Source organism: Hyla sarda, chromosome 5 (genome assembly GCF_029499605.1).
Source record: "Hyla sarda isolate aHylSar1 chromosome 5, aHylSar1.hap1, whole genome shotgun sequence".
Lineage (NCBI taxonomy): Eukaryota > Metazoa > Chordata > Amphibia > Anura > Hylidae > Hyla > Hyla sarda.
Genome location: NC_079193.1, coordinates 208,368,556 through 208,440,644, shown reverse-complemented (window position 1 = coordinate 208,440,644; position 72,089 = coordinate 208,368,556). Strand labels below are relative to the sequence as shown.

General features: G+C 43.3%; 1 protein-coding gene across 1 annotated transcript; it reads left to right on the top strand.

Moving 5' to 3' along the window:
- The first annotated feature begins 37,723 nt into the window (after positions 1-37,723).
- Positions 37,724-71,745, top strand: VPS4B (vacuolar protein sorting 4 homolog B). Its single transcript, XM_056521005.1, has 11 exons — positions 37,724-37,865; positions 47,495-47,606; positions 51,162-51,318; positions 59,063-59,121; positions 60,224-60,343; positions 60,494-60,650; positions 60,883-61,031; positions 61,162-61,243; positions 61,654-61,873; positions 63,052-63,192; positions 70,414-71,745. The coding sequence occupies exons 1-11, from the start codon at positions 37,839-37,841 to the stop codon at positions 70,513-70,515; spliced, it is 1,326 nt and encodes a 441-aa protein (XP_056376980.1). The 5' UTR covers positions 37,724-37,838; the 3' UTR covers positions 70,516-71,745.
- The last annotated feature ends 344 nt before the right edge of the window (positions 71,746-72,089 follow it).

Genomic DNA, 72,089 nt, shown 5'->3' with positions numbered 1-72,089 from the left:
AGTAGCATTCCCTATATGAGAGTCCTAATCTCGCTACCTGTATAAAAGACACTTGGGAACCAAAAATCTTTGTTGATTGCTCAAATACTTATATGTGAAATGTGGATCAATTCTGAGTTCAGCCAGGGCCTACGGAGGTGATCAGTGACTGAGAGACCAAAGGGGTACTCCGGTGAAAACCTTTTTTCTTTTAAATCAACTGGTGGCAGAAAGTTAAACATATTTGTAAATTACTTCTATTAAAAAATCGTAATCCTTCCTGTACTTATTAGCTGCTGAATACTACAGAGGAAATTCTTTTCTTTTTGGAATGCTCTCTGATGACATCACGAGCACAGTTCTCTGCTGACGTTATAATAATAATAATAACGCTTTATTTAATGTTGTCCTTAGTGGGATTTGAACCCAAGTCCCCAGCACTGCAAGGAAGCAGTGCTAACCACTGAGCCACCATGCTGCCCTTAGCATGCATCTGCTATGCATCTGCTATGCATGGTTGCTAAAATGGACAGAGATGCCAGCAGAGAGTACTGTGCTCGTGATGTCATCAGTGTTCCAAAAAGAAAGGAATTTCCTCTGTAGCATTCAGCAGCTAATAAGTACTGGAAGGATTAAGATTTTTTAATAGAAGTAATTTTCAAATATGTTTAACTTTCTGCCACCAGTTGATTTAAAAGAAAAAAGGTTTTCACCGGAGAACCCCTTTTAGGGCTTGCTGGGACTTGTAGTAGGACTGGACAATGTAATGCAGGCCCCGCTGAATTGAAATATGACAGGGACTGACTTGACTTGACTGAGCACAGAAAGTCCTTCTCAGGTCGGGTTATGGAACAAAATAGAAATAAGTCCACGTAGCACTGGTAAATGTCCATACAGGCTCTTTACTTAGAGTTGTGAAAAGAGAAAAAAATAAAGGGAGAGGACTGCGCCTTAGGGGTACTTAGCATGAAGACAGGAAGACAGGAGCGAACTGCAAGGCCCAGGGTCCAATAGGAGAGGATAGAATCTTCTCCCATGTAATCAGGAAGGAAACAGATAAAAACGGAACCTTGCCTAGGTGCTGTTCGCAAATCCAGGATAGCCACACACAAATGTGCAGAGGCACTATATTTATTAAAAGACTTCAAATGACGTGTTTCGGAGGGTATTCCCTCCTTCCTCAGATTGGCATACAGGTAGTGGCACCAGAGGTGCTTTATATACAAACATGAACACTCACTTAAGGTGGGTGGGACTAAACACACAGTTCATAATTAACACAATATAACATAAAAAACAAAATTAAATCATTGTCAAAAATCATATTTGTAGAGGGTGACATATAAGGATGGAATTAAAACAGTAAATTCTTGCAATTTGCAGAAGCAAAGCTGTGTAACCATAGGTCCAGGGATGTGGAAATTGTATCGCCCTACGCCTGGGACATGCAGTTCTGGGCGCCGGGCAGGTGAATTCTTCAGGCATTTAGCCCTGCTTCAAGCAAGCAGGGCTAAATGCCTAAAGAATTCATATATAACGGGGCAATCGGTTTTGCCCTGTAACTAAACTATAGACTGCAGCTGTGTGCTGCAGCCTATAGCGAGCCGCGCAGGATGACAACATTCCGGCATAGGCGCGTGCGATGACAAAAAAAAAAGAAAAAAGGGTTTCTAAATTATTTTATTTTTTTACGTTTACGCTTTTCCCCATACGGGATCATTAACATTATATTTTTATAGTTCGGACATTTACGCACATGGCGATACCAAATATGTTTGTTAAATTTTTTTTAACGCTTTTTTGGGATAAAATGAGGCCAATTAAATTTTTATTGGGGGGGGGGGAGGCTTTTGAAGCTTCTTTTTAACCTTTTTTATTTTTTTACTCTTTTTATTTTTACACTTTTTATGTCCCTATAGGGGACTATTTATAGCAATCAATAGATTGCAGATACTGAACAGAGCTTTGCATAGGCATGGCACTGATCAGTATTATTGGCGATCTTCTTCTCTAGTCTGCTAGATGTCAGAACAGAAATTAAGACCCGGGGATGACAGCCGGAGCAGGTAAGGGGACCTTCAGCTGCCATGTTGGAAGATCGGACCTCCGCGGCAATCTGATCGTCCATTCAAATTACCGCATTGGCGCAGATTCCATGATCTGTATTGATCATAGCATCTGAGGGGTAAATGATGTGCATGGGCGTACATTTAAATCCTGTGTCGTTAAGGGATTAAAGTAGTACAATAAAAGGAAAACTATATAAATTGGGTATTGTTTTAATGTCATTGACCTAGAGAAAAAAAAAATTATGGATAATATTTACCATAAAGTGCACTGCATAAATGAATTTATGAATTTCCACCCACAAATATTAATTTTGTGGTTTCATGATACACCTTATGGTAAAATAATGTCATTACAAAGTACATGCAAATGTCATTACATGCCTAAAGAATTCATATATAACGGGGCAATCGGTTTTGCCCTGTAACTAAACTATAGACTGCAGCTGTGTGCTGCAGCCTATAGCGAGCCACGCAGGATGACAACATTCCGGCGTAGGCGCGTGCGATGACATCACTCATCGCACGCCCCCCCGTCCGGACCAAAGATGCGGTCCAGCAATTACAGTGAACGCCGAGCCCCTGAGCCTGCCGGAGCACACATGGGGGCGGAGGACAGGTAGCAGGGGATCAGGATAAGGGTACAGAAGAGGACGGTTGGGCTGAAATATAATGACACGGGGGCATCAGAGAATGGTGCATGGGGCATCAGAGGGAAGGGGGGAATATAACGGCGCAGGGGGCATCGGGGGGGGGATATAATGACACATGGGTCATCGGGGGGGATATAATGACAGGGGTCATCAGGGGGGATATAATGACAGGGGTCATCGGGGGGGATATGATGACATGGGTCATCACAGGGGGATATAATGACAGGGGTCAATGGGGGGGATATAATGGCGCAGGGGGCATCAGAGGGAGGGGAATATAATGACACAGGGGTCATCAAGGGGGGATATAATGGCGCAGGGGCATCAGAGGGGGGGAATATAATGGCACAGGGGGCATCAGAGGGGGTAATATAATGGCACAGGGGGCCCTACTTGATCCCTTCCTGATAAAGGGACATACCTACCTGAAGGGGGGGACTACCTACTTAAAGGAATACTGTAGTGCAAAACAACTTATCCCCATAAGTGATAGATTGCGGGGGTCTGACCGCTGGGACAACCCCCCCCCATCTCTTGTATGAGGCCCCAGCAAACAGCATGAAGGGAATGTTCCATCCATGTATGACACGGCTGTTGAAATGCCCCCTCCATGTATCTATGGGATAATTGGGGGGGGGCTCGGCCGCTGCGTCATGCGGACAAGCCCCCATTCCTGCTGGGGCCCCTTAGAAGAGATGGGGGAGGAGGGGTTTCCCAGCGGTCAGGATAAGTTATTTTGCACTGCAGTATTCCTTCAATGGGGCGGACTTACTTATCAGGGACCCTATCCACCTAATGGGGTGACATACTGATCTGCCTATCAAGTTTTTATTAATAAAAGACCTTATTTACATACTATTTGGGTTAAAATTAGTTGTACCAGGACAAGTGAATTTTTATGAGGGACAAGTAGATTCTATTCCATTTTAGTCCCTTGGACACGTAGTTTAAAGAAAAAATTCCACACCCCTGAGGTCACAGCATGCCCTCGGCTCTCATGCACCAGCAGTGATATATGAGAGTGAGGTTCAATGAAACATAAATAAACAAACAGAGTGTGGCTGCGTTGGTGTGAAGTATCAGTGCATATAGCAAGGCTGATGTTTTGAAGTTAAGGACGCGTCGCCAGGGCCGGAGGCCACGTGCGGACAACCAAAACAATCACAAGCGCGAACGGGAAGCTCACTGATAGAGATCCACTGCAGTCTCGCGCTGTCAGTGGGGATGTCCTGTGGATATTGTAGGCTCCTGGCGGCGTTCCTAGTGAAACAGAAAATGATAAAAACAGGGTAAGTAGCTGAATCAGAGCAAGTGACATCTATTATGTATTGGACAGTTGCAGTATTGGCATCAGAGTAAGTAAAAGCTGCTGGGTATAAGACAACAGAATATGGACATAGGTGATTGCGGAGGGCGGGGGCTGTGTGGTATATAACATTATCAAGGATATGTGGCTTATGAGTATCAAAAAGGCACTTCAAAAATACAGTATATTCAGTATATAAAACTACATACAGCCATAACAGTAACGGTGGCAGAAAAATTGTAAATATACAGGTGCATAATATATCGACCGTATGTTAGATATTATAAATTAAATATAAATATAAAGTGCAAAATAGCAGCATGAGTAATAGCAGCACAACAGAAATTATATAGTGTATCTTTTTGATGAAAAAAAAAAAAAATATATATATATAGTCCCAAAATAATGCAGCACTACTTATCCAGTCCAGCAAACAATGGTGGTGCCAGCGTCCAAAAAAAGACTCGATCAAAGTCCTCCATAGACAGAAACCAAAAACAGGCGAAGCACTCCAAAAAAATAGTGTGATTTAATATCTCATGTCAGCATTACAACGTTTCAACTCCTCCTGGAGCCATTTTCATGCTTGAAAATGGCTCCAGGAGGAGTTGAAACGTTGTAATGCTGACATGAGATATTAAATCACACTATTTTTTTGGAGTGCTGCGCCTGTTTTTGGTTTCTATATATATATATATATATATAGATAGATAACAGTGTTATTTTAAAAAATGCAGAATGGCAGTAATATTTGTGGCTGTAAGAAAAAGAAAAAAAAACAATATTTATGAATAGAATCCATAAAAAACTTTTTACATACAGTTGTAGGCCGGGCCGACACGTTAATAGTTTGGGATAAAAACTACGGAATAAAGTAACCCCTCGAGATACGATGGCCTCGACATACGTTATTTTCAACATAGTATATTGAAAGCAGTATCGACATACAATACTTTTTGTCAGGCCATCATGAAAATAAACGGTTCTTCGGCGGCGCTGGTTACTGCAGCTGCCGGGCTGTTTCAATTGCGGAGAAGCGGAGCTTCAAATCACCCGGGTATGTCATGTGACGTTACATCGTCACATGACATTGCCGCGTCACACTGAGATTCACTCAGTGACTGTCTGCTGCGGGCCGAGTGGTGAGTCCTCTCCCTGGTGCATTAACCCCCATGCACATTAACCCCCGAACCCCTTAACCTGTTAACGACCATGGACGTGTATACAAGCTTTGAACGCTCCCTGGTGGTCCAGTGGGGTGGATCGCCCCCCGCAGCGCGATTGCGGGGGGCGATCCACTGTGGAGGTAGCCGGAGGGCTTACCTCTGCTTCCATGCTGGCTGCTGTGCTCTGAATGATAAAGCCTGGCAGGATCATGCTTTATCAATAGAGCACAGATCACAATGATCAATATGGTTCTATGCAACCATAAGGATCTGTATGAGGAATCTAATGATTGCTCCTAAAAGTGTAAAAAAAATGAAAAAATTTTAAAAACACACAGATTAACCCCTTCTTTACTAAAAGTTTAAATCACCCCCCTTTTCCAAAATTCCATATAAAAAATATATAAACATAATAAAAACAAACATATGTGGTATTGTCGTGTGCGTAAATGTCCGACCTATAAAAATATATCATTAATTAAACTGCATGGTCAATGGCGTAAATGCAAAAAAATTCCAAAGTCTAAAATAGCATATTTTTGGTCACTTTTTATACCATAAAAAAATTAATAAAAAGTGATCAAAAAGTCAGATCAAAACAAAAATGGTACAGATAAAACTTTAGATCACGACATGACAATTGTATACAGACAGGGCTAATAAATAGTAAAAACATAGAATTATAGAGAGCTTTCAATGAGCTCATTAACCCCTTAAGGACCAAGGGCGTACAGGTACGCCTTTTCTCCCTGGTACTTAAGGACCAAGGGCGTACCCCGCGCGCCGGGCGGGGACCGGACCGGGGTGACTGCTGATATCGATCAGCAGGCACCCCGCGCCAATGCCCAGGGGGGGTCATCAGATCCCCCCATGTAGGCGATCGCCGAAAATCGCAAGTGAATTCACACTTGCGATTTTCGGCTATTCCGGTGATGCGGGTCATGTGTGACACGCTGACCCGGAGATACAAGGTGATCGGGGGTGTAGGATACACCCCCTATCACCCTCTGTATCTATGGGGAAGTGGCGATTTCGTCAACCCCCCAGGATCGCTGCTATTGGCCGGATCGTCCGGCCAATAGCAGCCGGCAGGGGAGGGGTTAATGGCCCCTTCTCGCGGCTCTGCTTGCTCCCTGAGTTCATTCAGAGCCAGAGCTGCGAGAAGGAGCAAGGGACCCCCCCTCTGTGAAGATCGGAGCCCCTCTCAGAGGAAGACCCCCCTTAGAGCAGGGAGAGAGTACAGCCCCAGGGACAGGTAGGGTTAACCAGTAAAGTAAAAAAAAAGTGTAAAAAAAAGTAAAAACATTTCCCCCCCCCCCGACCCCGTAATAGGACCTAAAGGGTCCACCACAATTTTTTGTGTAACCCGGGCCCTACTAGGGATTCAGGGCATTGCATTTTTTTTTTTTTTGGCCGCAGCGCTTCCCCCCCCCCCCCCATACAGTTAGTTACACGAATCACACACACTACATACTCACCCCCCCCACACACACACACACCCACCACCCCTGCCACCAACCCCCCCCCCCCCACCACGACCGTAGAAAAAAGGCGATGGCTCGCCAGGCATTTTCGGCAGCGGAGGAATACGCTTTTCTTGCCTCCGAATCTGTCAGTGAGGACGATGAAGATCCTACTGTCACGATGCCGGCTGGCAGGTAGTGGATCCTCTGTGCCAGAGAGGGATTGGCGTGGACCGTGCTAGTGGACCGGTTCTAAGCCACTACTGGTTTTCACCAGAGCCCGCCGCAAAGCGGGATGGTCTTGCTGCGGCGGTAGTGACCAGGTCGTATCCACTAGCAACGGCTCACCTCTCTGGCTGCTGAAGATAGGCGCGGTACAAGGGAGTAGGCAAAAAGCAAGGTCGGACGTAGCAGAAGGTCGGGGCAGGCAGCAAGGATCGTAGTCAGGGGCAACGGCAGAAGGTCTGGAAACACAGGCAAGGAACACACAAGGAACGCTTTCACTGGCACTAAGGCAACAAGATCCGGCAAGGGAGTGCAGGGGAAGTGAGGTGATATAGGGAAAAGCACAGGTGAACACACTAATTGGAACCACTGCGCCAATCAGCGGCGCAGTGGCCCTTTAAATCGCAGAGACCCGGCGCGCGCGCGCCCTAGGGAGCGGGGCCGCGCGCGCCGGGACAGAACAGACGGAGAGCGAGTCAGGTAGGGGAGCCGGGGTGCGCATCGCGAGCGGGCGCTACCCGCATCGCGAATCGCATCCCGGCTGGCAGCGGAATCGCAGCGCCCCGGGTCAGAGGACGTGACCGGAGCGCTGCCGCGGGGAGAGTGAAGCGAGCGCTCCGGGGAGGAGCGGGGACCCGGAGCGCTCGGCGTAACAGTACCCCCCCCTTGGGTCTCCCCCTCTTCTTAGAGCCTGAGAACCTGAGGAGCAGACTTTTGTCTAGGATGTTGTCCTCAGGTTCCCAGGATCTCTCTTCAGGACCACAACCCTCCCAGTCCACTAAAAAAAAATTTTTTCCTCTGACCTTTTTGGCAGCTAAAATTTCTTTGACCGAGAAGATGTCCGAGGAGCCGGAAACAGGAGTGGGAGGAACAGATTTGGGAGAAAAACGGTTGAGGATGAGAGGTTTGAGAAGAGAGACGTGAAAGGCATTAGGGATACGAAGAGAGGGAGGAAGAAGAAGTTTATACGAGACAGGATTAATTTGACACAAAATTTTGAAAGGACCAAGATAGCGTGGTCCCAACTTGTAGCTAGGGACACGGAAGCGGACATATTTAGCGGAGAGCCATACCTTGTCTCCAGGGGAAAAAACGGGGGGAGCTCTTCTTTTTTTATCCGCGAACTTCTTCATGCGTGATGAAGCCTGTAAGAGAGAATTTTGGGTCTCTCTCCATATGATGGAAAGGTCACGAGAAATTTCATCCACAGCGGGCAGACCAGAGGGCAAGGGAGTAGGGAGGGGGGGAAGAGGGTGACGGCCGTACACCACGAAAAATGGGGATTTGGAGGAAGACTCAGAGACCCTGAAGTTATACGAGAATTCGGCCCATGGGAGGAGATCTGCCCAGTCATCCTGGCGGGAGGAAACAAAATGTCGCAAATAATCACCCAAGATCTGGTTAATCCTTTCTACTTGTCCATTGGACTGGGGATGATATGCAGAAGAAAAATTTAATTTAATCTTGAGTTGTTTACAGAGAGCCCTCCAGAATTTAGACACGAATTGGACGCCTCTATCCGAGACAATCTGCGTAGGCAACCCGTGAAGACGAAAAATGTGTACAAAAAATTGTTTAGCCAACTGAGGCGCAGAAGGAAGACCAGGAAGAGGGATGAAATGTGCCATTTTGGAGAATCGATCAACGACCACCCAAATAACAGTGTTGCCACGGGAAGGGGGTAAATCAGTAATAAAATCCATACCAATCAGAGACCAAGGCTGTTCGGGGACAGGCAGAGGATGAAGAAAACCAGCGGGCTTCTGGCGAGGAGTCTTATCCCGGGCACAGATAGTGCAGGCTCGCACAAAGTCCACAACATCCGTCTCCAGAGTCGGCCACCAATAGAAGCGGGAGATGAGTTGCACAGATTTCTTGATACCCGCATGACCTGCGAGATGGGAGGAGTGACCCCATTTGAGGATTCCGAGGCGTTGGCGAGGAGAAACAAAGGTCTTTCCTGGAGGAGTCTGCCTGATGGAGGCAGGAGAAGTGGAGATCAGGCAGTCAGGTGGAATGATGTGTTGCGGAGAGAGTTCAACTTCTGAGGCATCCGAGGAACGAGAGAGAGCATCGGCCCTAATGTTCTTATCGGCAGGACGAAAGTGAATCTCAAAATTAAATCGGGCAAAGAACAGAGACCACCGGGCCTGGCGAGGATTCAGCCGTTGGGCAGACTGGAGGTAGGAGAGGTTCTTGTGGTCTGTGTAGATAATAACAGGAGAACTTGATCCCTCCAGCAGATGCCTCCATTCCTCAAGTGCTAATTTAATGGCTAGAAGCTCTCGATCCCCGATGGAGTAGTTCCTCTCCGCTGGAGAGAAGGTCCTAGAGAAAAAACCACAAGTGACAGCATGCCCGGAAGAATTTTTTTGTAGAAGAACAGCTCCAGCTCCCACTGAGGAGGCATCAACCTCCAATAGGAAGGGTTTGGAAGGGTCAGGTCTGGAGAGGACGGGAGCCGAAGAAAAGGCAGACTTGAGTCGTTTAAAGGCGTCTTCTGCTTGAGGAGGCCAGGACTTGGGATCAGCATTTTTTTTTGGTTAAAGCCACGATAGGAGCCACAATGGTAGAAAAATGTGGAATAAATTGCCTGTAATAATTGGCGAACCCCAAAAAGCGTTGGATAGCACGGAGTCCGGAGGGGCGTGGCCAATCTAAGACGGCAGAGAGTTTGTCTGGATCCATCTGTAGTCCCTGGCCAGAGACCAAATATCCTAGAAAAGGAAGAGATTGGCATTCAAACAGACATTTCTAAATTTTGGCATAGAGTTGGTTGTCACGAAGTCTCTGAAGAACCATACGGACATGCTGGCGGTGTTCTTCTAGATTGGCAGAAAAAATTAGGATATCGTCCAGATATACAACAACACAGGAGTATAACAGATCACGAAAAATTTCATTGACAAAGTCTTGGAAGACGGCAGGGGCGTTGCACAGTCCAAAGGGCATGACCAGATACTCAAAGTGTCCATCTCTGGTGTTAAATGCCGTTTTCCACTCGTCCCCCTCTCTGATGCGGATGAGGTTATAGGCGCCTCTTAAGTCCAATTTAGTGAAGATGTGGGCACCTTGGAGGCGATCAAAGAGTTCAGAGATGAGGGGTAAGGGGTAGCGGTTCTTAACCGTGATTTTATTAAGACCGCGGTAGTCAATGCAAGGACGTAGGGAGCCATCTTTTTTGGACACAAAGAAAAATCCGGCTCCGGCAGGAGAGGAGGATTTACGGATAAAGCCCTTTTTTAGATTCTCCTGGACGTATTCGGACATGGCAAGAGTCTCTGGGGCAGAGAGAGGATAAATTCTGCCCCGGGGTGGAGTAGTGCCCGGGAGGAGGTCGATAGGGCAATCATAAGGCCTGTGAGGAGGTAGAGTCTCAGCTTGTTTTTTGCAGAAAACATCCGCGAAGTCCATATAGGCCTTAGGGAGACCGGTTACTGGAGGAACCACAGAGTTACGGCAAGGGTTACTGGGAACCGGTTTTAGACAGTTCTTGGAACAAGAGGACCCCCAACTCTTGATCTCCCCAGTGGACCAATCCAGGGTAGGGGAATGAAGTCGAAGCCAGGGAAGACCAAGGAGAATTTCCGAGGTGCAATTGGGGAGGACCAAAAGTTCAATCCTCTCATGATGAGATCCGATGCTCATAAGAAGGGGCTCCGTGCGGAAACGTATGGTACAGTCCAATCTTTCATTATTTACACAATTGATGTAGAGGGGTCTGGCGAGACTGGTCACCGGGATGTTGAACTTGTTGACGAGAGAGGCCAAAATAAAATTTCCTGCAGATCCAGAGTCCAAGAAGGCCACTGTAGAGAAGGAGAAGGCAGAGGCAGACATCCGCACAGGTACAGTAAGACGTGGAGAAGCAGAGTAGACATCAAGGACTGTCTCACCTTTGTGCGGAGTCAGCGTACGTCTTTCCAGGCGGGGAGGACGGATAGGACAATCTCTCAGGAAGTGTTCGGTACTAGCACAGTACAGGCAGAGGTTCTCCATACGGCGTCGTGTCCTCTCTTGAGGTGTCAGGCGAGACCGGTCGACCTGCATAGCCTCCATGGCGGGAGGCACAGGAACAGATTGCAGGGGACCAGAGGAGAGAGGAGCCGAGGAGAAGAAATGCCTCGTGCGAACAGGGTCCATATCTTGGCGGAGTTCCTGACGCCTTTCGGAAAAACGCATGTCAATGCGAGTGGCTAGGTGAATAAGTTCATGTAGATTAGCAGGAATTTCTCGTGCGGCCAGAACATCTTTAATGTTGCTGGATAGGCCTTTTTTGAAGGTCGCGCAGAGGGCCTCATTATTCCAGGACAATTCTGAAGCAAGAGTACGGAATTGTACGGCATACTCGCCAACGGAAGAATTACCCTGGACCAGGTTCAACAGGGCAGTCTCAGCAGAAGAGGCTCGGGCAGGTTCCTCAAAGACACTTCGGATTTCCGAGAAGAAGGAGTGTACAGAGGCAGTGACGGGGTCATTGCGGTCCCAGAGCGGTGTGGCCCATGACAGGGCTTTTCCGGACAGAAGGCTGACTACGAAAGCCACCTTAGACCTTTCAGTGGGAAACAGGTCCGACATCATCTCCAGATGCAGGGAACATTGGGAAAGAAAGCCACGGCAAAACTTAGAGTCCCCATCAAATTTATCCGGCAAGGATAAGCGTATCCCAGGAGCGGCCACTCGCTGCGGAGGAGGTGCAGGAGCTGGCGGAGGAGATGACTGCTGAAGCTGTGGTAGTAACTGTTGTAGCATAACGGTCAGTTGAGACAGCTGTTGGCCTTGTTGCGCTATCTGTTGTGACTGCTGGGCGACCACCGTGGTGAGGTCAGCGACAACTGGCAGAGGAACTTCAGCGGGATCCATGGCCGGATCTACTGTCACGATGCCGGCTGGCAGGTAGTGGATCCTCTGTGCCAGAGAGGGATTGGCGTGGACCGTGCTAGTGGACCGGTTCTAAGCCACTACTGGTTTTCACCAGAGCCCGCCGCAAAGCGGGATGGTCTTGCTGCGGCGGTAGTGACCAGGTCGTATCCACTAGCAACGGCTCACCTCTCTGGCTGCTGAAGATAGGCGCGGTACAAGGGAGTAGGCAAAAAGCAAGGTCGGACGTAGCAGAAGGTCGGGGCGGGCAGCAAGGATCGTAGTCAGGGGCAACGGCAGAAGGTCTGGAAACACAGGCAAGGAACACACAAGGAACGCTTTCACTGGCACTAAGGCAACAAGATCCGGCAAGGGAGTGCAGGGGAAGTGAGGTGATATAGGGAAGTGCACAGGTGAACACACTAATTGGAACCACTGCGCCAATCAGCGGCGCAGTGGCCCTTTAAATCGCTGAGACCCGGCGCGCGCGCGCCCTAGGGAGCGGGGCCGCGCGCGCCGGGACAGAACAGACGGAGAGCGAGTCAGGTAGGGGAGCCGGGGTGCGCATCGCGAGCGGGCGCTACCCGCATCGCGAATCGCATCCCGGCTGGCAGCGGAATCGCAGCGCCCCGGGTCAGAGGACGTGACCGGAGCGCTGCCGCGGGGAGAGTGAAGCGAGCGCTCCGGGGAGGAGCGGGGACCCGGAGCGCTCGGCGTAACACCTACATTCCTGTGTTCTTCATCGTCCTCCTCATCATCTAGTACTGATGATGAGTCACCTATACGGCGGCGGAGACGCACCCCCCATGATAGTGGCCCAGTGGCCGGCACTAGTGCGAGTGGTGATGCTGTTCGTACTAGGAGTCCGACCCCCCCAGACAAGTTTACCGGAGCCCCCTTCCGGTGAACCTTTCTGGAGACCCCCAGAGGCTTATCAGCCACGGGTTCCGGAGTTTGTTGGCGACTCCGGAATCCGGATTGACAATTCTGGATTCACTGAAATTGACAATTTCAGTTATTTTTTCAATGACAGTTTTGTCAATCACATGGTGGAGCAGACGAATCTGTACGCCAGACAGTTCATCGCCCACCACCCTGATTCTGTTTTGGCCAGGCCCAATGAATGGTACGCCATTGATGGAGCAGAGATGAGGACATTTTGGGGCCTCTTGCTGCATATGGGCCTGGTCAAAAAACCAAGTGTCAGACAGTACTGGAGCGGGGACTTCTACCAGACCCCGCTTTACAGTATGCTCATGGCACGGAGGCGGTTCGAGGCCATTCGGAAATGCCTGCATTATGCAGATAATGCGGCATGTCCGCCCCGAGGTGATCCCACCCATGACCGGCTTTGCAAAGTGAGGCCGGTGATCGATCACTTTGGGGCCAAATTTTTGGAGGCCTACGTACCCCTCAGGGAGCTCTCGGTTGATGAGTCTCTTATCAGGGGAGGGGAGACTCATCTTCCGCCAGTATATTCCCTCGAAGCGGGCACGGTATGGCGTGAAGCTCTATAAACTTTGTGAGAGTACTTCCGGGTACACTCTCAAGTTTAGAGTGTATGAGGGATGAGATTCCCGTATTGAACCCCCAGATTGTTCCCCCACTCTGGGTGTTAGCAGGAAAATCTTTTGGGAGCTTGTGCACCCTTTGTTGGATAAGGGTTTCCACGTGTACGTGGACAACTTTGATAACAGCATCCCTCTGTTCACATCCCTTGCTGCCAGATCCACGTCCGCTTGTGGGACCGTGCGGAAAAACCAGAGAGGCCTCCCTCTAAATTTTCTGCAGACACCTATGCCCAAGGGTGAGTCCCGTGCCCTTACCCATGAAAACCTGTTGCTGGTCAGGTATAAGGATAAGAGGGATGTCCTTATGCTGACCACTATTCATGGTAACGGCAGCTCACCTGTCCCTGTTCGAGGTACCACAACACTGGTCCTCAAGCCCGATTGTATTCTGGACTACAATCGGTATATGGGGGGAGTTGATCTTTCTAATCAGTCCTCAAGCCATACATAGCCATGCGGAAAACACGGGTATGGTACAAAAAGGTTGCGGTCTACTTGGTACAGGTTGCCATGTACAACTCTTTTGTACTGTCCCAGTACGCTGGCAACATAGGGACATTCCTCCAGTTCTTAAAGGTCCTGATCTTTGGCGACCGGGAAAGAGCAGGCCGGACTTCCCAAGGAACTGGAGTTATAGGTGCCAGGATCGTCCCAGGCCAACACTTTCCAGGTGAAGTCCCCCACACTGGAAAGAAGGGACGATCCCAGAAAAAAATGCAGAGTGTTTAACAGGAGGGGGATTCGGAAGGACACCGCCACTCAATGTGACACTTGCCCCGATCATCCGGGCCTCTGCATTAAAAACTGCTTCAGGGAGTATCACACTTCCATGCAGTACTAAATTTTCCCTTTTCATTTTATTTTTCCATAATTTGACCCCAATGTAGTGTTGCTCGCGAATATTCGCAATTCGAATATTATTCGCGAATATCGCATATTCGCGAATTTCGCGAATATAGCGCTATATATTCGTAATTACGAATATTCGGTTTTTTTTTTTGTTTTTTTTTCTTCACAGTACACATCACAGTGATCACCCCTCTCTGCTTCCAGCTTGTGTGGTGTAAAGAAGGCTCTAATACTACTGTGTGAGACTGGCGTGCGAAAATGCGCATATGCGAAAATTAGCATATGCGAATTTTCGCATATGCGAATTTTTGCTTATGCTAATTTTGTATATGCTAATTTTCACATCTGTAAATTTTCGTATCCGCGAAGTTTCGCATATGCGAAAATAAAACGAGGATATAACGAATATGCGAATATTCGCGAATATATGATGAATATTCGTCCATATATTCGCGAATATTCGCGAATTCGAATATGGCCTATGCCGCTCAACACTACCCCAATGTACCAAGTCCAGAGTACATTCCAAATTTTAACACCATAAAACCACTAAATTGCCCAAAAAAAACTCATCTAAAAAAAAAAACTGATAAGACCTCTGGAGGTATTTTTTTCTCTGGGTCATGGGTCACTGAGTCACTATCATCGGGGACTTTTTTTGTTGCCTCAAATGCGCAGCGCTCTCTCTCCACTTGAGCGGGTGCGCATTTGAGGCACCAGGTTAGGGACGGCCACACACGTCACATTCCCAGAATGATGATTCAGAGCATAGGGTTTGGGGCGGGCATATTTTTTAGTCTTGGCTATGCTCTGGGTCATCATTCTGGGAACATAACCTGTTTTATAATTTTATGTCCAACTGTACCCCATTTTAGTTATTTAGTGTACCCCAGTTATTTACCCCACGTAATGCCCCTTGAGGGGGGGGTCCCACTGTTCTGGCTCCATAGGCCGCAACACAGAAGCTCAAGGCCCCTGAATGCTACCTGCTCCTCTCAGACCAGTGTGCAAGCTGTTTACGCCCAGACTTGATGTATGTCCTTACTCCAAAGAAATGTATTTACAAACTTACGGTGACATTTTCTCCTTTTACCACTTGTGAAAATGAAAAATTTGGGGTAACCCCAGCATTTTAGTGTAAAAAATCCAATTTTTTATTTTCACATCCCACTTCATGAATATTTATCAAACACCTGTGGGGTGTTAAGACTCACTGTACCCCTTGTTATGTTCCTTGAGGGATTTAGTTTCCGAAATAGTATGCCATGTGGGGTTTCCTAAATGCGACATGCCCTCCGAGCAAAAAGCCAAATATGACTCCTTCTCTTCTGAGCATTGTAGTTCGCCCGTAGTGCACTTCAGGTCAACTTATGGGGTACCTCCATACTCAGAAGAGATGGGGTTACAAATTTTGGGGGGTATTTTCTGCTATTAACCCTTGCAAAAATGTGAAATTTGGGGGGAAACACACATTTTGGTGAAAAAAAAAATATTTTTTACATATGCAAGTCGTGAAACCCCTGTGGGATATTAAGGCTCACTTTATTCCTTGTTACGTTCCTCAAGGGGTCTAGTTTCCAAAATGGTATGCCATGTGTTTTTTTTTTTGCTGTTCTGGCACCATAGGGGCTTCCTAAATGCGACATGCCCCCCGAGCAAAATTTGCTCTCAAAAAGCCAAATATGACTCCTTCTCTTCTGAGCATTGTAGTTCGCCTATAGTGCACTTCAGGTCAACTTATGGAGTACCTCCATACTCAGAAGAGATGGGGTTACAAATTTTGGGGGGTATTTTCTGCCATTAACCCTTGCAAAAATGTGAAATTTGGGGGGAAACACACATTTTAGTGAAAAAAAAATAAAAACATTTTTACATATGCAAAAGTCGTGAAACCCCTGTGGGGTATTAAGGCTCACTTTATTCCTTGTTATGTTCCTCAAGGGGTCTAGTTTCCAAAATGATATGCCATGTGTTTTTTTTTTTTTTTTTGCTGTTCTGGCACCATAGGGGCTTCCTAAATGCGACATGCCCCCCCTGAGCAAAATTTGCTCTCAAAAAGCCAAATATGACTCCTTCTCTTCTGAGCATTGTAGTTCGCCCGTAGTGCACTTCAGGTCAACTTATGGGTTACCTCCATACTCAGAATAGATGGAGTTAAAAATTTTGGGCTTTTGTTTCTGCTATTAACCCTTGCAAAAATGTGAAATTTGGGGGGAAACACACATTTTAGTGAAAAAAATGTTTTTTTACATATGCAAAAGTCGTGAAACCCCTGTGGGGTATTAAGGCTCACTTTATTCCTTGTTACGTTCCTCAAGGGGTCTAGTTTCCAAAATGGTATGCCATGTGTTTTTTTTTTTTTTTTTGCTGTTCTGGCACCATAGGGGCTTCCTAAATGAAACATGCCTCCCAAAAACCATTTCAGAAAAACGTACTCTCCAAAATCCCCTTGTCGCTCCTTCCCTTCTGAGCCCTCTACTGCACCCGTCGAACAATTTACATAGACATTTGAGGTATGTGCTTACTCAAGAGAAATTGGGCTACAAATATAAGTATAAATTTTCTCCTTTTACCCCTTGTCAAAATTTAAAAATTGGGTCTATAAGAACATGCAAGTGTAAAAAATGAAGATTGTGAATTTTCTCCTTCACTTTGCTGCTATTCCTGTGAAACACCTAAAGGGTTAAAACGCTGACTGAATGTCATTTTGAATACTTTGGGGGGGCGTGCAGTTTTTATAATGGGGTCTTTTATGGGGTATTTCTAATATGAAGATCCTTCAAATCCACTTCAAACCTGAACTGGTCCCTGAAAAATAGTGAGTTCGAAAATTTTGTGAAAAATTGGAAAATTGCTGCTGAACTTCAAAGTTCAGCAGCAATTTTCCAATTTTTCACAAATTGGTGTCTTCCAAAAGTACAAACTTGTCAATTTTATGATGCAAACATAAAGTAGACATATTGGAAATGTGAATAAAAAAAAAATATTTGGAATATCCATTTTCCTTACAAGCAGAGAGCTTCAAAGTTAGAAAAATGCAAAAAATGTTAATTTTTTCATCAAATTTTGGGATTTTTCGCCAAGAAAGGATGCAAGTTACCACAAAAATTTACCACCATGTTAAAGTAGAATATGTCACGAAAAAACAATCTCGGAAAAAGAATGATAAGTAAAAGCATTCCAGAGTTATTAATGTTTAACCCCTTAAGGACACAGCCCATTTTCACCTCTAGGACGCAGCCCTTTTTTGCACATCTGACCACTGTCACTTTAAACATTAATAACTGGAATGCTTTTACTTATCAATCTGATTCCGAGATTGTTTTTTCGTGACATATTCTACTTTAACATAGTGGTAAATTTTTGTGGTAACTTGCATCCTTTCTTGGTGAAAAATCCCCAAATTTGATGAAAAAATTTAAAATTTTGCATTTTTCTAACTTTGAAGCTCTCTACTTGTAAGGAAAATAGGTATTCCAAATATTATTTTTTTTGGATTCACATATACAATATGTCTACTTTATATTTTCATCATAAAATTGACAAGTGTTTACTTTTGGAAGACACCAGAGGGCTTCAAAGTTCAGCAGCAATTTTACAATTTTTCACAAAATTTTCAAACTCGCTATTTTTCATGGACCAGTTCAGGTTTGAAGTGGATTTGAAAGGTCTTCATATTAGAAATACCCCATAAATGACCCCATTACAAAAACTGCACCCCCCAAAGTATTCAAAATGACATTCAGTAAGTGTTTTAACCCTTTAGGTGTTTCACAGGAAAAGGTGAAGGAGAAAATTCAAAATCTTCATTTTTTACACTTGCATGTTCTTGTAGACCCAATTTTTGAATTTTTACAAGGGGTAAAAGGATAAAATTTATACTTGAATTTGTAGCCCAATTTCTCTCGAGTAAGGACATACCTCATATGTCTATGTAAATTGTTCGGCGGGCGCAGTAGAGGGCTCAGAAGCGAAGGAGCGACAAGGGGATTTTGGAGAGTACGTTTTTCTGAAATGGTTTTTTGGGGGCATGTTGCATTTAGGAAGCCCCTATGGTGCCAAAACAGCAAAAAAAAAAAAAAAACATGGCATACCATTTTGGAAACTAGACCCCTTGAGGAACGTAACAAGGAATTAAGTGAGCCTTAATACCCCACAGGTGTTTCATGACTTTTGCATATGTAAAAAAAAAAAAAAAAATTCACTAAAATGTGTGTTTCCCCCCAAATTTCACATTTTTGCAAGGGTTAATAGCAGAAAATACCCGCCAAAATTTGTAACCCCATCTCTTCTGAGTATGGAGGTACCCCATAAGTTGACCTGAAGTGCATTACGGGCGAACTACAATGCTCAGAAGAGAAGGAGTCATATTTGGCTTTTTGAGAGCAAATTTTGCTCGGGGGGCATGTCGCATTTAGGAAGCCCCTATGGTGCCAGGACAGCAAAAAAAAACAACATGGCATACCATTTTGGAAACTAGACTCCTTGAGGAACGTAACAAGGGATAAAGTGAACCTTAATACCCCACAGGTGTTTCACGACTTTTGCATATGTAAAAAAAAATTATTTTTTTTACCAAAAATGCTTGGTTTAGCAAAAATTTTACCTTTTTAAAAAAGGTAATAGCAGAAAATACCCCCCAAAATTTGAAGCCCAATTTCTCCCGATTCAGAAAACACCCAATATGGGGATGAAAAGTGCTCTGCTGGCGCACTACAGGTCTCAGAAGAGAAGGAGTCACATTTGGCTTTTTGGAAGCAAATTTTGCTCTGGGGGCATGCCGCATTTAGGAAGCACCTATGGTGCCAGGACAGAAAAAAAAAACCACATGGCATACCATTTTGGAAACTAGACCCCTTGGGGAACGTAACAAGGGGTAAAGTGAACCTTAATACCCCACAGGTGTTTCACGACTTTTGCATATGTAAAAAAAAAATTATTTTTTTTACACTAAAATGCTTGTTTTCCCCCAAATTTTACATTTTTACAAGGGATAATAGCAGAAAATACCCCCCAAAATTTGTAACCCCATCTCTTCTGAGTATGGAAATACCCAATAAGTGAACGTGAAGTGCACTGGGGGCGAACTACAATGCTCATCAGCTTTTGAAGAGAGAATTTGGCCATGTGCATTTCCAAAGCCCCCCGTGGTGCCAGAACAGTAGATCCCCCCACATGTGACCCCATTTTTAAAACTACACCCCTCACGGAAGGTAATAAGGGGTGCAGGGAGAATTTACACCCCACTGGCATTTGACGGATCTTTGGAACAGTGGGCTGTGCAAATTAAAAATTTTATTTTTCATTTTCACAGACCCCTGTTTCAAAGATCTGTCAGACACCTGTGGGGTGTAAATGCTCACTGTACCCCTTGTTACATTCCGTGAGGGGTGTAGTTTCCAAAATGGGGTCACATGTGGGTATTTATTGTTTTGCACTTATGTCAGAACCGCTGTAAAATCAGCCACCCCTGTGCAAATCACCAATTTAGACCTCAAATTTACATGGTGCACTCTCCCTTCTGAGCCTTGTTGTGCGTCCCCAGAACACTTTGCGCCCACATATGGGGTATCTCCGTACTCAGGAGAAATTGCGTTACAAATTTTGGGGGCTTTTTTTCTTTTACCACTTGTGAAATTTTAAAGTTTGGGGCAACACCAGTATGTTAGTGTACAAAAATGTTTTTTTTTTACACTAACATGCTGGTGTAGACCCCAACTTTACCTTTTCATAAGGGGTAAAAGGAGAAAAAGCCCCCCAAAATTTGTTAGGCAATTTCTCCCGAGTACGGCGATACCCCATATGTGGCCCTTAACTGTTGCCTTGAAATACGTCAGGGCTCCAAAGTGAGAGTGCCATGCGCATTTGAGGCCTAAATTAGGGATTTGCATAGGGGTGGACATAGGGGTATTCTACACCAGTGATTCTCAAACAGGGTGCCTCCAGCTGTTGCTAAACTCCCAGCATGCTTGGACAGTCAATGGCTGTCCGGAAATGCTGGGAGTTTTTGTTTTGCAACAGCTGGAGGCTTCGTTTTGGAAACACTGCTGTAGTATACGTTTTTCATTTTTATTGGGGGGGAAGGGGTGGTGGTGGGGGGGGGGGGGGGGCAGTGTACGTGTGTATATGTAGTGTTTTACTCTTTATTTTATGTTAGTGTAGTGTTTTTAGGTTACATTCACACTGACGGCGGATTACACTGAGTCTCCCGCTAGGAGTTGAGCTGCGCGGCTGCTGCAGCTCAAACTTGAAGCAGGGAACTCACTGTAATCCGCCGCCAGTGTGAATGTAACCTGTACATTCACATGGGAGGGGGCAAAACTACAACTCCCAGCATGCACTGACAGAACGTGCATGCTGGGAGTTGTAGTTTTGGCACAGCTGGAGGCACACTGGTTGGAAAATACTGAGTTAGGTAATAGAACCTATTACCTAACTCGGTATTTCCCAACCAGTGTGCCTCCAGCTGTTGCAGAACTACAACTCTCAGCATGTACTGATTGCCAAAGGGAATGCTGGGAGATGTAGTTATGCAACAGCTGGAGGCACGCAAGTACAACTCCCAGCATGCCGAGACAGCCATTTGCTGTTCCTGAATGCTGGGAGTTGTAGTTTTGCAAGATTTAGAGGGGTTCAGGCTGGAGATCACTGACAGTGGTCTCTAAACTGTGGCCCTCCAGATGTTGCAAAACTACAAATCTCAGCATGCTAAGACAGCAAACTGCTGTCTAGGCATGCTGGGAGTTGTAGTTTTGTAATATCTGGAGGGCTACAGTTTAGAGACCACTGTCAGTGATCTCCAGCCTGAACCCCTCTAAATCTTGCAAAACTACAACTCCCAGCATGCCAACACAGCAAACAGCTGTCAAGGCATGGTGGGAGTTGTAGTTTTGCAACATCTGGAGGGCGACAGTTTAGAGACCACTCTCTAAACTTTCGCCCTGCAGATGTTGCTAGGCAACAGACTCCCGGACACGCGGCGTCATACTCACCTCCACCGCCGCCGTGATCACAGCCTCCGCCGGGTGAGTGACCGCCGCTGCCGCCGCCGCTACTACACGGTTCCCCCCGCTGTGCCCGGACACCGATGGGTGGGCATAGCGAAGGGGAACCGAACTTTAACCCCCCCGCCCCCAGTCTGCTATTGGTCGGTCGCTCGGCCGATCAATAGCAGGGATAGGAGGGGTGGCAACCCTGCCACCTCACTCCTATCTCTTCAAGGGGGATCGAGGGTGTCTTGGACACCCTCGATCCCCCTTATTTTATTGCGGAGCCGCCGTTGATGGGCAGGGGGAGAGCGCTCCCCCTGCAAACACCATAGATGCCATGATCAGAACTGATCACGGCATCTATGGGGTTAATGCTGCCGGGACCGGTGCGATCGCGGCCCCGGCAGCTGCGGTGGGACTCCGGCTGTGATTGACAGCTGAGTCCCACCCGCGATCTCCTGCGCTGCCCGCGGCAGAGCAGGAGATCGCTTGGACGTATGCATACGTCCATTTGCGCGAACGTGTAATTCGCCTGGACGTATGCATACGTCCAATAGCGGGAAGGGGTTAAAGTGACAGTGGTCAGATGTTCAAAAAACGCTCTGGTCCTAAGGTGTAAAATGGCCTGGTCCTTAAGGGGTTAAGACCAAGAGGCATTAGCGTACAAAGTTTATAGATCCAATAATTTTCCCGTCATTTTAACCTGGAGAAACACTGTGCGTCTTCTCTTGGGATGCCTTCAATAGGGGTGACTGAGATAACTCCAAAATCGGAGTTATTAATTTGCACCAGATGTCTAGAGACACTATGAAGCCCAAATTGGTGTTGCTCCTGTTTATTTATGCAGTCTCGTAGACATTGAGTTGTGCGCCCAATATATTGTAGGCCGCAAGAACACTGTAAAAGGTATATGACAAATCTGGAGTTGCAGATTAAAAATTACTGTATGGGGAAAGATTCATTAGTGGTTCCAGACATGAATGTATTAACCCTGTTAGATATCTATGCACAACATTTGCACCTAGGGGCACCACACTTGAAAGTACCCGTTTTGTTTAAAAAGGTGGATTTGGAATGTTTGTTAGTCTTTATCCTACTAGGTGCTAAGATGTTCCGGAAGGGTGCAGTTTCTCCTAAATGTAACAACGGCCCCACGGGGTAAAAGTTTACTAAGGAAGGGATCCTTTAATAGAATATGCCAGTGTTTTGTTTGGACAGAATTTTCTTGATATCTTTATTTTCTCTAAAGTTTGTGATAAAATTGACAGACCATTTAGGGTCGAGCTGGGTGATTCTTGTTGGGTTACCCGCCAGTTTGCCATTGTGTTTGCCAGGTTGCAGGCAATCCTGTTGGGTGAGTTTACTCGCTTTGTTAAAAGAATAGTGACCCCCAGACCTACGATGGCCCCGACATATGATCAAATCGACATACGATGGCCTCTCAGAGGCCATCGCATGTCGATGTCAGCATCGATATACGATGCTTTTTTATGTCGGGGCCATCGAATTAAGTGCTATCCGGCAGCGCCAAATGCTTAAGCTGCTGCCGGATAGCAGCTTAATGTTCCCCGTGTGGTGTGGTAAGTATTACTTACCCCCTCCACGATGCTCCGGGGTGCCCTCCGGGTCCAGCGCTGGTATTCCGGTGTCTTCTCGGCCCTCTCCGATGACGTCAATACGCTGCTGCGCATAGGAATGGCGTACGCAGCGGCGTAATGACGTCGCTACGCAGGCCCAGTAAGGCCTTGCAGCAGAAAGCAGAGGACCGGAGAAGACAGCAGAGGACCGGAGAAGACAGCGGAGGACCGGAGAAGACAGCGGAGAGCCCAGCGGAGGCCCGGGGTCACCATCGGCAGTGGCGGGGACACCATCTCGAGCGGTGGGGACAGGTGAGTACAGCTTCCTATACTTTACATTGCACGAATCCCTCAACATACGATGGATTCGACAAACGATGGCTCGTTTGGAACGAATTACCATCGTATGTTGAGGGACCACTGTAGTCTATCAATTGTTTCGGATAGTGTCTTGCATGGAACCTAGCTTTTAAAATTTTGCTTTGTTCTCAAAAGTCTGTTTCTGAGGTACAGTGTCATCTGATCCGTTTAAACTGACCAAACGGTATGTTTATAATCCATTTTCTATAGTGTGCACTAGAGAAGTTCAGATAGCTGTTACTATCGACCTTTTTGAAAAATGTTCTAGTGTGCAATTTTGCTGAATCACCATAAAATACTAAAACATCTAAAATTCTGCATTGTCTTTAAAAATGGTATGGGTAAAATTGAGGCCCCAAATGTTGGTGTTAATAAAGGATAAAAAATCTGTAAGTTCATCAAGGTTACCACTCCAAATAAAGAAGATGTCATCAATGTAACGTTTAAAGAAGGTACAGTACTTGAAGAGGGGGTGGGGGGTTAACAATTTGCTTTTCAAAAAGACCAACAAACAAATTCGCAAAGCTTTGGACCCATCGCTGTACCTGTGTGTTGCAAATAAATTTGTTGTTGAAACTCAAAGTAGTTATGAGTCAATATGAATCTTAGTCCTCTTATGAAAAAATCTACTTGAGCTACTGGCCTATTACCATCTAACTCGAAAAAGTGGGAAATTGCACTCAGGCCTAATTCATGGTCAATTACCGTATAAAGTGATAAAATATCCATTGTTACTAAAAAAATGTTCATTATTCCAAGGTGCATTTAAAATGTTTTTTTTATAAAATCCATAGTGTTTTTAAGGTATGACTTGAGTTTAAAAACATGCTTTTGTAATAATAAGTCGATGTAATGGGCTAAATTGGCCAATAAGGAATTTATCCCAGATATAATCGGGCGGCCCAGTGGATTCTTTTGATTTTTATGAACCTTGGGAAAAAAAAATCGGTAGAGCAGGTTCTGTTACCAGTATATAGTCCCATTTGGCTTTATCTAGAACACCTTTAGCATATAAGTTCATCCTTATATTTGTCTGTGGGGTTGAAAGAAAGTGGTGTATAGTATATCACATCAGATAATAGTCTAAGGGCCTCTTTTATATAGTCATCGCAATCTAGAATCACTATCCCGCCCCCTTTATCTGCGGGGCGAATTATAATGTCAGTATTCTGAGTATGTAACATTTGTTTTCAGAAGATCGTCTAGATCAACTGACACCAGGGCTGAAAAGGCATCTATAAAACTACCCTTTGATTCGATAGGAAAAAAGGAAGATTTTGGACGAAAGTTAGTAGAAATAGGAGGAGGTTCTATTTTGACATTGTAGGAGTCAGTTGTGTGTTTTGCTTCACCACTGTTTAATGGCAAAAAACGTTTGATGGTTAGATTCCTCAAAGCTATCTGCCTTGCATGTTGGACAGTAAGAAAGACCCCTTTCCAGGACTTTTTTCTCTATTTCATCAAGCACGTAAGTAGAAAGATTAAATATTTTAACAGTGGTAACATTTTCTTTATGCTGTCTTTTTTTCTTTTCTTTCTCACCTCCCTCTACCTCCCCTACATCCTCATTTTTTCCATATTTTCATTATCCCCCCAGTGGCAGGGTGATGTGAATCTCTAAGGGTAGTAGGGGGGAATTGTTGACATTGGGAGGTAGCTCTAAAAAAGTAGTAGAGTTATTTGAATGAAGGCTGTCAAGTAGGTTATCATCTGTATCAGATGTGGGAGTGATGTGGATAGAAAGGTCAGTACCGAGAAGATCAGTGTTGGGAGTGAAAAAAAGTTGCTGTTCTGAATGTCGTCTATTGACTGTGGGGGTATTTTGTTGGATAGTAACAATGGAGTCATCAGAGAACAGAACGCCACACAATTGTTAGTGTAGCGACCTGATGGCAGGTCTATTTTGTTATTGTGATCATGTTGTGTAAATAGATCCAGGATCTCCTGAGGAACAGGAGCAGAGAGTGATGCATGACAATTTTTATGAATAGTGGCACTGACTATTTTGATGGAAGATGTGTGGAGGGTAGAGCTAGATGAGTTGGACTTGGTGGCATGTAAATAATCTGAAGGATGGGGGTTCGGATTAGGGTGGAGATTGGATATGGCAGAGTGATTGCTTATGGATATAGAGTTCGGAGGGTGGTGAGAATGTTAAATCTGCTGAGTATTATTGGTGGAAATGACATTATCACCATGGAGCTGTATGGGATGTGATTGTGATGGTGAATTGTGTCTATGATGAGTGGTAACTGATGGATTAGGGATAGGTTTGGATGATTGTTGATGGTTGTCTTTCAGGGATGTGGTGGAGTAGGAGGATTTTCTATAATTGTAACCTGCTGCTACAAATGTTTTGGTATGATGTGGTGAATGATTATTGTATGGTTTGTAATTTTTAGCATGTTTGGAATATTTCTTCTGAAAAGGCCTATTGGAATTAATTTTTATTTTGTTACTCTGACTTTCAGCAGTATATGTGATGGATACCCCTTTACCATTTGGTTCCGGGGCTATCTTAGTCGATCTTAACAAATAGCGAATGTGGTCGTTACTGTAATCATCATGCTCTTGGGTAAGTTTTCCAAGTTTTTTTGGACATAATATCTTTTTCCATTCTGTTCACTTTTTCTTTGTAGATCCTGAACCATCTTTGGAAGTCAGGTAGGTTTTCAAAGGACTTCAGGGATTGAATGCATGCATCAATCTTAGATGCCAAGGTATCCACTACTGAATTCCTTTTGACCAAAAGAAGGCTCAGGAGCTTAAAAGAGCAAACATTAAGAGCTTTGTCCCAATCTCTACAAAAAGCACGGTCATCGTTAAAAGACAGTAGGGGTCTAAGTCTAAGACCCCTAGGAATTAATTGTTCATTGATATACACTCCTAAAAACGAACTATCGAGCTGGTGTTGGATTTCATCCAAAGAAAATTTTTCATCCAAAGAACTGTAACTTCTTTAAACATTACATTGATGACATCTTCTTTATTTGGAGTGGTAACCTTGATGAACTTAATGATGTTTATCCTCTATTAACACCAACAACTGGGGCCTCAATTTTACCCATACCATTTTTAAAGACAATACATCATTTTTAGATGTTTTAGTATTTCATGGTGATTCAGCAAAACTGAACACTAAAACATTTTTCAAAAAGGTCAATAGTAACAGCTATCTGGACTTCTCTAGTGCACACTATAGTAAATGGTTAGAGCAGCTGCTCTCAGGCCTCTTACCCCAGCCAAGCCAGATCACCCTGCTCTGTACTGACGAGTGGCAAAAACCACGAAACAGCTGTCTGCAGATGGGTAGAAACTTCCCTTTTGGGGAGTAGTCTGGCTTGGCATAAAATCCCGATCAGCTTTTTATATTCCTTAACAGGAGCTAAGCTGATACCAGGGAACATTGCCTGAAAAGGTGATGTAATGAGCTGCTTTGCATATTCCCCTACCCAGAATGCCCGCTGAGTGCTTAATGGCCTTCTGAAGCAGCTCCGTTACACCAGGAGTGGTGGCCTCGCCCTGAGGTAAATACTCACCCCCTTTAAATATATATATATATATATATATATATTATATATATATATATATATATATATATATATATATTTATATTATAGTTTATATATATATATATATATTCTTTTAATAAAAAAAATACACTATATCATTTCTGTTGTGCTGCTATTACTCATGCTGCTATTTTTCACTTTATATTTATATTTAACTAGCTGAGTACCCGGCATTGCCTGGTTTTTACTTCCTAATCCTTGTTGGGGAGGAAAATAAACAAAGGAGGAAGCTTTGGACTTCATATCCCATCCTCTTATACTGTTGTCATATCCCGACCTCCTATCCCCTCATCATATCCCGACCTCCTATCCCGTCCTCCTATCCCGTCCTCCTATCCCGTCCTCCTATCCCTTCCTCATATCTCGACCTCCTTTCCCGTCCTCCTATCCCGTCCTCCTATCTCGACCTCCTTTCCCGTCCTCCTATCCCGTCCTCCTATCACGACCTCATATCCCGTCCTCATATCTCGTCCATCTATCCCGTCCTTCTATCCCGTCCTCCTATCACGTCCTCCTTTCCCGTCCTCATATCTCGACCTCCTTTCCCGTCCTCCTTTCCCATCCTCCTATCCCGTCCTCCTATCCCATCCTCCTATCCAGTCCATCTATCCCTTCCTCCTATCCCATTCTCCTATCCCGACCTCCTATCCCGTCCTCCTATCCCGTCCTTTTATCATGACCTCCTATCCCGTCCTCATATCTCGACCTCCTATCCCGTCCTCCTATTTTGACCTCCTATCTCGACCTCCTATCCCAACCTCCTATCCCGACCTCCTATCCCGTCCTCCTATCCAGTCCTCCTATCCCGTCCTCCTATCCCGTCCTCCTATCCCGACCTCCTATCCCGTACTCCTATCCCGTACTCCTATCTCAACCTCCTATCCCGACCTCCTATCCCAGTCCTCCTATCGCGTCCTCCTTTCTCGTCCTCCTACCCCGACCTCCTATCCCGGCCTCCTATGTCGACCTCCTATCCCGACCCGTAATATGTGTACCAGTTATTGAAATATCTCCAGCCGTATGGAAGTTATGTGGGAACATATATTTCCCATTGATTTGCATGGGACTTTAAACAAAAACCCTGACCCTCACAAATGGTGGTAGTAAAGGGTTAAATTAACTATCCTTTATTTTAAGTGGACATATAAGTAACATGTGACCAAGTATTATCAAAATATCTCAAGCCGTTTGGAAGTTATGCAGTAACATATATTTCCCATAGACTTGTATGGGACTTTAAACATAAACCCCGCCCCTGGCAAATGGGGGTGAGTAAGGGTTAAATTATCTATCCTGTGTTTGTTGTTGACATATAAGTAATATGTGTGCCAAGTTTCATGTTAATATCTTTAGCTGTTTGGACGTGATGCTGGAACATACACCAATACATACACACACACACACACACACGTTGAGTTTTATATATATAGATTTATAATATCTAACATACGGTCGATATAGTATGTATTCATATACCTGTATATTTACCATTTTTCTGCCACCGTTACTGTTATGGCTGTATACAGTTTTATATACTGAGTATACTGTATTTTTAAAGTGCCTCTTTAATACTCCTATCCTTGATAATGTTATATACCACACAGCCCCTGCCCCCGCCCTCCGCAATCACCTATGTCCATATTGTGTTGTCTAATACTCAGCAGCTTTTATTTACTCTATATTCTGAGCTAATCTTTATACCTTGCGGGAATTTGTCCTTGTATCGACCTTTGGGACCTACGTAACACCACTTTGGGGGAATCTGGAACTCTTGTGTCTTCTGGAGCTCTTGGAAACTCTGAAGCTGCAGTCAACTCTTCCTCGACGAATTCAAGAGTGGGTATTGGTCCAGGGCTGGCAGGACCCAGAGTTTCTGGCATCTGCACTGGGGAGGCTGGAGACAGAGTTGGTACTCTGGAGACCGGTGTATAGGCATGAGCCAATGGTGACAAGGCTGGTACTGGTGTAGAGACTACCGTGGGTTGAACCAGCCCTGGGGTTGGTGCGACACAGAAGACTGCAGGCTGATTTGGAGATGGGTGGATCCCCTCGCCTAAAACATACTCTCTCACAGGTCTGACAGGAGGTGGTGCTGGGAATACTGGTGGATCTTCTTTCAGACAAAACTTGATGCGGTTTCGGTGAACAACTTGCGGCTCATACCCAGACTTCTGTACTTCGTATACATCAGAGTCCGGATAGGGTATGGACGTCACTGTGTACAGTTCTGTCTCCCAGATAAAGTCTAACTTGTGGGTCCTTGGAAACTTCCTCAGCCAGACTTTGTTGCCCTATTGAGGCAGTTTAGCAAAGGCATGACGATTATAATCCCATCTTCTTGCTGACAATTTCTTTGACTTCCTGGATTCTCCTCTGATGGTAAGATACCCACTCCAGGGAGGCATGCGTAGAGATGTTGAACGGGGCTTGGAGCCCAAATGTTCGGTCCTTAGGCAGCTGCCCATGTCGCCCCATCATCAATTAGAAAAGGGTGTATCCCGTAGAACAATAGACTGTATTATTATAAATCTCCAACAGTTCACGCAGCAGAGGTGGCCACTCTTCTTGTATGCTCGCAACATATGGATAAAGACTTGATTGATGCGCTCACAGAGCCCGTTCCCCTGGGGGTGGTAAGCAGTAGTCCGGAGTTTCTTACAGGCATGGAATTGACACAGCTCTTGGAAGAGTTGGGCTTCGGAGGCTGTTCCACGGTCCGTCAGGACAGACTCCGGACACCCAAAGGGTTTGCACCCAATTGGAGTAGAACATCTGGGCCGCTGTCTTGGCTGTGAGGTCTTTAACGGATACAATACAACCCACTTAGAGTAGTGATACACCATGGTGAGAGCATAAGTGCACCCGGACCGGGTAGCAGACAACTTGACATGGTCTAGTGCGACCAACTGGTTAGGCCTTTCACTCTGGATGGAATGGAGGGGTGCTCTTGGGTCCATGCGCACATTCTTAGTGACGTTACAGACTGCACATTCACTGCACCATTTCTCAATGTCGCTCCGCATTCTGATCCAATAAAATCTTCGCCTGACAGTAGCTTCGGTCTTGTGGACTCCAAAGTGTCCTGACTGATCATGGTATGCATTGAGGACCATCGCCGCATCTCTTCGGAGAACCAGAATCTGATTAAGTCGATCACCAGAGACCGGATCCAAAGAGTTTCGGTACAACAGTCCCTTGTGCACAAACAGTCGCTTCCACTGTCGCCACAGACGTTTCAGCTCGTAGTCACACTGAGCCTGGCATAGATGGGTTGGTACCTTTTTTGACAGAAGGTAGTCCAACAGATCCCCCATGACTCGACTTTCGTCTTGAAGAGTCTTCCAGGTGTATAGGTCTTCTTTAACCTTTTCGAACCTTGGTACACTGTCCATGAGGTCGGTCACAACATTCTGGTTCACGAACCGTTGGTAAAATGGGGGCATTGCCACATCTTCCCACACGTCTTCAACAGGGGGTTCTTCGCCGGGGGTCATCCTAGACAGTACGTCGGCATTGAAATTCGACTTGCAGCTTCTGTACTTGATGGTGAAACTGTAACTGGCTAATCTTGAAGCCCAACGCTGTTCAATGGCACCCAACTTGGCAGTGTTTAGGTGGGCCAACGGGTTATTATCCGTGTAGACAGTAAATGGCGTGGCAGCCAAATAGTCTTTGAACTTTTCGGTCACAGCCCATACCAGGACGAGAAGTTCCAACTTGAATGAGCTGTAATTTGCATCGTTCTTCTCTGCCCATCGCAGGTTATGACTGGCATAAGTAATCACTCTCTCTTGCCTCTCTTGGACAGGACAGCTCCCAGACCTTCAAAACTGGCATCAGTATATAGCCGGAACGGCTGACTGTAGTCTGGATATGCCAAGATGGGGGGCTCGGTCAGCAGACGTTTAAGAGTTCAGAATGCTGTTTCTTCCTCTTCGGCCCATTCAATAAGTAGTCTTCCATTGTAGTTCTCCTTGGCCGTACCCCGTAAGAGTGCTGTGAGGGGTTCTGCAATCTGGGAGAAGTGAGGAATGAAGCGGCGATAGTAGCTGGCAAATCCCAGGAAGCTCCTGACATCTTTCACCGTTCGTGGGGTAGGCCAGTTCTTGGCAACTTCAAGCTTTTCAGGATTGGGCTTGACTCCCTTGGCACTGACAACATGACCCAAGTAGTGCACCTGAGGTTTAAGCAGATGACAATTTGATCGCTTGATCTTCAGCCCGTGCTTGATAGGGACTTGGAAGATGTCCGACAGATGACTGACGTGTTCCTGGTAGGACTTGGAATGCACAATGACATCATCCAGGTACAATAGGATACTATGAAAATTCAGATGGCCCAGGCACCTTTCCTTCAAAAGCTGGAACGTAGCAGGGGCGTTGCACAGCCCAAATGGCATACTTTTAAACATGAACAGTCCCATGGGCATCACAAAGGCGGTCTTCTCCCGATCCTCCACACTGGATCCTTCGGCCACTTGAGTTGCATGCTGTCGGGCCAGCAGACGTTCTGCTACAATGTCTTTCAACTCTAGGATGTACAGCTGGGCTACAGGGGTGTATTTGGGCAAGACAGTAGCAGAATCAGACAGGTTTACTAACCACATCAGGACTCTCCAGTTGTTGACAGTGACAAGGCTTCTCGCAGTTCGAACAAGAGGATGATCTTCCAATTGCATAGGTTCCATCAGAGCTTGATAGTCCCTATTCTTGACTCTGGGACGTGCACGACACCTGATGATGGTCTCTGTGTTGTACGGTCACCGACCTGATGTCTTGAACTCGTACTCTGCAGATTTCACCTTGCTTGTTGGCAAACTACCGCTCCGCTTGTAGGACTTTCAAGTGGTGCTGCACAGCCCGCTGGCTTGAAGGAGAGAGATGGGGAAGAGAGGCATGCAAGGCATCTAATATTTCAGCAAAACAATTGTTCATAATGTTCATCCCTAAGATAAACTCAGCAGACCCCTTATCTGTCACATTAGTTACAATCACTCCCTGCCCGCTAAGTACATGCTCTCCCAACTGAATGGTTGGCTCCCAGTATCCATGTCTGGGGAATGGCTGCCCATTACCCGCAACTACTCTGAAGTTAACATCCTCAGGCTCACACAATAAACTAGCATCCTAAAGCTGATAGAAAATAGTTTTAGGTATAGTAGACACTTGCGACCCTATATCTATCAACGCCTCCAACGGTACACCTTCTACAACAATTTTTACATAGGGGCAGGAGGGCACATAAAGTGAGAGTCCTGACTTTGGTCGTTTGGGAATTGGACCTGATGACTGTTTTCCTGAGGGCCGGTCCGCGACCTCAGGGGAAATCTGTTTAAATCCCAGCACTGCATTTTCCAATGTCCTGACTTGTTACAGTAAGTGCAAAAAGGATCTTTGAGTCCCTGAGGGTCTATTGGACAGAGGATTGCGGTAATTGAAATTGCAGGGAGCAGGGGCAGGTTTTCTAGGCTAGGGCGGTTCACGGTCAGGTGGAGCGGCCCGGGTGGCAAGCTCCTTCACAGCCTTAGTCAGTTGTTCAATGTACTGCCTAACACTCTGGAGATCTGAGGCTGCAGTGACTAACAAAGTAGATGACACTGGGGCGGGGCTGGTGACAGTGGTGGTATAGGTCTGGCTACCACCCCTAGTGGCTCTTGAACAGGTGTAAGGGGTGAACTCGGTCCCGGATTCAATCACTTGGATAGACAGTCTTTTGAAAGTGGGGAAAGACATACTGGGGTTTTGGACCGCTAACATTCTCAGCTGGGCTTTGTCCCACTTATCATGAGCCCCATCAATAAATCTGTCCATTAACACCTGCTCTGCTCGGGGGTTATACCATCTAATTTTTGGACAGTCTCTAGGGCATTCTGTAGGAAAATGGCATATGCTCTCAAGGTCTCACCTGGCTTTTGGCGCCTTTCATACAGCCGGAGACGTACCTCTGATGGAAAATGTGACTCAAATACCTGGTACAATCCTTCAAAGATCCGCTCTAGGGTCGCCTTCTCAGAGGCTGGCCAGGTGCGGACTTCGTCTAACGCTGGTCCCTGTAGTTATCCTGTGAGCAATTGCACCTGTTGATTAGGAGGGAAAGAGTAAAAGACAAAGTCTGGATCCTCTCTTTGAAATCCCTCAAGGTGAAGGGGTCTCCATTGTAGGAAGGGAGGACAGGGTTCCCCATGAATACAAGTGCAGACGCTGGAACACAAGGACTGTTGATGCTGACTGCAGGTAGAGCTGGTAAGATCCTGGCTGCTGGGGCAGGTGATGACCTCGCTGCTGGAGATGAAGGGGCGCTGTCGCCTGGTTGATCTGGAGAGCTGGGTTCTGACATCTTGTTGAGTTTTGATTGCGCTGTCGCTTTAAGAAGAATAAGGTGCTTACCCCTTTAAGATGATTACTGAAGTGCTGCAGCGGCTTGGACTTGGCTAATGGAGGGGTTACTGTAATGGATGCTACCCCCTCTATTCTGCAGGCACTCTGTGGTAAATAGTCTTGTGAACAGACTTACAGGTAATAATGGGTTAATGCTAACAGGTACTGACACGGAGACTTAATATTGACAATCGTTGATGTTTGCAGAGTCTGCGCTGTGGCGGGTGCTTGACGAATAGCGGCAGAGCCGGACACAGCAGCCGGGACCTCCAATATGCCTGTGCCCAGGGAACTTCCTGTTTTATTCCGGTCTGCAAAATATTCCCTTGTGCAACACAGGACAGCTCTTTGGTTCCTCCTCGCTTGATTGAAGAGGCGTCACCGCTGGGGACTGACGGGGCTGTGACCACTCGCGTGCACTGGAAGCATCGGACCAACTTAATCCTTTCAGGTACTACCTCTGTACAGTTCACAGTAGCAGATAACAGTCTTTTCTTCACCTCTCCCTCTATTTCACAAGCGCCATGAGTAAAGCACTTTCCTCTGACAAAGCCCCGAACACTTTCTGGTGCAAACTTAATTCGCATCAGCATGCGAGTTTTGCAGATAATACTGGACACAGTTCAGGCTAGGGGGACGACTTGTGGCATAGGGCGCACACACGTATCCTGTTCATAGGACGCCAAAAGTTGTGGTAAAAGTGTGCTATGAGGGCAGATGTTGTTACCTTAGGGGCAGATGGCATTAACCCCTTGTATTCGTGACACCAGGGGGTGGTTTATCCTCGATACCACCAGAAGGTATACCGCTAGATCCTGGGCTAGGCACGGGGGCAATAATGACTTCGACGATATGTTACAGATAATGGTAGCTTTACTGAGGGTAGACAGATGGTAAAGTCTATACAGTTCAGCCAGGGTCCACGGAGGTGACCAGTGACTCAGAGACCTTAAGGGCTTGCTTGGACTCGTAGTAGGACTGGATAATAAAATGCAGGCCAAGCTGAATTGACAGATGACAGGGACTGACTTGACTTGACTGAAGACTGACAAAGCTATGACTGTAGCTTACTTGCATTTGATGGAGGCTGCAGGACTTGACTTGAGGCCTCCAAAAATCTGGACACACACAGTAGGCACGACAGACCTCAGCAAAGACCAAAGAGAAAAGAGCAAAAGAGAGTGAGCTAGCTCCACCCAGGGCTTATATGGGGGAGACTAGCAGGGAGCCCATAGGTCACTCTTGGGGTCACCTGGTCACTGATACCTCTTGGGTAACAATCACATGACATATCACAGGGTACAACTATTAAAGCAACAAGACATTTTATAATATATTACAATGTAGAACATATGTACAGGGGGGAAACAAGTATAAGGGATAACTGAAGGAAGGCTGCCGGACAGGGCAGCAAGGATACGGGTTAACACCTCCCGTACTGGGCCACCACACTGATATTTATGCCTTTTGTAATTTTTGGGAGAAAATATTTTGGACACAGTTCATACACTGACCTTTCTCATCAATATTTTTGTTGTAACTGTCCTAGAAAAATCTTGTTATGAAATAAGTAAAATTTCATATTGGCCACTAGATGTCAGTACAACCTGTGCAGCCATTGACTAATAGCCACAAATGTCTTATTCTAAATCAGGACTGCACAGCTTGGCAGTAGGAGGGGGCCAAAATTAAAATACACTTCAATTCTTGGGGCCATACATAGGTTTTAAGTTGTGTATTCCCATCTCAGCTAATGTGATGCAGGCATTATGCATTTCAACATATCCAATCCTTTTACTTTCTGGGACATAAGCCAACAGAGGAGTCTGGCAGCAGCCGGGTGCCTGGCGGAAAAGTCCCTTTTCTGCCAGGTACCCGGCTGCTGCCAGACCCCTCTGGCAGCATGCATCTTCATGACTTTCACTTGTAGCCACAGGCTGTTTTAAAGGGGTATTCCAGGAAAAACTTATTTATTTATTTTTTTTTATATGAACTGGCTCCAGAAATTTAAACAGATTTGTACATTACTTCTATTTAAAAATCTTAATCCTTGCAATAATTATCAGCTGCTGAAGTTGAGTTGTTCTTTTCTGTCTGGCAACAGTGTTCTCTGCTGCTTACATCCCTGCTTGTCTCGGGAACTGCACAGAGTAGAAGAGGTTTGCTTTGGGGATTTGCTTCTACTCTGGACAGTTCCCGAGACAGGTGTCATCAGAGAGCACTTAGACAGAAAAGAACAACTCAACGTCAGCTTATAAGTACTGAAAGGATTACGATGTTTTAATAGAAGTAATTTACAAATCTCACTCTAAATAGGTGGCCTTGACGTGGCGAGTGGGCTTGTACTTTTTGATCAAAAATGTATACTAACAACCTGTTAGTTTTTGATATTATGCTGAGAAGCAATCAGATCATTATACACGATTGTAGATGTGCACCATGTCTTTCTACCCGAATTCACACTAATTTACAAATCTGCTTAACTTTCTGCAGCCAGTTGATATATATAAGAAAAAGTTTTTTTCCTGGATAACCCCTTTAAGACTGTGGCCTACAAGTCAGCAGAAGATGTCTGCTAGGCAGACTGCACAAAGAGATCACTGACCAGCAGGCAACAAGCAGCATACAGCAGAGTACATGGCCCCTCTGTGTGGGGATGAGGAGAAATGTTGTTGTATAAGTTTTTTTCCATTGACAAAAGAGGGTCATAATTAATTCCCAATTAAACTCCTCAGTTACTTATTCATAATACTGAAAATGTATATAGTTGGCAAGTTTGGCACCTGTTATATTGCCATTCTACAGTTTGGGCCAGGCTGGATACAGCTGGGTATTATGGAGGGGTCCTTACTCTTAATATTTCCATTCCTAGGTTAGTGGACCCACAGCATTTAACCCCTTAAAGGAGTTCTCTAAGCTAAAACTTTTAACCCCCGCTGTGCCCGGGCTGCAAAACTATACATAATAAACTTTCACTTACCTGCCTACGATCCCCCGTTGTTCTGATATCGCCGTCCCGTTCTCCAGTCCCGGTCTCTTCCACTTCCTGCGGGTCGGTGACTTCACTCTGCGCTCAGCCTATCAGCGGCCGCAGCAATGTCCCGTCGCGGCCGCTGATAGGCTGAGCGCAGAGTGAAGTCACCGACCCGCAGGAAGAGAAAGCTGACAGGGACAGGAGCACGGGCGGCGATATCGGAACAACGGGGAATCGTAGGCAGGTAAGTGAAAGTTTATTATGTATAGTTTTACAGCCTGGGCACAGCGGGGGTTAAAAGATTTCAGTTGGAGAACTCCTTTAAATTCCTCAGTTACTTATTCGAAACATATTTTTTTTCCTCCATTGTTTACTATTGTTTATTTTAGCAAAAACACAATCTAGATTTTTTTTCCCGAATCTGATTGTTTCCAAATAATATTCATCATTTATGTATAAAAAAAACAGGGGAAGGCTAAGTTTTTTCTGGCAGTTTTTGGAGATCTGCCACTGCAGTTTTTGAGCCAAAGTCAGAAGTGGATCCATAAGGGAGGAGAAGTGTAAGTCCTTCCTTTATATGTCCTATTCCTTTTGAATACACTTCTGGCTTTGGCTCAAAAACTGCAGTGGCAGATATCCAAAAACTGACAGAAAAAGTGGAAACCTAGCCGAAAGGGGTTTTCTGTCATAATAAAGATAATGCTCAAATAAGAAACCAACTTCAGTGTATAAGAAGCTGCCGAATAAGAAACCAACTTCAGTGAATAAGAAGCTGCCGAATAAGAAACCAACTTCAGTGAATAAGAAGCTGCCGAATAAGAAACCAACTTCAGTGAATAAGAAGCTGCCGAATAAGAAACCAACTTCAGTGAATAAGAAGCTGCCGAATAAGAAACCAACTTCAGCCTCGTCATTACTAGTGCCTGTCATAAATGTTTGCTGTACAGTAGTGGTCTCTAAACTGTGGCCCTTCAAATGTTGCTAAGCTACAACTCTATATCTGAGACATACATTAGTATTACTGTACAGCAGCAGTCCACTTCACCATCACGGTACATTTATTTGTTAATAAAGTTATCAGTTTCTTAATTGTATGTTTATATGTATAAAAATTCTATTACAATGTACATGGAAAGATGTTTTACTATCTTTGTATTGCTTGTATGATTGTAATACTTAATAAAAATAACGTTAAACAAACTGTGGCCCTCCATTACTGTCCGGGCATGCTGGGAGTTGTAGTTTTGCAGGATATGGGGGGGGGGAGCACAGTTTGAAGACCACTCTTGTACAGTAATACCAATATATGTCTCAGAGAAACGGTTTGGTGGGAAGAATAGGGGCCTGGTATGAGTAGTCACCATCTGGAATATGACCTAACAAGATGAGCAACAGAGGATACTGAATCAATCCAGCCTTATCTGGACGGCAGCCATTACCAGGACAGTGTGTACTGTACAATCCTCCAACAGCTGCTCAGCTCACATGACCGCGGTCACGTGCTTTCAAGTCATGCTACTAGCTGACTGTGATGCGCGTTCCTCCTGCTGCGTAACACCAAAAATGCGCATGCGCCATCACTCGAACTCTCGAGGGGCGTTCCAAAAGCGCGGGTGCGGCTTTCTTACATCATCGCCGTCGTCATCGTGTCATGTGCTGGAACTCCCTGAGTTAGCTGATTGGCTGATTTGGCAGTGACGTATTGTGGATGTATCACGCTCTACACGGAAGTAGAAGAAAACCCGAGGGTGTTGATACACACCCGGAAGTGGGTCTCTGGTCTGGTGCTGTCTAAGTGCTTTCCTGAGAGGCCAAGTTGGTACAAGCCACCCGGCAAGGGGCTGAGAGGACATGGCTGCCAACGGGACAACTTTACAGGTAAGCCGCCTCCCTGCCGAGGTGACCAGCCTGCCCTGCTTCTATAGAGGCTGCGGATACGAGGGTGGGGGTTAGGGGCTCGGTACACCTTACAGGTAATGGTCAGGTATTGGGCGGTGTGAATGGCGGCCTGTAAGAGCCTCAACTGCTTCTCCGACTGTAGTCTGTCTCATATATATATATATATATATATATATATATATATATGAGAGAGATGTATATACTGTATAGATATGTGTGTGTGTATACTGTATAGATATGTGTGTGTGTATATATAGATATATGTATATACTGTATAGATATGTGTGTGTATATATAGATATATGTATATACTGTATAGATATGTGTGTGTATATATATAGATATATGTATAGATATGTGTGTGTATGTATGTATGTGTGTATATATATATATATATATATATATATTAGTTAAAGGGAAAGCCTTAAAACCCTGGGTGGGAGCTATAGGTCTTACTTTTAGAACAGTACCTGATGTTATATCCAATTGGGCCAGAGTGTAGGGTAGTGTTTCCCAACCAGGGAGCCTCCAGATGTTGCAAAACTACAACTCCCAGCATGCCCAGACAGCCTTCGGCTGTCTGGGCATGCTGGGAGATGTAGTTTTGCAACAGTTGGAGGCTCCCTGGTTGGGAAACACTGGTTTAGGGGAATAAAGTGTTACTGCCCCCATATGGACACTTTGCTGATGAATCTGCTATTGACCATCAGTACTGTCAAGAAACAGCTTAGCTTTTAGGCTATGTTCACACTTATGTTCAGAGTCCTATGGTTTCTGATGGCAGGAATAGCCCAGCTTGTGGTACTACTCCTGTCCCGATAATAGAGACCTCAGCCAAACTGCATCATAAGACAGTGGGATCCGCCGGTCAGTGTTTGGATGTGTGAATACATTTAGATACTTCTCTGTAAAGAAAAAAAGAAACTGTCAAAGATTTGGCCTATATAACAAGTGGCACCGCGTAATGCGTCATAATGTAACAGTTCCTAATATATTTGTATGCCAGCAGTCCATCCTGACATCAAGAAAGAGGTGACTGCGCCTATTGCTAAAACCAAAGCGCTTGCGCCTCAGCTGGTAATATGTGATTCTTCCAGGCCTAAGCAAGATAACAATGACGCCAGGCTATGCCTTTGCTGTCAATCACGTTATCTCTGCCCGGAAAGTGGTGACTACTTCTTTGAGGTGCCCATGCAGACGACTACTTGTGGGCAATTTAATACATACGTTATTTTTTCCATTTATGTATGGGACGGCGGGCATACAAAATAGGGTAAATGTTATATTATGATGCATTACTTGGTGCCAAATCATAGTGGCAGGTTCCCTTTAAAGGGGTACTCTGGTGGAAAACTTATATTTTTTTTATCAACTGGTGCCAGAAAGTTAAACAGATTTGTAAATTACTTCTATTAAAAAACTTAATCCTTCCAGTACTTATTAGCTGCTGAATACTACAGAGGAAATTCTTTTCTTTTTGGAACACAGAGCTCTCTGCTGCCATCATGGCCACAGTGCTCTCTGCTGACACCTCTGTCCATTTTAAGAACTGTCCAGAGTAGGAGAAAATCCCCATAGAAAACATATGCTAAAATGGACAGAGGTGTCAGCAGAGAGCACTGTGGTCATGATGGCAGCAGAGAGCTCTGTGTTCCAAAAAGAAAAGAATTTCCTCTGGAGTATTCAGCAGCTAATAAGTACTAGAAGGATTAAGATTTTTTTTTTTTTTAATAGAAGCCATTTACAAATCTGTTTAACTTTCTTTCTGGCACCAGTTGATTTAAAAAAAATAAAAATAAAAAGGTTTTCCACCGGAGTACTCCTTTTAAGCCTAAAGTAGACTTTTTTATTTTTTATTGCAAAAATCTATCCAAATGTGTATATATAAGGACAACATTCTGACACATCCAAACATTGATCGGCAGATCCCAATGACTTATGATTGGGTTTGGTTGAGGTCTCTGTAATTTTGACAAGGATAGTACAGTACCAGAAGCTGCACTATATCCGAAGTGATAGAACCGACCTTAAGTGTAAACATTTCAGCTGTTTCTCGATAATGCTGATGCCCAATGTCAGATTTTTCAGCATACTGTCCATGGGGGGACTGTAACCCTTTATTCCCCTACACCCCCTCCTGGGGTTTTAGTGTAGAACATGACAATCCCTGCTCTGTTCGGGCCTAAAGATTACATAGGTTTGGTAGGCAATGCTGCATTTTTGGGAAGGTGTGGCCCCTTAGTAACAATCACTGACTCAGCAGCTAACCCCTGCAATATAGATAAAAGGGTGATCCTCTTGACATAGCCCCCTAAAGGGGTACTCTGGATAAGGAAAAATAGTTTTCAGATCAATTGGTGACAGTAAGTTATACAGATTTGTAAATTCCAGGTAAAAATAAGATGGCGCCATTCACCATAGATGGCAGCTTCTTCTCCTTTATTAAAGGTGTATTCCGGGCAAACTTTTTATCCCCTATCCAAAGGATAGGCTATAAGATGTCTGATCGCGGGGGGCCTGCCACTGGGACCCTCCGCGATCTCCCTGCAGCACCCGCATTCTATGCGGGGACTGCGTCTCTATTTTCGGAAACCTGCGAGTCATGCCCCCTCCCATAGACATGAACGCAGGGGGAGTGGCATGACATCACCGGAGATTTCTGAAAATAGAGACGCAGCTCCCGCACAGAATGCGGGTGCTGCTGGGAGATCGTGGGGAACGCCCCCCATGATCAGACATCTTATCCCCTATCCTTTGGATAGGGGATAAAATGTTTTTTCCCAGAATACCCCTTTAATTCAAATACTCAGATACATGTTGACAAAGGGGACGCAAACAATAAAAGGGCTGTTCATCTCCCCCCTGTCAACGTGTTTGTGAAATATAGCTTACCTATGATGTGAAGCAGAGCACTATTGGACGTAAAACATAGTGGCACTTGCGTGTAGCTGTACATAGCTTGCTGTTTGCAGTGGAACCTGTGATAGTTTCCGGTAGGTGTACCAGACTTTTTTTTTCTTGTTACTTTGGAATAGACTTGTAAATTATTTATATTTAAAAAGTTCGAGCCTTCCAGTGTTTATCATCTGACCTATGTCCTGGGGGAAGGTGTGCAGTTTTTAGTCCAATACTGTATCCCCTGCTGTCCATGTGGAGAACTGTCCAGAACAGGAGTAAACCTCTCCTGTGTCCCTAACATGGACAGAGGTGGCAACAGGGAGCATTGTGTCTGACTGGAAAGAAGATTTTTTAAATAGAGATAATCAACAAATCTGTATAACTTTCTGACACCAGATGTTTTTTTTTTTTTTTTTTTTTTTTTTTTTTTTTCACTCCGGAATACTTATTCAAAATCCTTTATTTTATTGTAGAATTTTTATTTATTTTTTCTTCATTTTACACTCCTCAGTCATACCTAGAGGAAGCATTAGAGATGACCTACAACACTAGATAAGTCAGATGTCCTAGCTCTAGTAGGCTACTTTCACATTACCGTTGTCACATGGTAGTGTGATGGCCGCCAGGGAACCCGGGGAGAATAGCGGGAGAAATAATACTGCAAGCGCCGACTTTTTCTCCCGCTTCAAAACAATGGCTGCCCAACGGACCCCATTGACTAGAATGAGATCCATCGGGACCCATTGTTCCCTATCCAGATACCGGCTGTTAAAGGGAAAAAAAAAAGAGCTTATCGATCGTTCTGAACAGGGCACAACAACAGTGTGAAAGTAGCGTTAGCTCTGTAGGTGTATTGAGCCCCATGCTTAAGCTTAAAGGAGATCTGCAGTGCAATATAACTTACGGTATCCCCTATCCGAAGGATAGGGGATAAGTTATAGATAGTGGGGGGTCCGAGAGCTGGGGCCCCTGGGATCTCCTGGACATGGCATGACGCGGTGGCCGACATTCCCCCTCTATGTACCCCATAGAGATACATGGAGGGGGCGTGTCTGCCGCGGCTTTCTGCTGGGGACGAAACTGCACTTCCTGCAGACTGCTGCAGCCCCGTCCAGGAGATCACGGGGGGCCCCAGTGCTTGGCCTCCCTGCGATCTATAACTTATCCCCTATGCTTTGGATAGGCGATAACTTATGTTGTGCTGGAGAAATGTTTTCAAATCATATGGTGCCTTGAGTTAAACAGATTTGTAATTTATTTCTATTTATTAATCTTTCCTTCCAGTACTTACCAGCTGCTGTATACTACAGAGAAAGCTGTGTAGCTCTTTCCAGTCTGACCACAGTGCTCTCTGCTGACACCTCTGTCCATGTCAGGAACTGTCCAGAGTAGGAGCAAATCCCCATAGCAAACCTCTCCTGCTCTAGACGATCAGGTGTGCAGCTGTCACTAAAATTGGAAAATTTCACTATAAATAAGTGTATGTGTAGCACCAACCTAAGTATGTATTAACAATGCAGTCACTTTGCTTTTTATTTCAAGCAATTTTTTAAGTAAAAACACAGCAATAGTGCAGCAATTTTGCAAAACTTCTTCAAAGAAAACACACAATGACTGCACTGTGTGAGTAACGCAGGGGTTATGAATTGTCCTTGTCAGTTTGTAGTGTAGCTCATGTGTACTTCACCCACATTTATTAAAAAGGTGCAAGTTCTTAATAAATAACAAAGTATCATAGATGTAGAAACATTTCTAAATGAGATTGGGTAAGAACTTTGGGGGAGATTTATCAAAACCTGTCCAGAGGAAAAGTTTTTCTTTAATTTTTAACAAGGCTTCTGCAAAATGAAAGAAATAATCTGATTGGTTGCTATGGGCAACTGGGCAATTTTTCCTTTACACAAGTTTTGATAAATCTCCCCCTTCGTGACAAATAAACAAAATAAAATAAAAAGTAGTTGATAAATCAGACCACTGCAAAAAGCTAGTCTTACTACGCTGGCACTTAAACGGTGCCAAAGAAAATTTATAGCCTTAACAATTACACCCATAAAATTTTAACTGATGGATCAGAGAGCTGCTTTCCATTGAATTTGCTGGGCTGGTTTTTGAGATTAAAGGGGTACTCCGGCGCTCAGACATCTTATCCCCTATCCAAAGGATAGGGGATAAGATGCCTGATCGTGGGAGTCCCGCTGCTGGGGACCCCCGTGATCTTGCACGCGGCACCCCGTTTGTAATCAGTCCCCGGAGCATGTTCGCTCCGGGTCTGATTACGGTCGACTGCAGGGCCGGCGGCGTGTGACGTCAGGCTCCGCCCCTCAATGCAAGCTTATGGGAGGGGGCGTGATGGCTGTCACACCCCCTCCCGTAGGCTTGCATTGAGGGGCGGAGCGTGACTTTTTTTTTTTTTTTTTTTAAATCAACTGGTGCCAGAAATATCCCTAATTTTGCCAACTGGTGCCAGAAATATCTGCCTTAATTTTTTTTTTTTTACTATCTTAGAAATGCCTTTTTGTCTACCTGGTAGTGTGCTCACTCACCAGGCAGACTTCCCCAGCAGGTGCAAAGTCACTGATGCCTGCAGGGGGCTAACTTCTGCACTTAGCTCACCTATACAGGGTGTCTCCAGCTGTTTCACCACTACATCTCCCAGCTTGCCCTGACATCTATTGGCTGTCAGGGCATGCTGGGAGTTGTAGTGGTGAAACAACTGGAGGCACCCTGTGTTGAAAACAATATCTTTATTGCAGCCGTGGCCACCACGCAACCCGCTACTCCGAACCCCACCGCCCAAGTACATAAGTACTACAAAAAGGTTGGTGACAGTGCCCATTTAAACAGATTTGTAAGTGACTTCTATTAAAAAATCTTTACCCTTCAGAGGAAATTCTTTTCTTTTTTACATTTTTTTTTTTTTGTCTTTTCCTCAGTGCTCTCTGCTGACACCTCTGTCCGTGTCAGAAACCAGGGATGTGGAATTCCTATCGCCCGATGCCTGGGACATGCAGTTCCGGGCGCTGGGCAGGTGAATTTTTCCGGCCCTTAGCCCTGCTTCAGCAGTCTGTATGGAGTGGGCTCCCGACTTGTGCCGCTCCGTACTTTGCAGCCCCCGGCTGATTTCAGTAGCAGGTGGCCGCCGCTAATAGTCAGCAGCCGCATCTGGCTATTAACCCTTTAGATCACCGCTGTCAAAGCTGACAGCGGCATCTAAAGGGACATGTGAATGCTCCCTGGCGGGCTAGTGGATGCCCCCCCCACGCAGGAGATCCACTCTAGAGGTAGCCGGAGGGCTTACCTCTGTTCTCTGCTGTCCCGTGGCTCTGTCATTCATAGATCCTGGCTGGACTAGGCTTTATCAATGGAGCGCAGAGCACCCTGATCAATGGAGTTCAATAGAACTCTATTGATCTGTATGAGGAATGTAATGATTCCTCCTAAAAGTCTAGTAAAGTGTAATAAAGATAAAAAAAATCAATAAAAGTTTAAAAGACGCACATTAGCCCCTTCCATGTTAAAAGTTCAAATCACCCCCTTTCCCTATATAAAAGCAGGTAAACATATTTAGTATCGCTGCTTGCGTAATTGTACAAACTATTAAAATATAACATCATGTATCCCATACGGTAAATTACGTAAATGTCAAAAAATAAAAATAAAAAAAAAAATAAAACACAGAATTGAAATTTTTATAATATCCCAGAAAAAAAGTTAAAAAGCGATTTTAAAAAGTCAGATCAATACCAAAATGGTACCGATACAAAAAACATATTGTGGCGCAAAAAGTGAGCCCTCATACAGCCTGGTATGCAAAATTATTTTTTTTTTTTTTTTTTTTTTAGAGCTACAGGGGTCAAAAAATGGCAATTTAAAAAATTCGAAAAAGTTCTGAATTTTTTGTTTAATTATTAAAACATGACGGAAACTATACAAATCTGGTATCGCTGTAATCAGGCGACCTAAAGTATCAAAATAACAACATATTGGCTCAACCACAAGGTAAAAGAAAACCACCAAATTTGCTAAATTATCTTTTACTATTTCAATTTCACTACACCCATTTGATAAGATTTGATTATATATATATATATATATATATATATATATATATATATATATATATATATATATATATATATAATTATTATTTTTTTTTATTTTTTTTTTTGTTTTGGAGAATGTTATTGTAATATGAAAAGGTATCATTATACAGTAGTAGGTAGTTATGGCTGTTATAGGGCGAGGAGGAAAAAGTTAGTGTAAAAGCGAAAAGTGGTCCGGACAAGTGGATCGTCATGAGGGACAAGTAGATTTTGCTCCGTTTTAGTCCCGTGGACAAGTAGTTTTTTATATTTTTTTAATTCAATTTCCACACCCCTGGGAACTGTTCATTTGCTATGGGAATTTTCTCCTGCTCTGGACAGTTCCTGATACAGGCATCAGGTGTCAGCAGAGAGCACTGTGGACAAGACAAAAATGAAATTAAAAAAGAAAAGATTTTTTTAATAGAAGTAATTTACTAATTTGTTTAACTTTCTGGCACCAGTTAATTAAAAAAAAAAAGTTTTTCCTCTGGAGTACCCCTTTCAGACCCCAAAAAATGTGTATGAATATAGCCTAAGCTTTAGACCACTCCGGGAGATCATGTTGTAGGTTTCATGCTTTTATGAGACTAAGAAAATTGTACCCAGTTTATCAGAATAGCTCACACATCATGATATCTATGGTTATTTGGATAGTTTCAGTAGCCTAACAATAAGAAGAATGTCCTTAGTCTTGTGTGGAAATGACCACAAAGGTTAGATCGGAAAGTGTCTAGCTGTCCTGCCTCTTGAAGACTTATACTGTCCTGATCTACTTAGGTGCAGGTTCTGATCAATAACAGTTTCTGTGGTTATTGATTTGTATCACTTCTTCAGATAGCTCATTCATTTATTGTATTGTGCCATTACTAATGTTTCCTCGTGACTGAAGGTGTTGCATAACCAGTGAGTGGTTGAACAGGCATTCACATGTTCTCTTAGTTCTGTACCAGGAGATAGAGGTAAAGGTAGTGCTATTGATGTCATAGAGGAACCAGCTGTTCCCCTTAGTAACAGATGAAACTCGGAATGAACTTCCATTGATATTTGATGCCTCCAGAACGTAAGCAAGACAAACCCACTTTACCAGGAGACCACTCTGTGTCCCTGTTGACACAGTAAAGAGGTGCAGGAAGTAACCACTCCCATGGTGTAGCTTTTTCTCATATAAACACATTGGTAGGATTAGAGATTGCATGACATGAAGTCCGTGTACGGAAAGTCTCTTAAAGGGGTATTGCGGCCTATAAAACGTATCCACAGGACCTTCCCCTATGACAGTGTTTCCCAACCAGGGTGCCTCCAGCTGTTGCAAAACTACAACTCCCAGCATGCCCGGACAGCCAAAGGCTGTCCGGGCATGCTGGGAGTTGTAGTTTTGCAACAGCTGGTGGCACTCTGGTTGGGAAACAATGCCCTATGATGTCAAAAATAGTGACCTCCAAACCAGTGGACAGTAAGGCGCTGAGGAACCAGGCGGTAGGTAGAGCAATCAGTTTATTCCCAACATGCAATGCGTTTCGCGCAGGTGCGCTTCATCAGGCATATTATATAAAAATAGTGATGAGCGGCATTGGCCATATTCTAATTTGCGATATTTTGTGACTATATGGACGAATATTCTTCCTATTTTCGCGAATTCCGCATATTCGTTCACTTTTTTTTTTTTCTATGAGAAATTTGTAATGACATGTGCGATTATATCTTTCAATTAAAGGGGTACTCGGGCGCTAAGACATTTTATCCCCTATCCAAAGGATGGGGGACAAGATGCCTGATCGCCGGGGTCCCGCCGCTGGGGACCCCCGTGATCTTCCACGCAGCACCCCGTTCGAATCAGCCGCCGGAGCGTGCTCGCTCCGGGTCTGATTACTGGCGATCACGGGGACGGAGCATAGTGATTTCAAGGCTCCGCCCCTGTGTGACGTCACGCTCCGTCCCCTCAATGCAAGACTATGGATAGGGGATAAGATGTCTTAGCGCCAGAATACCCCTTTAACTACTTTCCTATTGGTTGCTAGCGATGTTGCTAACCTCTAATTGTATTTGCATCCTTCTCATTGGCCCACAAGCTAAAAGAAGGGAAGGATCAGTGTCCTCCGGAAGTGCTGATATTCGCAAATTTTGGCATATTCGCCTTCTTTGGACCACAAGCTGGAAGCAGGGTGTGAGGATCACTTTTTATTTACACAGTACACATCATTGTGATGTGTACTGTGAAAAAAAAAATATGAAAATTCGTCATAATGAATATATTTTGCAATATTCAAAATATTCACGGAATCGTGAAGTGACGATATTCACGGTAAAAACTCGCTATTTGAATATCCACGCTCAACACTAGTCAAGAACAGGTAGTATTATAATAGAATGGTGAGTTGTACATGTACACCCCAGCTCCATTCATTAAGTGGCCATTTCTGCATTCCCTATGAAAATAACCCTGGAGAGAAAAGTCTATAAGTCAGTGGTTCTCCTCCAGAGAACCTTTAAGTACTCAGTTGTTTATAATCTGTGAAAAAAATACCCAGTTGTTTATAATCTGTGAAAAAAATAAAGGTATGTTGCTCCTATGTAAATTAAATAAGCGCTGATTACAGTTTACTTCATTATGTCGTCTTACAACAGAAAGCCATTGACTTGGCCAGCAAAGCATCTCAAGAAGACAAAGCAGGGAACTATGAGGAAGCTCTTCGACTGTATCAGAGTGCTGTCCAGTATTTTCTTCATGTAGTAAAATGTAAGTATGTAAAGCTTTGGAATCTTTTTCTTTCGACTTATCCTTTGCTATGTGGACATTTAGGGAAGCGAGGCTCCTGCTTTTCGATTGGTGGTGCAGCCACAGGATGCCTTCACTTATTTGTCTACCTTCAATGTTTTTATGCCTGCTGACAATATTAGTCATGGCCGTAAATGTTGGCACCCCTGAAATTTCTCCAGAAAATGAAGTATTTCTCACAGAAAAGGATTGCAGTAACACGTGTTTATTCCATTTGTGTGTATTGGAACTAAACCAAAAAAAGGAGGGGGGAAAAAAAAGCAAATTGGACATAATTTCACACCAAACTCCAAAAATGGGCTGGACAAAATTATAAGCACCCTTTCAAAATTGTGGAAAAATAAGATTGTTTCAAGCATGTGATGCTCCTTTACTCACCTGAGGCAAGTAACAGGTGTGGGTAATATAAAATTCACACCTGAAAGAAGATAAAAAAGAGAGAAGTTCACTTGGTCTTAGCATTGTATGTCTGTGTGTGCCACACTAAGCATGGACAACAGAAAGTGCAGAAGAGAACTGTCTGAGGACTTGAGAACCACAATTTTGGAAAATATCAACAATCTCAAGGGTACAAGTCCATCTCCAGAGATCTAGATTTGCCTTTATCCACAGTGTGCAACATTATCAAGAAGTTTGCAACCCACGGCACTGTAGCTAATCTCCCTGGGTGTGGAGGGAAGAGAAAAATTGATGAAAGGTGTCAACGCAGGATAGTCCGGATGGTGGATAAGCAGCCCCAAACAAGTTCCAAAGATATTCAAGCTGTCCTGCAGGCTCAGGAAGTATCAGTGTTAGCGCAAACTATCCGTCATTTAAATAAAATTAAATTCTATGGCAGGAGACCCAGAAGGACCCCACTGCTGACACAGAGACATAAAAAAGCTAGACTACATTTTGCCAAAATGAACTTGAGTAAGCCAAAATCCTTCTGGGAAAACATCTTGTGGACAGATGAGACCAAGATAGAGCTTTTTGGTAAAGCACATCATTCTACTGTTAACTGAAAATGTTCTTTTCTTTTTAGACCTCTTTCCACTGTACCTACAGTGAAATATGGTGGAGGTTCAATGATGTTTTGGGGTTGTTTTGCTGCCTCTGGCATCGGGTGCCTTGAATGTGTGCAAGACATCATGAAATCTGAGGATTACCAACGGATTTTGGGTCGCACTGTACAGCCCAGTGTCAGAAAGCTGGGTTTGCGTCCGAGATCTTGGGACTTCCAGCAGGACAATGACCCCAAACATATGTCAAAAAGCACCCAGAAATGGATGGCAACAAAGCGCTGGAGAGTTCTGAAGTGGCCAGCAAGGAGTCCAGATCTAAATCCCATTGAACACCTGTGGAGAGATCTTAAAACTGCTGTTGGGAAAAGGCGCCCTTCCAATAAGAGAGACCTGGAGCAGTTTACAAAGGAAGAGTAGTCCAACATTCCGGCTGAGAGGTGTAAGAAACTAGGGATCGACCGATTTGGGTTTTTTAGGGCCGATACCGATAATCGGTGGAGGTTAGTGCCGATAGCCGATAACTTATACCGATATTCCGGCATAAGTTATCGGCTATTTATCCCCCCGCGACACCACTGCAGATCATTGATTTTTTCCTCCCTTTTTTGGTTTAGTTCCAATACACACAAAGGCAATGAACATGTGTATAGCAAAACATGTGTTACTGCAATCCTTTTCTGTGAGAGATACTTCATTTTCTTGAAAAATTTCAGGGGTGCCAACATTTACGGCCATGACTGTATAAGAAAGTGTAGCCAACCTTTATCAAATACTGGCTAAGTGCCCAGAATCCTGCACTCAGAATCCTATGTAAGTAAATTTTGTTTGTAGGAAATGACTCCCTCTTTCTAGGCACTTGGCCCACATTGACCATGGCATCTAAGGTGTTAAAGGGGTACTCCAGTGGAAACCTTTTTTATTTATTTTTTTTCAAATCACTGTTGCCAGAAAGTTAAAAAGATTTATAAATTACTTCTATTAAAAAATCTTAATCCTTCCAGTACTTATTAGTGGCTCTATACTACAGAGGAAATTATTTTCTTTTTGTATTTCTTTTGTCTGTCCACATTGCTCTCTGCTGACACCCCTGTCCATGTCAGGAACTGTCCAGAGCAGGAGAAAATCCCCATAGCAAACATATGCTGCTCCAGACAGTTCCTTGCATGGACAGAGGTGTCAGCAGAGAGCACTCTGTACAGACAGAAATCAATCCAAAAAGAAAATAATTTCCTCTGTAATATACAGCAGCTAATAAGTATTAGAAGGATTAAGATTTTTTTAATAGAAGTAATTTACAAATGTGTTTTACTTTTTTGCACCAGTTGATTAAAAAAAATTTCACTGGAGTACCCCTTTAAGTGATTGGAATCAAAGTTATTGCTGATCCAATAGTACTAACTAGTTTGAGGACTGAAGGCATTATAGAAAAAAATCCCAAGTGAATTTTGGTAAGACCTATAGCACCCTTGTATGAGGTTTATTATATGCGTTGTCCCTAATGAAAATAATGAAGCATGGAGGGAAAGTCTTAGATTCTTTATGACCTTTTTTTGTACAGAGCAAATAAAGTAGATGCTTCAAAAACTATGTGCGCTCCTCCGATTTCACTAGGAATAATTTTTTTTTTCAGCCTCTTAAAATAAACTGCATGGGAGCAGGGAGTAAGGTGAGGAAATAATTTACACCTAAGCTCAGTGTTTCCCAACCAGGGTGCCTCCAGCTGTGGCAAAACTTAGTCCCAGCATGCGGCTGTCGGGCATGCTGGGAGTTGTAGTTTTGCAACAGCTGGAGGCACCCTGGTTGGGAAACACTGCCTTAGCTTGTCACCTCTAGCACTGCTGCTTTGATTTTCCAAACCTAAAGTGCTCCGGTGCGGTCCCTGTACCCTGGGCATGTGACATTGCAGCCCATCACTGGATTTTCAATGCAATACAATACATGCTGGAAGAGAGCGCTGTGGTCAGTGATTGGCTGTAATGTTACAGGGATCCCTGCAGGTAATTAAAGTGACTTGTGCATTGACCAGTCATTGCAGTTTGATGGTGATGTTCCATGGTTGACCAGCAGATCATAGGTGATGATTTTGCCACTACTGAGCTAGATAACAGGGTTGTGTTGTAGGCCTATACCTCCTGCTCAGGACCCCCTTCTCTGAGTAAGAGAGTGCCAACAATCAGTAGCACTATTCATGTATGAGGGTATGCGGCACTGAAGCTGGCAGCACTAGTGAATAAATGCCACTCCTTGTAACTACTCTCTGCTTTGGCTGGTAAGTAGATGTCCCAAACTTCTTGATATGATGTGTGTATGCCTGTTTTTTTGTATTATATATTTTTTAAAGGAATATTACAGTAGAAGCAGCTTAGTGTGTTAAAGAAATTTTATAACAATTCCAGGTCATTTTTTTATTTTTTTTTCCCCCTCTATAAGCGTTAGAACTAATGTTTGTTTTGGCCATGCTAAGTAAAACCCTCACTTAAAAAATGTATTCAACATGTACAATTGTTCCTAGATGATGCACAAGGAGAAAAGGCAAAACAGAGCATTCGGGCAAAGTGCATAGAGTATCTTGACAGAGCTGAACAGCTTAAGGCCTATCTGAAGAAATCTGAAAAAGCCCCTCCAAAGCCAGTAAAGGAAGGAGCACCTCGAGCTGCTGAAGATAAAGGGTTTGTTTCTTACGCATTTCTCAGATGTCTGCAGCTTATAAACTCAATAAATTTAGGACAGGACATTTGCTCTTGTGTGATATTTACAACGGTGCTCGAGTCATGTGCGGCAGGTCCCGGCTGCTGTCAGCAGCCAGGGACCCACCGGTAATGGCTGACATCCGCGATCGTGCCAGGTACTGCAGCGTTGTCCTTTTTAGCACCATCCTGTTGTAAATAATCTTCTTCTTTATTGATCCTTTTTTATTTATTTTTTTGCCACAATGGAGGACTTAAAGGAGTACTCAGATATGGGAAAATTGTCCCTCATACTGCCAGCAGTAAAAAAAAAATAGCGGTACATACCTTCTGTTGCTCTCCCGATGCCTCAGGTAACCGGCTCCAGCCTCTGCTGCGATCCTCTTCCTGGTTGCCGATGGTCAGTGAGTCATACTGCACTCAGCCAATCAACGGCCGCAGCGAAGTCCTGCCTCGGACGGCGATAGGCTGAGCGGCAGTGTGACGTTTTCGGCCCCGGCAGCAGGTGAGGAAGGAAGAGGATCACGGCAGAGGCCGGAGCCGGTTACCGGAGGCACCGGGGGAGCAACAGAAGGTGTGTATCTCTTTATTTGTTTTTTGTTTTTTTTACTGCCGGCAGTATGAAGGACAATTTCCCCATCCCAGAGTACTCTTTTTAAAGGTCTATTTAACATTTTTTATTTTTTTTTTCTTCTTTTTTTTTTTGTACGTTGAAGCGATGTGCCCCTGATGCTAAGTTATGTATTTTGTAAATGTGCTTGCATTACCTGTCCCTATTACCTATTACCTGTCCCTATTGCATCTTGCCCCTTTTTTGTATTTTCATAGACAACTTAGCAGCAGGGGCGCAAAGCCTGAAAGTACAAAAAAAACTGAAATACCCCTTTTGGAGGGGTACTCCTCCCCTAGACATCTTATCACCTATCCTATGGATAGGGCATGAGATGTCTGGCCACTGCGACCCCCACAATCTGACCTGGCACCCCAACAGTCTGAACATTTATGTTCAGAACGCCAGCTTCGGGCAGCTATGGTTGTAACGTCACACCATGCCCGCTCAATTCATGTCTATAGACATGAATAGAAGGGGTGTGGCATGACGTCTCGAGCACAACCACCTGAAGAAATGTTCAGGGTGCCGGCCCGGACATCGCTAGAGTCCCGGTGACCAGACCCACCTTGATCAGACATCTCATCCCCTATCCTTAGGATAGTAGATACAATGTTTAGGGGTGGAGTACTACTTTTAACCATGTGACCATTTGGTCAGTTCTGTAATACACTGCATTACTTCTGTATTGCAGTGTGCTATGCCTTTTAGTGTAAAGCAATGTCTAATAGGTATCCTAAGATAGCAGACCTGGAGGCTCTCCCTCTGTTAACCCCTTTAGATGCAATAATCAATAACTGTCAATAATCAATAGCATTTGTCAGGGGTTAAACGGCCAGGATCTGCAAATCCTTTGATTGTAGCCATTCAGCAGCCTAAAAATGAAAGAAATAATCTGATTGGTTGCTATGGTCAACTGCACCACTCTCCCTCTGCACAGGTTTTGATAAATCTCCCCCATTGTCTGCTTTGTCTTGTCAGTACCTATGAAGAGACAAATTTATAAAGTTAGCAACAGAAGGTGAATTTACTAAAACGTGTGCAAGAGAAAACAGGACTGTTAGAGTTTAGACCTGGTAAAGTTGCTTACTGAAATCTGTGACAATTTACAATGTATGAGGATAAAGGCCTGGAATCCCCATTCACAATAAAAATCAGTGCACAATCTTGAGTCTTAGTCTGTTGTGGAGGTTGTGACTATAATAGCAAATAATTTTACAGATATTTGAGACATTTTAAAGCATATATTGCAGGTACTACAGGGGTGTGGAAATAAAAAAAAAAAATGTCCAAGGGACTAAAATGGAGCACAATCTATTTGTTCCTCATGACAATCCACTTCTCCTAGTACATAAAATAATTTCAACCAAAATAGTCAGTAAATAAGGTCTTTAGCCCCTTAAAGGGGTACTCCGGTGAAAACCTTTTTTTCTTTTAAATCAACTGGTGGCAGAAAGTTAAACATATTTGTAAATTACTTCTATTAAAAAATCTGAATCCTTCCAGTACTTATTAGCTGCTGAATGCTACAGAGGAAATTCCTTTCTTTTTGGAACACTGATGACATCAAGAGCACAGTGCTCTCTGCTGACATCTCTGCCCATTTTAGCAACCATACATAGCAGATGTATACTAAGGGCAGCATGGTGGCTCAGTGGTTAGCACTGCTGTCTTGCAGTGCTGGGGACTTGGGTTCAAATCCCACTAAGGACAACAATAAATAAAGTGGTATTATTATTATAATAACGTCAGCAGAGAGAACTGTGCTCGTGATGTCATCAGAGAGCATTCCAAAAAGAAAAAAATTTCCTCCTGTAGTATTCAGCAGCTAATAAGTACAGGAAGGATTACGATTTTTTTAACAGAAGTAATTTACAAATATGTTTAACTTTCTGCCACCAGTTGATTTAAAAGAAAAAAGGTTTTCACCGGAGTACCCCTTTAACCCCTTAAGGACTCAGCCCATTTTGGCCTTAAGGACTCAGACAATTTAATTTTTACGTTTTCATTTTTTCCTCCTCGCCTTCTAAAAATCATAACTCTTTTATATTTTCATCCACAGACTAGTATGAGGGCTTGTTTTTTGCGCGACCAGTTGTCCTTTGTAATGACATCACTCATTATATCATAAAATGTATGGTGCAACCAAAAAACACTATTTTTGTGGGGAAATTAAAACGAAAAACGCAATTTTGCTAATTTTGAAAGGTTTTGTTTTCACTCCGTACAATTTATGGTAAAAATGACGTGTGTTCTTTATTCTGAGGGTCAATAGGATTAAAATGATACCCATTATTATGTACTTTTATATTATTGTTGCGCTTAAAAAAAATCACAAACTTTTTAACCAAATTAGTACGTTTATAATCCCATTATTTTGATGACCTCTAACTTTTTTATTTTTCCGTATAAGCGGCGGTATGGGGGCTCATTTTTTGCACCATGATCTGTACTTTTTTTGATACCACATTTGCATATGAAAAACTTTTAATACATTTTTTATAATTTTTTTTTTTTAATAAAATGTATTACAAAAGTAGGAATTTTGGACTTTTTTTTTTTTTTTTTTGTTCACGCCGTTCACCGTACGGGATCATTAACATTTTATTTTAATAGTTCGGACATTTACGCACGCGGCGATACCAAATATGTCTATAAAAAAAAAATTTACGCTTTTTGGGGGTAAAATAGGAAAAAACTGACGTTTTACTTTTTTATTGGGGGAGGGGATTTTCACTTTTTTTTACTTTTAAATTTTTTTACATTTTTTTTACACTTGAATAGTCCCCATAGGGGACTATTCATAGCAATACCATGATTGCTAATACTGATCTGTTCTATGTATAGGACATAGAACAGATCAGTGTTTTCGGTCATCTTCTGCTCTGGTCTGCTCGATCACAGACCAGAGCAGGAGACGCCGGGAGCAGGAAAGGGGACCTCCGTGCGGCGTTATGAATGATCGGATCCCCGCAGCAGCGATGCGGGCGATCCGATCATTCATTCAAATCGCGCACTGCCGCAGATGCCGGGATCTGTATTGATCCCGGCACCTGAGGGGTTAATGGCGGACACCCGCGAGATCGCGGGCGTCGGCCATTGCCGGCGGGTCCCTGGCTGCGATCAGCAGCCGGGATCAGCCGCGCATGACACGGGCATCGCTCCGATGCCCGCGGTTATGCACAGGACGTAAATGTACGTCCTGGTGCGTTAAGTACCACCTCACCAGGACGTACATTTACGTCCTGCGTCCTTAAGGGGTTAAGGACTCGGGGTTTTTCAGTTTTTGCATTTTCGTTTTTTCCTCCTCACCTTTTCAAAATCATAACCCTTTAAATTTTCCACCTAAAAATCCATATGATGGCTTATTTTTTGCGTCGCCAATTCTACTTTGCAGAGACATTAGTCATTTTACCCAAGAAAAAACGCCATTTTGTCACTTTTGGGGGCTTCCATTATTCTGTAGGTCCATAACCCTATTTATACAGTATAGGTTTGATTTTGTCGTACTTCTGGAAAAAATCATAATTACATGCAGGAAAATTTATACTTTAAAAAATGTCATCTTCTGACCCCTATAACTTTTATTTTTCCACGTACAGTGCGGTATGAGGGCTAATTTTTTGCGGCGTGATCTGAAGTTTTTATCGGTACTATATTTGTTCACTTTTTATGCATTTTTTTAATGGTATAAGAAGTGACCAAAAAGACGCTTTTTTTTGGACTTTGAAATTTTTTTTACGTGTACGCCATTGACCGTGCGGTTTAATTAACTATCTATTTTTATAGTTCGGACATTTACGCATGTGGTGATACCACATGTTTATTTTTATTTTCACATTTATTTTTCTAATGGGAAAGGGGGAGTGATTCCAACTTTTATTAGGGAAGGGGTTAAATGATCTTAACATTTTTTTTTTTTTTTTTCAATGTTATAGCTCCCATAGGGGCCTATAACATTACATACACTGATCTTTTGCACAGATCACTGGCATGCGTTAACACGCCTGTGATCAGTGTTATCGGCGCTTGACTGCTCCTGCCTGGATCTCAGGCACGGCGCAGTCATTCGCCGATGGGACACCGAGGAGGCAGGTAAGAGCCCTCCCAGTGTCCTGTAAGCTGTTCGGGACGCCGTGATTTCACCGCGGCGGTCCCGAGCAGCCCGACTGAGCAGCCGGGATAGTTTCACTTTCGCTTCAAATGCAGCGGTCAGCTTTGATCGCCGCGTCTGAAGGGTTAATACAGGGCATCACCGCGATCAATAATGTCCTGTATTAGCCGTGGGTCCCGGCCGTTGATCACCCCATTAGGTGGACAGGGCCCCTGATAAATAAGTTCCCCCCCCCCCAATTAAGTACCTAGTCCCTTTTTTATTAGGTAGGTAAGTCTCGTCATCAGGTAGGTATGTCTTGTCATCAGATAGGCAGGTAGGGCTACCCCAGCAGGTAAATAGGGCCCCAGATAGATATGTTTCCCCAGTTGGTAGGCAGATAGGGTTCCCCCAGTAGGTAGACAGAGCCCCAGATAGATATGCCCCCCATTAGGTAGAGCTTTCCCAGTAGGTAGACAGGCCACCAGATAGATATGTACTAATCAGATAGGGCTCCCATTTAAACAATTATACCCCCCTAAGTCAGAGCTTTCCAAACTTTTTATGTTAGTGACACCTTTTTTTAGACACGCATAGTTTGGTAACACACTCCTCGCCGTACTGCCAATTGCACATATCGCGTTGCGCTTCGCCAATGCATAAGGTAATACCAGTATCTGCATTAGAAATGTGTGTGCTACCCCTCGGTGCCATTTCATCACCCCTCGTTATTATATGCCGAAGCAGGGCTAAATGCCTGAAGATATCATGTGCCTGGTGCTCGGAACTGCATTTCCCAGGTGTTGAGTGATATGATTTCCGTACCCCTGTACTATAAGCTTTGCAAATTTTTATCTAGCATTCCCCAGTGATTTATTGTGCATGAAAACTTTACTGTAAATTCTAAGCCCGTCTTACATCTCCAAGAATTTCCATGATTATAGAAAACATCAAAGCCACAGACTAATTGCATTTATACTGGACATTTAACTACTATTCTTTATAATTTTTACCATGGGGGTATGTTATTCTTGATGATCTGTCACAAGTTCTGCAGTAGCGCTAGTTGAAGATTTTTAGCACTTTTTTTTTCTTTTAACTTAATTTTCAACAACAATTTTATATTTCTTTTAAAACCACATTTACATTTCTCTGTCTGTTAACAAATTTTTTTTTCCCCTTTTACCACCTTATTGTCCACTATGGATAAGCACTGGAAAAGGAGCTTCCTTTAATAGTGATCTGTGAGATGAGTGGTATTAATGTAGCACTACTCATCTTTTTACATTTTTATTTAGGCTTCATTCACACTACTGTAATGTTTCACACTACTGCTTTTTTGCCACGAAGAATGGACAAACCTTTTCATCTCTAGATGTGCGAAGCTGGTAGAGACATACCCCCAAAGACTTACTGCTGAAATTGTAGCAAAAGGGGGTTCTACTTAGGCTATGTTCACACTACGGAATGTCCACACAGAAAATCTCCGTGCGGACATTCTGGAGACTGCAGGCCGCATTGCAATGTGCTGTTTGATAGATGGCTATGCATTCTGTGCGGATTCTGCAGAAAGAAGGAACAGATTCATTCTTTCTGTGGACACTGAAATTGTGCAGCAGAATCCTGTTGAATTCAACGGACTCTGCTGCTCCGGCATTTCCGTGCAGAATTTCAATGCAGAATTCTGCACGGAAATTCCGACGTGTAAACATAGCCTTAGTATTGACTCGGGGAAGGGGGGTGAATGCATTAAACAGATGTCATCTTTTTTTGTACTTTTTATTGCTTGTGTCATATTAAAGGGTAGTTTGCCCTTTTTAAAGTACTATGCATGGAATGTGTGTCGGCAGATAAGAACCATTTGGTCCATCTAGTCTGCCCAATAATCTGAATCCTATCAATAGTCCCTGGCCCTGTCTTATATGAAGGATAGCCTTATGCTTATCCCATGCATGTTTAAACTCCTTCACTGTATTTGCAGCGACCACTTCTTCAGGAAGGCTATTCCATGCATCCACTACTCTCTCAGTAAAGTAATACTTCCTGATATTACTGCATAAACCTTTGCCCCTCTAATTTAAAACTATGTCCTCTTGTGGTAGTTTTTCTTTTAAATATGCTCTCCTCCTTTACCGTGTTGATTCCCTTTATGTATTTAAAAGTCTCTATCATATCCCCTCTGTCTCTTCTTCCTTCCAAACTATACATGTTAAGGTCCTTTAACCTTTCCTGGTAAGTTTTATCCTACAATCCATGTACTAGTAGTTTAGTAGCTCTTCTCTGAACTCTCTCTAGAGTATCTAAATACTTCAGGAAATACGGCCTCCAGTACTGCGCACAATACTCCAAGTGAGGTCTCACCAGTGTTCTGTACAGCGGCATGAACACTTCTCTCTTTCTACTGCTTATACCTCTCCCTATACATCCATTCTGCTAGCGTTTCCTGCTGCTCTATAACATTGTCTTCCTACCTTTTAAGTCTTCTGAAATAATTACTCCTAAATCCCTTTCCTCAGGTACTGAGGTCAGGACTGTCTCAAATATTCTATATTCTGCCCGAGGTTTTTTACGCCCCAGGTGGTGTTGTCTTGATGAAATGGCATGTCTATTTGAATTTCAGTTTGTAACAAGCAAAATGGGCTAAACATGTAAGGCACAATATAAAGACTGGTTGTTCAGTTTCTGCTACTTGCAATACATAGTTGTCTCTATGTAAACAAACATAGGTCATTTAGTTCTCTCTGTTACTCTTCTATGATTATTCCTGTGACGTACGTGTGATATGTCTCTGTTTTGCTAGTGAAAATATACTGCAACAAACCTGCAGGATTACGTAAAGATTTGTGTGCGTCAAAAATGTGTAATCGTGTAAAACAATTTTGGCTGCTCACAGGTCTAATAATGTTGCCATTATTCTAGCAGTGTTGTTTTGTGTTTTGTTTTGTGTTTATTTTATTTTTTTAGTTTTCTTCTTCTTTTCTAAACAATATTTAAATTTTGTTACATTTGTTTTACTGATTTAGAAATGAAAGTGATGAGGGTGAGGACCCAGAAAAAAAGAAAATGCAAAGTCAGCTTCAAGGTAACTATGGATTCATACATAAGTGTTCTGTACTGGTTTGCACTTATCTAATGGTTAAAGTTGTTTCTTTAAAGGGGTACTCTGCAGGAAAACATGTTATCCACTATCCAATGGATATGGAATGAGATGTCTAATTACGGGGATCACGCTGCTGGGGACCACTGCGATCTCCGCTACAGCACCCCAGTCATCTGGAGCACAGAGTGAACTCCACTCCGTGCCAAATGACTGTCGACTACAGCCGCCATGCCCCCTCCATTCAGGTCTATGGGAAGAGGCTTGACGGCTGCGTACTAGGTGTCACACCCCCTCCCTTAGATATGAATGGAGAGGTGTGGCGTGACATCACAAACATGGAAGCTTCAAGTTTCTGTGTTCCAGACTCCGACGGAGATCTTGGAGGTCTCCAGTGGTGGGACCCCCGTGATGAGACATCTTATCCCCTTTTTTTTAATTAACTTTACTCACATATGGTCATATATTTTTGGGAGTCCTGTGTACATTGTACAGTCTATTCATAGATTTGTATTATGGTATGATTTATTCACGACAAACATGTAAGCATCAGGTTTTCAAGAGCCATACCTCTTTAATTTTTCCAAATATGGAGCCATATGAGGGCCTATTTTTTATTTTATTTTTGCGGAACCAATTGTACTTTTGTAATCAAATCCTTTATTTTATGATAAAATATACTGCAAAACCCCAAAAAAATTTCATGTGTAAAAAGTTTTTAATTTAGCAAATTTGGGGGAGTTGTTTGAAAGTCATTTCCATGTTATCTATATTTTACAGTTTGATATGTTTACAACAGTACCCAATTTGTATAGTTTTTATGATATTTTGCTCATTTTTAACTAATAAAAAAAATCGAACCCCCTATAGCTTTTTTACGTTTTTGTCTATGAAGCTGTCGTGGCTAATATTTTTTTGTACCTTCTTGCCATTTTTTGTTACCAAATATGTGTTGGAGTTTTTATTATTTCTTATTATTACTATTATTAATTTTTTGCTTTCCTTGATTGTAGCCACCAGTTCGTTGTACAACATTTGTAACAAGCTTTTTTTTATTTTTTTATTTATTATTATTTTTTATATATAGGTGCCATTGTTATGGAAAAACCAAATGTGAAGTGGAACGATGTTGCTGGATTGGAAGGTGCCAAAGAAGCACTGAAAGAAGCTGTAATTTTACCAATAAAATTTCCTCATCTGTTTACAGGTATACATAGTGCACAAATGTTATTTTAGAAACCCTTTTACATCATATCCTCTCACTTTATACCATAGTAGTTGGCACTACCCCTACATTTTATAGTAAAGAACTGGTGAAGAGATACCAATCTACATTGCAGTGTTTTTTTTTCTCCAGGCAAAAGAACTCCCTGGCGAGGAATACTTCTTTTTGGACCACCAGGAACAGGAAAGTCCTACTTGGCTAAGGCTGTGGCTACAGAAGCAAACAACTCCACATTCTTTTCAATATCTTCCTCAGATTTGGTTTCAAAATGGTTGGGAGAAAGTGAAAAGTGCGTAAACGTTCTTTCAAAATAATCTCAAATTGATTCTTATAATTTTTTTTTTTTTTTATTATTTTTTTTTATATTTATTTACAACTTGTGGAAGTGCTGTGGTTTTGCTGCAATTTATGCAATTTATCACAACAGCAAAACTCCTTTTATGTAAAAAAAAATTTTTTTTTTTTTTTAAATGTCCTTGTAGTGATCTACACTGATTGATAATCCATTACTTGTATTACAGATTAGTAAAGAATTTATTTCAGCTTGCCAGAGAACACAAGCCTTCAATCATCTTCATTGATGAGGTTGATTCACTATGTGGCTCAAGAAGTGAGAATGAAAGTGAGGCTGCTAGGAGGATTAAAACGGAATTATTGGTCCAAATGCAAGGCAAGAGATATTTTGTAGTCACTGTGCGATTTTTTTTTTTTTTTTTTTTAATTATTTTTTAATTTAAATTTTTTTTTTTTTAAGTGAAATTGAAGATCGTTTGTGTTTTAATCTTTATTTCTGGTCTTAGGTGTTGGCATTGACAATGAAGGTATTCTAGTACTTGGAGCCACAAATATACCCTGGGTGCTGGATTCTGCAATTAGGAGACGGTATGTAAACTTTTTTCCCCCTGGCATTTCTTACTATAAGTCTAGCCTCTGTGATGTCTCCAATACCCTGCTCACACAGAAATGTGGGGATCTCGCTCCCCTGTATCTCTTTAGTACACCCTCAGAAGCACAGGACATCCAGCAACGAGCCGACTCTCCCCATGCATGTAGCAGCCACTGCTTTGTGCATGGATCTGTGTTGACCACGGCATGAAGCGGTGATCGACACGCCCCTCTCTGCATCTCTATGTGAGAGCCGGAGATAAACCAGTGCTGTATCCCCGACTCTCCCATAGAGATAGCGGATAGGAGATAAGTTATTAAGTACTGGAGTTAACTTGTAGTCTAGTTTCGGTATATAAAGTTTGTAGGCATGTATAATTTGGTAAACAATATTTATCTTTCTTCAGATTTGAAAAAAGAATTTACATTCCTTTACCAGAAGAACATGCCCGGACTAATATGTTTAAACTCAATCTTGGGACAACTTCACACAGTCTTGGAGAGGCTGACTTCAGAGAGCTTGGAAAAAGGACAAATGGATATTCTGGTGCAGACATCAGCATCATTGTACGTGATGCCTTAATGCAACCAGTCAGAAAAGTTCAGTGTGCTACACACTTCAAAAAGGTATTTATTTTGTTCTTTCTATGTATAGTTATCATTTTTACATGCCTTTATTAAGCACCTTTACCATTAAGATTGTAGCCTTGCAGATTCCCTAAGCTTTACCCTTAAAGGGTTACTCAGGCGCTAAGACATCTTATCCCCTATCTGAAGGATAGGGGATAAGATGCCTGATCGCGGTGGTCCCGCCGCTGAGGACCCCCGCCATCTTTCACGCAGCACCCTGTTACCATCAGCCCCCGGAGCATATCCGCTCCGGGTCTGATGACTGCCGATCACGGGGCCGGAGAATTGTGATATTACAGCTCCACCCCTGTGTGATGTCACGCTCCACCCCCTCAATGCAAGCTTATGGGAGGGGGCGAACATGCTCCGGGGGCTGATGGAAACGGGGTGTTGCGTGAAAGATCACGGGGACCCCCCACGATCAGGCATCTTATCCCCTATCCTTTGGATAGGGGATAAGATGTGTTAGTGCCGGAGTACCCCTTTAAAGATCAGGCAGCACATTGCTCTGCTCAGTCATAGAGAAAACAGTGGGCTGTTCAGTTTAAGCTCTATAGTACTTTCTTCTCTGTGATTGTTCAGCAATCTATTTCCTTCCTAAGACAAATACACTGTTCTGCCTCATGTTACAGTGACAGTGCTTGGGGCTTGAAGGGATCAGTAAGGGTGGGTAATTTTATGAACCTCAGGTATGCAACATTGTTTCCAAAGCCCTAGACTACCTGGGAAATATACATTGACCTCCTTCTGTGCCCTAGACCCCCAAGGATACTGACATTAACCCCATTCACTGTTGTAGACCCCCATGGTTGCAGACTTTACCCCTGCTCTGCCGTAGAAATCAGGGATTTTTCCATATACCCATTAGCTACCCTGGATAATTTATTTGAAATGATCTGTGCGGTGTCTTTGTCACTCTACAGCCTCTGTATGTTCACAGGCACTTAATTACTTTTCCCCACACAAAGGCTTATTAGGGGACATTCTAAGTAGTATTTCAAACTATACTCTTGCTTTTAATGTCCGTGTGCATGAATCTGTACATGATGCGAAATAAGAGCTGTGTAGATGAAGACTATGAAGACATGCTGCAACCGCTATATAAATTAACCCAAATGATTTTGATTTTTATTCTATTTTTTTTTTTTTTTCTTTTCTTTCTTCAACCTTACCAGGTACAAGGTAAATCTCCTCTTGATCCCAATGTAATTTGTAATGATTTACTTACTCCATGTTCTCCTGGAGATCCTAATGCCATTGAAATGACGTGGATCGATGTCCCTGGAAATAAGTTATTGGAACCAGTTGTTAGCATGGTAAGTTTTATTTAGCACTTGTCCCTTTTTAGTATGCTACATTTAAATTTACTGTCAATTTGAAAGAAACAATCTTATAAAATAGGGGACTTTTCTTACAAATGTAATTTTTAAAAACAGTAGCTCCACAGCCATCTGGAGGTTGCAGATAACGTTGAGACAGTGTGTAACATAAATTAAATAAATATAAATATATATATATATATATATATATATATATATACACACACATAATTGTTTTTTTGCGCCACCAATTTTACTTTGTAATGACATCAATCATTTCACCACAAAATCTATGGTAAAACTAAAAATAAAAAATATACCATATTTATCAGTGTATAACACGCACTTTTTAGGCTAAAATTTTTTGCCTAAAGTCTACCTGCGTGTTATACGCCGATAAGCCGCTGCAGTTCAATGATTTAAAGCGGGCGCTTTAAATCAATGAACTGCAGCGGCTTTGCAGGTGCAGAGACAGCCAGCGCTGCCAGCTTCTCTGCCCCTGCCTGCCCTGGGGGTCTAGAGCCCTGCTGCCGACCCTTCTCTCCCCCTCCCTTTTTTTACCCAAATATCCTTGGTAAAATGAGGGTGCGTGTTATAGGCCGGTGCGTGGTATACCCCGATAAATACGGTAATTGTGGGGCAAAATAAAAAAAAGAAATTTTTGTCATTTTGGGGGCTATGCAGTGCCCTTTTCGGTAAAAATGACAGCTTTTATCTTTATTCTGTAGGTCCATACTTTATATAAGATAATCTTTACGAAAATTAGCATGTTTAATGGAACTTTTTTTGCTGGAACTTTTTGATCGCTTTTTATACATTTTTTTTAGGATATACAAAGTGACCAAAAATAAGCAATGCTGGACTTTGGTATTTTTTTTTTTTTTTTACTTGTACGCCATTGACAGTGCGGTTAAAGTAATGTTATATTTTTTATAGTTCAGAGACTTAAGCACCCGGCGATACCACATATGTTTATTAAATGGGAAAAGGGAATGTATTAGGCAAGGGGTTATTATTTACATTATTTTATAGTCCTCATAGGGGACTATTACATGCAATCGTCAGACACTGCATACACTGTTCAATGCTATTCCATAGCATAGCATTGATCAGTGTTATTGGTGCTCCATTGCTCCAGCCTGCCTAAGCTGAATGGAGCCTTGGAGAACCAATCAGACGGCGAGGAGGTAGGTAAGGGCCCTCCCACCGTCCTCTCAGCTCAGTTTCACCGCGGGTGTACCGATCAGCACTGCTGAGCAGCCTGGATTATTTTTTATTTTTTTTTCAATTTGAGGCGCCGCGAACAACTTTGATCACATCGTCTAAGAGGTTTTGTCTAAGAGGTTTATGCCGGGCATCACTGTGATCGGTTAAGTCAGGCATTAGCCACGGGTCAAGACCACCCCGCTATGACCTGCACTCAGCTCCTGAGCACGCGTCATAGAAGGGGAGCGGGACAAGAGCATACAGGTATGCCCTTCATCCTTAAGAGGTTAAACAGATCAGTAAATAACTTTTTTTTTTTTTTTTTTTTTTTTTTTTTTTTGTATCCTTCCAGTACTTATCAGCTGCTGTATGCTCAACAAGTTGTATAATTATTTTCTGCCTGACCTCATTGCTCTCTGCTGACAGCTCTGTCCAGAATAGGAGAGGTTTGCGATAGCGGTTTGCTTCTACTATGGACAGTTCCTGACATGGACAGAGGTGTCAGCAGAGAGCGCTGTGGTCAGGCAAAAAAGAATTGTACAACTTCCTGTGGAGCATACAGCAGCTAATAAGTACTGGAAGAATTAAGATTTTTAAATAGAAGCAATTTACAAATATGTTTAACTTTTTGGCACCATTGTTTTCCACTGGAGTACCCCTTTAATGGTTTGACACTATACTCCAGAAGAAGGTTCAGAATTTGTAGCAGCAGATATTCTTCTGATAAAGAAATGATAGGGGATGGCAACAATATGTTACCCTTTGTTCTTTCCAACTTTGATCCCAAGTGGTCACCAGTCCCTTTCTTCACAAAATGCAGTTTACCCTTCGCTTAACAACCACCTGGTTTCAAATGACTAGATGACAATTGGGAGGTGGTGGGCCATCTCTAACAGTGGGATTAATAAAAACTAGGGATGTACCGATACTAGTATCGGTATCTGGGCCGTTACTAGCAATTTCCATGGTATCGATGCTGTCTAAAAGGGGTAGGGCCTGCTGTCAATGAATGAATAAATAAAAAACGCATAGGGTTCCCCGTATTTTTATTCTCAGCCAGATACCAACCAAGCAGCAACAGCCTGATGTTACCATCAGGGTGGGTGAGCAACATTGTTTCTGGCCCTCCCCAGCCTGAATAATGCCAGCCTGTTACCGCCTAGGCCAAGGAGTGGACCTCATGTTCTGTATACAGTGTATATATACAGCTATCTATAGATAGCTGTGTATCCTGTATACCCCCCTAAGGTGCTATAGGAGCAGGGATTCCTGGCTCCTGTATAGTATACACGGGTACACTATGCGCCCCTATATACAATACGGCCTGGGGAGGTTAGTAGTGATGCTATAAATCACTCCTCATCTCCTTACACACTGTGGACCGGGCGCTCAACATCCGATCCACAGAGTGGTACCCTGAAGGCAGTGAGAAGACACAGGGTAAAAAATTGGCTGTTTCCACACACCAGGAAAAACTGCCAAAACGCAGGAAAAAGCTGTGGCAGTTTTTCTAGCATTTTTTCCTGACGTTTTTGCTGGGGGGGAAAAAAACCTCAGTGGAATCCTAGCCGATCTGAGATTTGAGCTTAATTGTGGAATATTGGTATATTTCTATGGGCTGTATTGTTATGAGGCCTGGATGGCGTTTGTTTTATTATTTTATCAGCAAATCTGAACTCCCTTCTGCCATCCTGGACTATTTCTTCAGTTACTGCAGTATAGATTGAATGAATAATTAACTCCTTGGGGACGAAAGGCGTATCCATATCTATCAGCAGGCATCCCATGGCAATGCCTAGGGGGGGTCCTGGGACACCATCCCCCAGACCGCACCCCCCCCCCCCCCCCATGTCAGCGATCGCGGCAAATCGTTGGTCATTTCAGGCCAGCTATTTGCCCGCGTTCCGGAGGGGTTAGAGTTCAATTCCCCCGCTCTGCCTACTGATCGAAGTCGGGGCAGGGCGGGGGGAACACGGGTGGTGAGGGGGGGAGCATGGCTCGGCTTACCCGGACTGGCAGAGGCATTCTGGAACAGCGACGGTGGCATTGACACAGGAGGAGCAGCCGGAAAGTGTGACGGAGAAGGCTGCAGCGAAGATCGCGGTAAGTGATCTTCTCTGTGGCCTTCTAAAAGCTGCAAAACTTCAACTCCCAGCATGCCCACACAGCCAAAGGCTGTCTGGGCATGCTGGGAGTTGTAGTTTTGCAACATCTGGAGGGTCACAGTTTGGAGACAATTGTGCAGTGGTCTCTAAACTGTGATCCTCCAGATATTGCAAAACTACAACTTTCAGCATGAACTGTCTGTCTGGGAATGCTGGGAGTTGTAGTTTTGCAACATCTGAAGTGGCACAGTTTGGAGACCACTATACGGTGGTCTCTAAACTGTAGCCCTCCAGATGTTGCAAAACTACAATTCCCAGCATGGCCAGATAGTCATGGATGCTGGGCATGTAGTTCTGCAACATATGAAGGGCCAGATATTGCAGAACTACAACTCACAGCATGCCTGGACAGTCTGGTCATGCTTGGAGTTGTAGTTTTGCAACATCTGGAGGGCTACAGTTTGGAGACCACTACTTAGCGGTCTCCAAACTGTTCTTCCCCAGTTGTTGCATAACTACAACTCCTAGCATGCCCAGGCTGTCCAGGCATGCTGGGAGTTGTAGTTCTGCAACTTCTGAAGGGCCATATATTGCAGAACTACACGCCCAGCATCCCTGACTGTCTGGCCATGCTGGGAATTGTAGTTTTGCAACAGCTGTAGGCACACTGGTTGGGAAACACTGAGCTAGAGTCTTTCCTAACTCAGTGATTCCATCCTGTGTGCCTCCAGCTGTTACAAAACTACAACTCCCAGACCGTACATGCTGGGAGTTGTAGTTTTGTCTTACAACAGCTGGAGGCACCCTCTTTGGGAAACAATGCTGTAGGGTTTTACTGTAGGTAACCGGGTCCGCCCCTATTGCAAATTCCTTATTTAGGCCTCATATGCGCATGGCGCTCTCTCTCTTCGGAGCCCTGTCGTATTTCAAGGCAACAGTTTAGGGCCACATATGAGGTATTTCCGTACTCGGGAGAAATTGCACTACAAATTTTGGGGTGATTTTTCTCCTTTTACCCCTAATGAAAATATAATGTTGGGGGCTAAACCAGCATGTTAGTGTAATTTTTTTTTATTTTTTTACACTAACATGCTGGTGTTGCCCCCATACTTTTCATTTTCTCAAGGTAAAAGGAGAAAATGACCCCCAAAATTTGTAACACAAATACGGAATACCCCATATGTGTACGTAAAATGCTCTGCAGAAGAATTACATGGCTCAGAAGTGAGAGAGCGCCATGTACATTTGAGGCCTAATTGCACAGGGTGATTTGCACAGGGGTGGCTGATCGTTACAGCGGTTCGGACATAAATGCAAAAAAAATAAAAAAAACATATGTGACCCCATTTTGGAAACTACACCCCTCACGAACGTAACAAGGGGTATGGTGAGCCTTAACACCCTTGCCCTGAAATGCTGGCGTTACCCCAAATTTTTCATTTTCACAAGGGGTAATAGGAAAAAGCCCCCAAAATTTGTAACCCCATTTCTTCTGAGTATATAAATACCCCATATGTGGAAGTAAAGTGCTCTGCGGGTGAACTACAATGCTCAGAAGAGAAGGAGCGCCATTGGGCTTTTTGAGAGAGAATTAGGCTGGAATTGAAGGCTATGTGTGTTTACAAAGCCCCCATGGTGCCAGAACAGTGGACCCCGTTCACATGTGACCCCATTTTGGAAACTACACCCCTCACGGAAAGTGACAAGGGTACAGTGAGCATCTACGCCCCACAGGTGTCTGATAGATTTTTTTTTGAACAGTCGTCCGTAAATATGAAAAATTGAATTTTTCTTTTGCACAGCCCACTGTTCCAAAGATCTGTCAAATGCCAGTGGGGTATAAATGCTCACTGCACCCCTTATTAAATTCTGTGAGGGGTGTATTTTCCAAAATAGTATGCCATGTGGGTTTTTTTTTTTTTTTTTTGCTGTTCTGGCATCATGGGGGCTTCCTAAATGCGACATGCCCCAAAAACCATTTCAGCAAAATTTGCTCTCCAAAAGCCCAATGTTGCTCCTTCCCTTCTGAGCCCTCTAGTGCACCCACAGAGCACTTTACATCCACATATGAGGTATTTCGTTACTCGAGAGAAATGGGGTTACAAATTTTGTGGGGCACTTTCTCCTATTACTCCTTGTGAAAATGAAAAGTTGGAGGTAACACCAGCATTTCAGTGTTAAAAATCTAAATTTTCATTTTCACGTCCCACTTTAACGAAAGTTCGTCAATCACCTGCGTGGTGTTAAGGCTCACTGTACCCCTTGTTACGTGCCTTGAGGGGTGTATTTTTCAAAATAGTATGCCATGTGGGTATTTTGTGCTGTTCTGGCACCATAGGGGCTTCCTAAATGCGACATGCCCCCCAAAAACCATTTCAGAAAAATTCACTCTCCAAAATCCCATTGTTGCTCCTTCCCTTCTGTGCCCTCTACTGCGCCCGCCGTACACTTGACATACACATATGAGGTATTTCCTTACTCGAGAGAAATTGGGTTACAAATTTTTGGGGGGGCTTTTTCTCCTATTACCCCTTGTAAAAATTCAAAAACTGGGTTTAAAAAAAACATTAAAAATTATGATTTTGAATTTTTTCCTTCACTTTGCTGCTATTCCTGTGAAACACCTAAAGGGTTAACAAACTTTCTGAATGTCATTTTGAATACTTTGAGGGGTGCAGTTTTTATAATGGGGTCATTTATGGGGTATTTCTAATATGAAGGCCCCTCAAATCCACTTCAAAGCTGAACTTGTCCCTGAAAAATTCAGATTTTTAAAAAATTGTGTGAAAAATTGGAAAATTGATGCTGAACTTTGAAGCCCTCTTGTGTCTTCAAAAGTAAAAACATGTCAACTGTATGATGTAAACATATTGTATATGTGAATCAATATATAATTTATTTGGAATGTCTGTTTTCCTTACAAGCAGTGAGCTTCAAAGTTAGAAAAATGCTAAATTTTCTATTTTTTCATCAAATTTGGGAATTTTTCACCAAGAAATGATGCAAGTATCGCCAAAAATTTACCACTAACATGAAGTAGAATATGTCACGAAAAAACTCTCGGAATCAGAATGAAAAGTAAAAGCATCCCAGAGTTATTAATACTTAAAGTGACAGTGGTCAGATGTGCAAAAAATGCTCCCATCCCTAGGGTTATAATGGGCTCCGTCCCCAAGGAGTTAAAGCTCTGGGAAGATTTGTAAATTACTTATATAAAAAAATCTTAATCCTTCCAGTAGTTATCAGCTGCTGAAGTCGAGTTGTTTTCTGTCTGACAACAGTGCTCTCTGCTGACACCTCTGCTTGTCTCAGGAACTGTCCAGAGTAGAAGCGAATCCCCATAGCAAACCTCTAATGCTTCATACAGTTCCTTAGACAAGCATAGGTGTCAGCAGAGAGCACTGTTGTCAGAAAGAAAAGAACAACTCAACTTCAGCAGCTGATAAGCACTGGAAGGATTAAGATTTTTTAATAGAAGTCATTTACAAATCTGTTAACTTCCTGGAGCCAGTTGATATAAAAAATTTTTTTCCTTGAATACCCCTTTAATACTTGCAAGCCTTTACTTTGTTGGCTAATTTATCACAGTATAAATGTTTTAAAGGGTGTATGTATATGTATATATGTGTTTTATTATACTTGTATATGTGTTGGATTCTCTATGAAACTAATAAAATATTGCTCGGTGCCAAACTCTGCAATGTTCGGAAATCCCGTAGACTGTGAATGGTCATCCAGCCACCCCAACCGATCAGCTAGTTATCCCTTATCCTATGGATAAGGGAAAAACTATATATTTTGTTTTAACACATTCATGCGAAATAAAATAATATCTTGTATTAACTGATCTCCATACCTAGTCTCATGACTCTGAAGTTTTTCTGATTTATAAATTGTTCTCTTTCAGTCTGACATGCTGAGTTCACTAGCGAGCACCAAACCTACTGTAAATGATCAGGATTTGCAGAAATTGAAGAAATTCACAGAAGACTTTGGACAGGAAGGTTAAGCTCAATGAAAAGAATTCTCGCAAGGTTGCCTTCGATAGCTTTCCTCTAATAAATATTCTTACTGTACATGGCACTACAAAATGAATTGCCAGCAAATTGGATCTCACAAGTGATGCATTCTATAAACTGTTCTCTTGTATTCTGCCGGAACGTTTTCACTGTGTTGCAGACATGTCCTGGCAATAGGACCTCTTTATGCGCTCTTCAGACTGTAGGTTCACAATCAGGCATTCTAAAGAGAGTCCAGCATTGTATAATGCATATAGTGTAAATGGATTTTGTTCAGCTGGTGAAGAAAATGATTGGCACTTGTAAAAGTAACATTTTTATTCCACTATTTAATTTGAGAAAAACAGAAAAAAATTATTTTGTGCAATGAATCCTTTAAGAAACACTTGTTAGTTATTAACTGTAGTGTTTTATTATAAATGAAAATGTTTTTTTTTTCTGAGATTAAATAAAATATTTAGTTTTCAAGTTTCCTTAGGACTCATTTTCAAGAAAATACAGTAATATATGGATGTATATACTTTTGTGAGTTTTTTTTTTTTTTGTCTGGGGAAACTCAGCTGTTTAGCTTGTTATACAGTTTATTATATGTATATATATTTTTTTACATTTACAAGTATATACACTTAAGTTGATCACATGCCAAGATATTACAGTTGAATTACTGTTTCATTGGGGGAGACCTCTGACTGTTTGCCCCAACCCCAAATTTCAGAGGATAAAAACATTAACAGATTAGTTGCAATCCCTAGTACCGTACCTAAAGGGATTTTGTCAGGTGAGAGGAATTCATATTCTATATACTGTAGATGCTTTGATTCAATTCTTGGCTAGAAAAAATACACAGTATATGTATGAATTCTCTTAGATGAATGTATTTTTAAAAGGTTTGTAATAAATTTGACATTGTGCCTTGTAAGTAAAATGGTTACATTTGTGATAACAAAATGTAGTTAATTCCTTGGCTTTTGTCTTTTTTCATCAATTTCCTCATACAAATGCATTGTTATATAGATCTTAAATACTAATCTCATTAAGCATGTTAAAACATTGTTGTTTCTTGTCTTTTTCCTTTTTTTTTTTCTTTGTGGCACTAATGGCAATGGGATGCTTTTTGTTTTGTTTGTTGTGTCAATACTTTTACATACGGTTTATACATAAAATCATATGGCTGCTGAGTCTTCTTGTACACTCAATAAAACTTTATTCATTATTGAACATGTGTATTCATTTTCCCATTTTTGTACAGGAAACATCTCCATTTTTATTTGCAACAGTAAAGTGTTGCTTTTGCAAAGCTTTTATATTCTTTGTAGAATAATAAATATATAATATACAGTTTCAGGCATACCAGTTTCTTAAAAAAATAAATAAAAAAGGGGTCACTTTGCTTTAAAAAAATAAAAATGAAATTTTGACGTCAAATGCTTTAACCTGTTCAGGACGCTGGGCATATCCGTACGCCCTGCATCCCGAGTCCTTAAGGACTGAGGGTGTATGGATATGCCCGTGGGAATTCCGATCCCCGCCGCTAGCCGGTTGGGGATCGGATCGGGATGCCTGC

Excerpts from the sequence above, each read along its gene's own strand:
- VPS4B (XM_056521005.1), top strand. The coding sequence starts at position 37,839 with ATGGCTGCCAACGGGACAACTTTACAG. Across the intron at positions 51,319-59,062 it reads CGAGCTGCTGAAGATAAAGG|AAATGAAAGTGATGAGGGTG; the intron begins GTTTGTTTCTTA and ends TTACTGATTTAG. Across the intron at positions 60,344-60,493 it reads ATTTCCTCATCTGTTTACAG|GCAAAAGAACTCCCTGGCGA; the intron begins GTATACATAGTG and ends TTTTTTCTCCAG.